Source organism: Hordeum vulgare, chromosome 6H, assembly GCF_904849725.1.
Source record: "Hordeum vulgare subsp. vulgare chromosome 6H, MorexV3_pseudomolecules_assembly, whole genome shotgun sequence".
Taxonomy (NCBI): domain Eukaryota; kingdom Viridiplantae; phylum Streptophyta; class Magnoliopsida; order Poales; family Poaceae; genus Hordeum; species Hordeum vulgare.
Window position 1 is genome coordinate 361,738,340 of NC_058523.1, and position 72,089 is coordinate 361,810,428.

The window sequence follows — 72,089 nt, forward strand, 5'->3', positions numbered from 1 at the left end:
TAAAAAAGACATCAACAGATAGAAACTAGCACTGGGTGCACTGAGTTAGTAGGTTAGTCGAAATATGTGTAAAATGATATAAAAGTGTAGCAAAACATATAACAATCTCACCCAAAAGATTATGGAACAAGCAGAAATTATAGATACGTTTGGGTCGTATCAACATCCCCAAGCTTAATTTTTGTTCATCCTCAAGTAGATAAATGATAACACAATAATTTCTGTGTTGACATGCTAACACACATATAAGAACTTCAAAGTAAAGCAAGTGAGATATGCAATTCAAGTCAAGACAATAACAAGCAATAGTTTGTATCTAGTATTGAATTTAGCAAAGTAAGAACATAAAGGTGCAAGAGCTCTTGCTGTCCGTGACTCGAATGTCTCCAAATGGTGTTTGCGTGCAAGAAGTGGGCGATGAGTTCAGAGATAATTTTTTTTGATTGAGAACTCAATCTACTAAACCTCACACTTAGTCTCCTTTGGAATCTTATTTTGACACATCCCCAGACCACTTGTCAGGCACAAGTCAAAATGATACTAGCCCTTTCAACTTTGAGCACTCATGCAATGGATGAGTGTAAGCAAGATATGTTGGCACTTAGGATGGAAAATAGAATAGTGATGGGGAAGGAAGACAAAAAGGTGTGAAAGTATCACATCAATGAGGACAACCATAGGCGAGAGAAAACCAAATGATAGATATGATGCGAGGGGTAGGGATTGCCATGTAACGGATGCACATATGAGCTAAGGTAAACTCTCCAATGGAACTAGTGGGGGTGCATCAAACTTGTTTTCTCATGAAGACGTAGAGCTCATTTGAGGAGGCTCATCATTGGAATATGCAAACCAAGTTCTATAGTGTAAGGATCCCCACATAGTTATGCATGAATTATAATCTCTATGTAGTACCAATATAGTATTGGAGTACAAGTGTGGATCTTTCAAAAGGAATAGTAGTGTTTCCCCCTTCTCTCATTTTTTTCTTTTTCTTTTTCTCTTTTTTTGTGTGGCCTCTTTGGATCTTTCTTTTTATCTCTCATTTGTCCTCTTTGGGATCTTTTATTTGTCCTCTTTGGGATCTTTTCCTCACTTAAGGGCAACACTCTATATTTTTCATGAATAAAAGAAAAATCATCACACTTTATAAGAAGTACTCAACATAAAGACAAGTGAAAACTATCCCGATGTATGCAAATGTATGCCTCTGCCAGTGTAGCAGGATATGCAATGATACTAGCGCGTCATGTAGTAGTAATGAGGGCATGGCCCAACTAGCATGCGACTCTATGATCAAGCAAAAACATGTATGACATGAAGATCAAGTCATGAGATGATGGATGCTACATGGCAATGTATCTCGGAAAGGCTATGGAAATGCCTTAATAGCAAGGTATGGTGGTTGTTTTGAGGAAAGATATAATGAGGCTTATGTATGACAGAGCGTATCATGTCATGGGTTTGGATGCACCGACGGAGTTTGCACCAACTCTCAATGTGAGAAAGGGCAATGCACGATACCGAAGAGGCTAGCAAAATATGGATGGTGGAAGTGCCAACAATCGAATACTCACATTAGTGTGAAGAAATCATACACTTATTATCGGTAAATCTCTATCTAGTTCGGAAATTCTCAAAGAGACAAGTACCCCAAGGAGGAATGTTTGGGGGTTTGGTTATCCTTGCGCATCCTCGACTCATGGTAACGTGAGGGTACTCTATATATTCCAACCCCTCCAGAGGTTAGCGATCAATTTAGTAGCTAGAGTTCTCAACTAATTTTTAGTTTTTGAAAAACACATGGATTTTCCAAAATAAGACACCTATCACTAATAGTCTTAAGCTCTTGGCACCAATAGTCCAAACATTACTCAAATCCCCTGTTCAAGAATTCGTCTAGTTAACCAGTTAACTTGCCGATTAATCCCTACTCGTAGGGTCATCGAGTAGCTGATTAACTGATAAATCGCCCGATTAATGGATTAAATGGCTGATTAACTTGCCGATTAACCCATTAATCCCCGACTCACAAGACAACCGAGCAGTTACCAGTTAATGATTTCCTCAACAATGCTCAAATCAATACCTCAAAACTATTGCAAGTTACTACTATATTTAAATAGCAACCTCAATTACCTACTTATGCAAGACACACAACTCAGTGCAACAAGCCAACTCTCTAAACAAGATAATCATGATAACTCAAGAGAGTTCCAAAATCAACCTAAGTAAAAGCTCTTAAGAAGATAAGCATGAAAGGTAAGAGCTAAGCATGACAGTAGCTACGAAAAGATGAAGAACACACAAAAAGAATAAGCATGAAAACCTATGTTGTGTTCTAGAGTGGAATGGAGCGTGTCTCTCTCCCAAAAAAGGTAGGCCAGGTTCCGACTTGTTATGAACAGCAAGCAAAACTAAAACAAACTAAAGAGAAAATAGCGGGACACTCCAAGCATAACACATATCATATGAAGTGATAAAAATATAGCATGGAGATGGATGACCTGATGATTGTTGATAGAGAAGGGGATGCATAGGGGAATCCCCAAGCTTAGACACTTGAGTCTCCTTGAATATTTCTTGGTATGCATGGGGGCATCCCCAAGCTTGAGCTCTTGACACTCCTTTATCTTCTTTCATCATCTCTCCCATCGCAATACTTGAAAACTGCCTTCATACAAAACTCATCATAAGCTGATTAGAGTAGTTAGTTCCCTTAATAAAATAATTCAATACCTGCTCGAAATAAAGACGCTGATGAAAAGCTACTGCTTCTTATGAATGCCAAAAAAAATTATAAATAAAAAGCAAGCTTAGGATTCTCAAAACAATGAAAACACAAAACATGGGAGAATCTGTGAAAAACAGAACAACAGGTAGTAAATAATTTATTCGGGGCACTTCTGCAACTCAAATCAAAAAACTCAGAACATATGCTAGAAAGAAAATTATATAGACCATGCTGTCAAAACAATTCAGATCAAAAAGATGATGTGGTGATTTTTGGCAATTTTTTCCGGCAAGCAGACATAATCTGTTTCCGGACAGCATGTCAAATTTTTTGAACTTTCTTGCAATCGGAGGCTATAACTTGGCACAAAGCTTAAAAATGAAGATACAATGATGTTGCTACAGTAGTAACACACATCAAGACCACTAAAACAGGAAGTAAAAAACATAGTGGGTTGCCTCCCAACAAGCGCTTTGTTTTATGCCTTTGAGCTAGGCATAATGCAAGAAGATCAAGTGTTATCAACTCCGAAAGAATAGCTTGCCCGTGTAACAAACTCACAAGGTAACTTAATCTTCTTTCTAGGGAAGTGTTCCATTCCCTTTTTAAGAGGAAATTCGAATTTATTAATTCCCTCTTTCATGTCAATGATAGTAACAACGGTGCGGAGAAAAGGACGTCCCAAAATAATTGGACATGAAGGATCACATTCAATGTCCATAATAAGAAAATCAACAGGCACATAATTATTATTGACAATAATAAGAACATTAGTTCTCCCAAAAGGTTTCTTTATGGAAGAATCAACAAGACGAACACCAAAAGAACATGGATCATAAGGTTTCCAATCAAGCATATCATACATTCTTTTGGGCATAACGGAGGCACTAGCTCCAACATCACACAAAGCAAAGAAAGAGATATTTTTCAATTTAATTTTGACCATAGGATCCCAACCATCTTCTAGTTTCCTAGGAATAGAAGTATCTAGCTTGAGCTTATCCTCCCTATCTTTGATAAGAGCATTAGTAATATGCTCGGTGAAGGCAATATTAAGTGTACTAGTGTGGGGGTCTTTAGCCATTCTTTGCAAAAAGGTGATGACTTCGGAGAGACTACAATTGTCAAAATCAAGGTTACTACCATTAATTGAAGTGGTAGTAATGCCATCTAGGCTCATTCTTTTGGTAGTCTCTAAATTCATAGGACCTTCTTGTCCTGTAGTTGAGGTAATAGCATCACCATTAATAGGTCCACTTGGACTAGGAGTGCGATGGGTGCTAAAAGTTTTGAGATCCTCAACAACTTGTATAGTAGCAATGGTAGTGTGTGTAGGAAGGCACTTAATTCTCTCTTCCTCTTCCTTTTCTCTAGCCCACCTCTCTTTAAGTTTGGCTAGCATTCTTATGTTCTCATTAATTTGGACTTGGATATCATTCATGGGTGTGGTGTTCCTTTCCTCAAGTGGGGAAGTTCTAATTTTAAGCATCTCTACATCATGAGCTATGTTGTCCACCTTCAAAGAGAGACTGACTAATTTTTCTAATTTCTCTTCTATACTCTTATTGAAGGCCTTTTGAGAAGTGATAAAATCTTTAAGCATGCTTTCTACTTCAGAAGTGGAGTTTTTGGTGCTAGGATAATTGTAGTTGTTCCCATAGTTGATGGATGGGAATGGTATAGGATTTCTACCAATATTACTCCTACAGGCATTATTATTGAAGTTGTTACTAGAAATAAAATTAACATCCACTTGCTCTCTTTCTTGAGCAACCAAAGAATTTAAAGGAACATCGTGAGGATCAATAGGAGCTTGCTTAGTAAGTAGAGTCATGATCATGTCAACCTTATCATTAAGGGAGGAGATCTCCTCAACAGAATTTACCTTCCTACCTATTGGAGCTCTCTCGGTGTGCCATTGAGAATAATTTTTCATCATCTCATCCAATAGCTTTATGGCTGCACAAAGTGCAGTTGATATAAAGATTCCTCCCGCGACCGAGTCTAACAGATTCCGCGGGGTAAGGTTCAATCCTGCATAGAATGTTTGCATAACCATCCAAGTAGTCAAACCATGAGTAGGGCAATTCTTAACAAGAGATTTCATTGGTTCCCAAGCTTGAGCAGCATGTTCATTATCCAATTGCCTAAAATTCATAATGTTACTCCTCAACTAGATAATCTTAGCAGGCGGGTAATACTTCCCAATAAAAGCATGTATGCACTTATCCCAAGAATCTATGCTCTTCCTAGGCAAAGATTGAAGCCACACCTTAGCTCCTCCTCTCAAGGAGAAAGGAAAAGGCTTAAGTTTAACAATATCACCATCTACTTATTTATATTTTTGCATATCACAGAGCTCAACAAAATTGTTCAAGTGCAAGGCAACATCATCTCGACCACCGCAGAATTGATCTTTCATAACTAGGTTTAGCTAAGCAGGTTTAATCTCATAGGACGTGGCTCTAGTGGCGGGAGGATCAATTGGAGTGCAGATAAAGTCATTGTTTTTGTGAATAGTGAAGTCACACAACTTGGTGTTCTCAGTCGAACCCATAGCAGCACCAATGAGCAAGAACAAAACAACTAATTTTTTTGTGGTTTTTGGTATTGGACTCTAAAGCAAAAACTTAAAGAAAACTATCAAAGCCTAAAAAGCAAAGGTAAAAGATAGTGTGCAACTCCCCTATCTTGAAGAGTGGAGTCCCCGGCAAGGGCGCCAGAAATTCGCTTGATGACGAGGTGATGTATATGCTTCTCGCCCCTCGTTGGACCCTAAGTGGAAGGTTGAGATGTAGTCAGCAGCAAATTTCCCTTACACAAAGACTGTAAGGTTTATCAAACCAGGAGGACTCCTAGACTCAACAAGTAGTTCTCTTCCACCCTGGAGCTAGCAGAAGACGTGGACCTTCACACACAACAAGTAACTTTGCTCCCAACGAGTACAGAGAGGTTGTCAATCTCCCCGGCCTTGTAGTTTGCAAAGGATCAAAACACAAGCGGGAAGGTAATAGTGATTGGAACAGAAAAGTAAATGAAGCGGTAAATAGCGGAGGTGTAAGCAATGATGGTGATATGGACCGGAGTCACATGACATTCACTAGTGATGCCTCTCTCCTAGAAGACGATAAACAACTATGCTAGGCTAAACAAATCACAGTTGGGCAATTGACAGAATTAAGGTCGCACCGCAATGCTAATTATGCTCCTTGATAGTTAGACGTTCAATAGTAATGGGCAATACACCAAGAGAAGTAGACCTTTTATTCATCAACATCTACTTACTAATCATCCAACTTGAGATATGTATCCATAACATCTCTCCGGTATTATGTTGCGAGCCCCACCCAAAGTGTAAACTCAAAGCAGCGAACAACTGCATTAACGAACTATGCGTAAGGTAAAAAATACTTGCAACCTTGGTCACAAGCACCGTTGTTTTCTCCCTGGTGGCAACAAGCACATCCCCTAGTTTTATGTTTCTGTCTCTCCAGCTAGACATCGAGGGGCCCGAACCCACAATCATGCATAACACTCCCTCATGGAGTTACGATCTACTAATTGGACAAAGCAATAAAAAGCAATGGAGAACATGCATGAATCACTAAGGAACATAATATAAAAGGATAATCAAATATATAACTCATAACAATATGAACATAATCTCATAATCCATAGGATCCCAACAAACCGAGCATAGCAATAACAAGAGAATTACATAGATGCCTTGATCATGTAGGGAAGCTCACAAGTACTAAACATTGAAGCACAAGATTGGAGAGAAGACATCACATAGCTGCTGGTCATGGACTCATGGTCCAAGTGAAACTACTCACGGCACATCCGTGAAGCATCCATGGCGGTGGAGAAGCTCCCGGGGGTCAATCCTCCCTCCGGCAGGGTGCCGGGAGGAGGTCTCTTGACGCTCCCAATCTCGGATGGCTGCGGCGGCGGAACGATGGAGAAATTTGCGATTCCAAAAAGTCTGCGAGGGTTTCCTGACGGAACAATAAATATAGGACAAAGGAGGGCATCGGAGGAGGTGGGGCCCACCCAGGCGACCTCGTGGCGCGACCTGGGGCCTGGCTGTGCCAGCAGGCCGCCTGGGAGGCCCTTGGCCCCCCTCTGGCCCTCCTTCGGTGATCCCGAAGCTTCTGTTTTGCTGATTTTTTTATATATTTTTCTGGATATTTTCCGGGCTTTGGAAAATTGGGTAAAAGCCCCTGCAAAAAGACATCATTTCGACCACCGGAGAATTGATCTTTCATAACTAGGTTCAGCTAAGCAGGTTTAATCTCATTGGACGTGGCTCCAGTGGCGGGAGGAGCAATAGGAATGCAGATAAAGTCATTGTTGTTGTGAATAGTGAAGTCACACAACTTGGTGTTCTCAGTCGAACCCAAAGTAGCAGCAACGAGCAAGAACAAAGCAACTATTTTTTGTGTGGTTTTTGGTATAGGACTCTAAAGCAAAAACTAAAAGCAAACTATCAATGCCTAAAAAGCAAAGGTAAAAGATAGTGTGCAACTCCCCTATCTTGAAGAGTGGAGTCCCCGGCAAGGGCGCCAGAAATTCGCTTGATGACGAGGTGATGTATATGCTTCTCGTCCCTCGTTGGACCCTAAGTGGAAGGTTGAGATGTAGTCAGCAGCAAATTTCCCTTACACAAAGACTATAAGGTTTATCGAACCAGGAGGACTCCTAGACTCAACAAGTAGTTGTCTTCCACCCTGGAGCTAGCAGAAGACGTGGACCTTCACACACAACAAATAACATTGCTCCCAACGAGTACAGAGAGGTTGTCAATCTCTCCGGCCTTGTAGTTTGCAAAGGATCAAAACACAAGCGGGAAGGTAATAGTGATTGGAACAGAAAAGTAAATAAAGCAGTAAATAGCGGAGGTGTAAGCAATGATGGTGATATGGACCGGAGTCACATGACATTCACTAGTGATGTCTCTCTCCTAGAAGACGATAAACAACTATGCTAGGCTAAACAAATCATAGTTGGGCAATTGACAGAATTAAGGTCGCACCGCAATGCTAATTATGCTCCTTGATAGTTAGAGGTTCAATAGTAATGGGCAATACACCAAGAGAAGTAGACCTTTTATTCATCAACATCTACTTACTAATCATCCAACTTGAGATATGTATCCATAAGATCTCTCCGGTATTATGTTGTGAGCCCCACCCAAAGTGTAAACTCAAAGCAGCGAACAACTGCATTAACGAACTATGCGTAAGGTAAAAAATACTTGCAACCTTGGTCACAAGCACCGTTGTTTTCTCCCTGGTGGCAACAAGCACATCCCCTAGTTTTATGTTTCTGTCTCTCAAGCTAGACATCGAGGGGCCCGAACCCACAATCATGCATAACACTCCCTCATGGAGTTACGATCTACTAATTGGACAAAGCAATAAAAAGCAATGGAGAACATGCATGAATCACTAAGGAACATAATATAAAAGGATAATCAAATATATAACTCATAACAATATGAACATAATCTCATAATCCATAGGATCCCAACAAATCGAGCATAGCAATAACAAGAGAATTACATAGATGCCTTGATCATGTAGGGAAGCTCACAAGTACTAAACATTGAAGCACAAGATTGGAGAGAAGACATCACATAGCTGCTGGTCATGGACTCATGGTCCAAGTGAAACTACTCACGGCACATCCGTGAAGCATTCATGGCGGTGGAGAAGCTCCCGGGGGTCAATCCTCCCTCCGGCAGGGTGCCGGGAGGAGGTCTCTTGACGCTCCCAATCTCGGATGGCTGCGGCGGCGGAACGATGGAGAAATTTGCGATTCCAAAAAGTCTGCGAGGGTTTCCTGACGGAACAATAAATATAGGACAAAGGAGGGCATCGGAGGAGGTGTGGCCCACCCAGGCGACCTCGTGGCGCGACCTGGGGCCTGGCCGTGCCAGCAGGCCGCCTGGGAGGCCCTTGGCCCCCCTCTGGCCCTCCTTCGGTGATCCCGAAGCTTCTGTTTTGCTGATTTTTTTATATATTTTTCTGGATATTTTCCGGGCTTCGGAAAATTGGGTAAAAGCCCCTGCAAAAAGACATCATTTCGACCACCGGAGAATTGATCTTTCATAACTAGGTTCAGCTAAGCAGGTTTAATCTCATTGGACGTGGCTCCAGTGGCGGGAGGAGCAATAGGAATGCAGATAAAGTCATTGTTGTTGTGAATAGTGAAGTCACACAACTTGGTGTTCTCAGTCGAACCCATAGTAGCAGCAACGAGCAAGAACAAAGCAACCATTTTTTGTGTGGTTTTTGGTATAGGACTCTAAAGCAAAAACTAAAAGCAAACTATCAAAGCCTAAAAAGCAAAGGTAAAAGATAGTGTGCAACTCCCCTATCTTGAAGAGTGGAGTCCCCGGCAAGGGCGCCAGAAATTCGCTTGATGACGAGGTGATGTATATGCTTCTCGTCCCTCGTTGGACCCTAAGTGGAAGGTTGAGATGTAGTCAGCAGCAAATTTCCCTTACACAAAGACTATAAGGTTTATCGAACCAGGAGGACTCCTAGACTCAACAAGTAGTTGTCTTCCACCCTGGAGCTAGCAGAAGACGTGGACCTTCACACACAACAAATAACTTTGCTCCCAACGAGTACAGAGAGGTTGTCAATCTCTCCGGCCTTGTAGTTTGCAAAGGATCAAAACACAAGCGGGAAGGTAATAGTGATTGGAACAGAAAAGTAAATAAAGCAGTAAATAGCGGAGGTGTAAGCAATGATGGTGATATGGACCGGAGTCACATGACATTCACTAGTGATGTCTCTCTCCTAGAAGACGATAAACAACTATGCTAGGCTAAACAAATCATAGTTGGGCAATTGACAGAATTAAGGTCGCACCGCAATGCTAATTATGCTCCTTGATAGTTAGAGGTTCAATAGTAATGGGCAATACACCAAGAGAAGTAGACCTTTTATTCATCAACATCTACTTACTAATCATCCAACTTGAGATATGTATCCATAAGATCTCTCCGGTATTATGTTGCGAGCCCCACCCAAAGTGTAAACTCAAAGCAGCGAACAACTGCATTAACGAACTATGCGTAAGGTAAACAATACTTGCAACCTTGGTCACAAGCACCGTTGTTTTCTCCCTGGTGGCAACAAGCACATCCCCTAGTTTTATGTTTCTGTCTCTCAAGCTAGACATCGAGGGGCCCGAACCCACAATCATGCATAACCCTCCCTCATGGAGTTACGATCTACTAATTGGACAAAGCAATAAAAAGCAATGGAGAACATGCATGAATCACTAAGGAACATAATATAAAAGGATAATCAAATATATAACTCATAACAATATGAACATAATCTCATAATCCATAGGATCCCAACAAACCGAGCATAGCAATAACAAGAGAATTACATAGATGCCTTGATCATGTAGGGAAGCTCACAAGTACTAAACATTGAAGCACAAGATTGGAGAGAAGACATCACATAGCTGCTGGTCATGGACTCATGGTCCAAGTGAAACTACTCACGGCACATCCGTGAAGCATCCATGGCGGTGGAGAAGCTCCCGGGGGTCAATCCTCCCTCCGGCAGGGTGCCGGGAGGAGGTCTCTTGACGCTCCCAATCTCGGATGGCTGCGGCGGCGGAACGATGGAGAAATTTGCGATTCCAAAAAGTCTGCGAGGGTTTCCTGACGGAACAATAAATATAGGACAAAGGAGGGCACCGGAGGAGGTGGGGCCCACCCAGGCGACCTCGTGGCGCGACCTGGGGCCTGGCTGCGCCAGCAGGCCGCCTGGGAGGCCACTGGCCCCTCTCTGTCCCTCCTTCGGTGATCCCGAAGCTTCAGTTTCGCTGATTTTTTTATATATTTTTCTGGATATTTTCCGGGCTTCGGAAAATTGGGTAAAAGCCCCTGCAAAAAAGACATCATTTCGACCACCGGAGAATTGATCTTTCATAACTAGGTTCAGCTAAGCAGGTTTAATCTCATAGGACGTGGCTCCAGTGGCGGGAGGAGCAATAGGAGTGCAGATAAAGTCATTGTTGTTGTGAATAGTTAAGTCACACAACTTGGTGTTCTCAGTCGAACCCATAGTAGCAGCAACGAGCAAGAACAAAGCAACTATTTTTTTTGTGGTTTTTGGTATAGGACTCTAAAGCAAAAACTAAAAGCAAACTATCAAAGCCTAAAAAGCAAAGGTAAAAGATAGTGTGCAACTCCCCTATCTTGAAGAGTGGAGTCCACAGCAAGGGCGCCAGAAATTCGCTTGATGACGAGGTGATGTATATGCTTCTCGCCCCTCGTTGGACCATAAGTGGAAGGTTGAGATGTAGTCAGCAGCAAATTTCCCTTACACAAAGACTATAAGGTTTATCGAACCAGGAGGACTCCTAGACTCAACAAGTAGTTGTCTTCCACCCTGGAGCTAGCAGAAGACGTGGACCTTCACACACAACAAATAACTTTGCTCCCAACGAGTACAGAGAGGTTGTCAATCTCTCCGGCGTTGTGGTTTGCAAAGGATCAAAACACAAGCGGGAAGGTAATAGTGATTGGAACAGAAAAGTAAATAAAGCGGTAAATAGCGGAGGTGTAAGCAATGATGGTGATATGGACCGGAGTCACATGACATTCACTAGTGATGTCTCTCTCCTAGAAGACGATAAACAACTATGCTAGGCTAAACAAATCACAGTTGGACAATTGACAGAATTAAGGTCGCACCGCAATGCTAATTATGCTCCTTGATAGTTAGACGTTCAATAGTAATGGGCAATACACCAAGAGAAGTAGACCTTTTATTCATCAACATCTACTTACTAATCATCCAACTTGAGATATCTATCCATAACATCTCTCCGGTATTATGTTGCGAGCCCCACCCAAAGTGTAAACTCAAAGCAGCGAACAACTGCATTAACGAACTATGCGTAAGGTAAACAATACTTGCAACCTTGGTCACAAGCACCGTTGTTTTCTCCCTGGTGGCAACAAGCACATCCCCTAGTTTTATGTTTCTGTCTCTCAAGCTAGACATCGAGGGGCCCGAACCCACAATCATGCATAACCCTCCCTCATGGAGTTACGATCTACTAATTGGACAAAGCAATAAAAAGCAATGGAGAACATGCATGAATCACTAAGGAACATAATATAAAAGGATAATCAAATATATAACTCATAACAATATGAACATAATCTCATAATCCATAGGATCCCAACAAACCGAGCATAGCAATAACAAGAGAATTACATAGATGCCTTGATCATGTAGGGAAGCTCACAAGTACTAAACATTGAAGCACAAGATTGGAGACAAGACATCACATAGCTGCTAGTCATGGACTCATGGTCCAAGTGAAACTACTCACGGCACATCCGTGAAGCATCCATGGCGGTGGAGAAGCTCCCGGGGGTCAATCCTCCCTCCGGCAGGGTGCCGGGAGGAGGTCTCTTGACGCTCCCAATCTCGGATGGCTGCGGCGGCGGAACGATGGAGAAATTTGCGATTCCAAAAAGTCTGCGAGGGTTTCCTGACGGAACAATAAATATAGGACAAAGGAGGGCATCGGAGGAGGTGGGGCCCACCCAGGCGACCTCGTGGCGCGACCTAGGGCCTGGCTGCGCCAGCAGGCCGCCTGGGAGGCCACTGGCCCCTCTCTGTCCCTCCTTCGGTGACCCCGAAGCTTCTGTTTCGCTGATTTATATATATATATATATTTCTGGATATTTCCGGGCTTTGGAAAATTGGGTAAAAGCCCCTGCAAAAAGACATCATCTCATCCACCGGAGAATTGATCTTTCATAACTAGGTTCAGCTAAGCAGGTTTAATCTCATAGGACGTGGCTCTAGTGGCGGGAGGAGCAATAGGAGTGCAGATAAAGTCATTGTTATTGTGAATAGTGAAGTCACACAACTTGGTGTTCTTAGTGGAACCCATAGCAGCAGTAATGAGCAAGAACAAAGAAATTAATTTTTTTGTGGTTTTTGGTATAGGACTCTAAAGCAAAAACTACAAAGCAAACTATCAAAGCCTAAAAAGCAAAGGTAAAAGATACTGTGCAACTCCCCTATCTTGAAGAGTGGAGTCCCCGGCAAGGGCGCCATAAATTCGCTTGATGACGAGGTGATGTATATGCTTCTCGCCCCTTGTTGGCCCACAAGTGGGAAGTTGAAATGTAGTCAGCAGCAAATTTCCCTTACATAAAGTTTGTAAGGTTTATCAAACCAGGAGGACTCCTACACTCAACAAGTAGTTGTCTTCCACCCTGGCGCTAGCAGAAGACGTGGACCTTCACACACAACAAATAACTTTGCTCCCAACGAGTACAGAGAGGTTGTCAATCTCTCCGGCCTTGTAGTTTGCAAAGGATCAAAACACAAGCGAGAAGGTAATAGTGATTGGAACGGAAAAGTAAATAAAGCGGTAAATAGCGGAGGTGTAAGGAATGATGGTGATATGGACCGGAGTCACATGACATTCACTAGTGATGTCTCTCTCCCAGAAGTCGATAAACAACTATGCTAGGTTAAACAAATCACAGTTGGGCAATTGGCAGAATTATGGTCACACCGCAATGCTAATTATGCTCCTTGATAGTTAGAGGTTCAATAGTAATGGGCAATACAGCAAGAGATGTAGACCGTTTATTCATCAACATCTACATACTAATCATCCACCTTGAGATATCTATCCATAACATCTCTCCGGTATGAAGTTGCGAGCCCCACCCAAAGTGTAAACTCAAAGCAACGAACAACTGCATTAACGAACTATGCGCAAGGTAAACAATCCTTGCAACCTCGGTCACAAGCACCGTTGTTTTCTCCCTGGTGGCAACAAGCACATCCCCTAGTCTTATGTTTCTGTCTCTCAAGCTAGACATCGAGGGGCCCGAACCCACAATCATGCATAACGCTCCCTCATGGAGTTACGATCTACTAATTGGACAAAGCAATAAAAAGCAATGGAGAACATGCATGAATCACTAAGGAACATAATATAAAAGGTCAATCAAATATATAACTCATAACAATATGAACATAATATCATAATCCATAGGATCCCAAGAAACCGAGCATAGCAATAGCAAGAGAAGTACATAGATGCCTTGATCATGTAGGGAAGCTCACAAGTACTAAACATTGAAGCACAAGATTGGAGAGAAGACATCGCATAGCTGCTGGTCATGGACTCATGGTCCAAGGGAAACTACTCACGGCACATCCGGGAAGTGTCCATGGCGGTGGGGAAGCTCTCGGGGGTCAATCCTCCCTCCGGCAGGGTGCCGGGAGGAGGTCCCCTTACGCTACCGATCTCGGATGCGCTGCGGCGGCGGAACGATGGAGAAATTTGCGATTCCAGAAAGTTTGCGAGGGTTTCCTCACGGAACAATAAATATAGGCCAAAGGAGGGCACCGGAGGAGGTGGGGCCCACCCAGGGAACCTCGTGGCGCGACCTGGGGCCTGGCTACGCCAGCAGGCCGCCTGGGACGCCCCTGCCCCCCCCCTTTGGCCCTCCTTTGGTGATCCAGAAGCTTGTGTTTCGCTGATTTTTTTATATATTTTTCTGGATATTTCCGGGTTTCGGAAAATTGGGTAAAATCCCCTGCAAAAAAGACATCAGCAGACAGAAACTGGCACTGGGTGCACTGAGTTAGTAGGTTAGTCCAAATATGTGTAAAATGATATAGAAGTGTAGCAAAACATATAACAAGGTCACCCAAAAGATCATGGAACAAGCAGAAGTTATAGATACTGTTTGGACGTATCAGATGGCGACTTCAGGCCCAGAAGGAAAGAGGACGCGAGGAGTTTCCTTGCTTTAGAGGCAAGGTGAGTTAGAGACATAAGGGGTCACGAATCATAACATGATCCAGATCATTGTAAGCCTAGGGTCTCGACCTATATATAAAGGCGAGTCCCTAAGGCCACATAAGTTACAATCCATCGAAAGCTAGGTTAAGCGAACCCGCTCCCTTGTAATCGATTCTACCATCAATATACACAAAGCATGATGTAGGCTTTTACCTGCATTAGAGGGGCCAAACATGGCTAAGCTCGTCTCTCGTTCTTGATTAACCCCTTTGTGTCTCCACATAGCGGCGATGGCCTCACGCTTCAGTTCTCTCACGAGGACATCCGCCGTGACAAAACCACGACAGTTGGCGCCCACCGTGGGGCCTTCGCATGTTGGAGTTGAGTTCTCTAAGGGAGCGCTTCCAGGGTTCGGGTGCTACACTGTTGGACTAAGGACCAAGAGCCGCCATGGAAAGCGCTACATTGACAATTCAAGATGGGGCCCGGAGGCCGATTCAATCGAGTCTGGATACCGGGTTCCCTTTGGCAAGATACACATCTTCATTGGCGAAATCAGCACATCTATTCCCGAGAAGAACATCTGCACCAACATCGTCGAGCCGACTCGGCTCGCCCAACCCGCCCAACGTCAAGACGGGCGGCATCACGTCTTCGTCGGCTTCACGCAAGGAATTAGCCTCCCGGATGAGCCGATGACTGATACGTCCATTTTACATCATGCTTTCATGTTGATATTTATTACTTAGTGGGCTGTTATATTACTTTGTGGTACCATATTTATGCCTTTTCTCTCTTATTTTGCAAGGTTTATTTGAAGAGGGAGAATTCAGGCAGCTGGAATTCTGGACTGGAAAAGGAGGAAATCTTAGTCCACTATTCTGCACATCTCCAAATGCCCTGAAAATTTACATGGATTTTTTTGGGATTATATAAAAAATACTGGGCAAAAGAAGTACCGGAGGGGGGCTGCCAGGGCGCCACAAGCCATGCCACCGAGACCCCCCTAGTGGCGGAGTGGGGGCTTGTGGGCTCCCTGACGACCCACTAGCCCCCCTCTTTTGCTATATGAAGTGTCTTGGTCCAGAAAAAATCATTCGGGAGCTTTTCCGTGGTTTCACCGCCGCTACGAGGCGAAACTTGAGCAGATCCAATCTAGAGCTCCGGCAGGACGATCCTGCCGGGGAAACTTCCCTCCCGGAGGGGGAAATCGTCGCCATCGTCATCACCAACACTCCTCTCATCGGAGGGGAGGCATCTTCATCAGCACCATCTCCTCTCCAATCCCTCGTTCATCTCTTGTAACCAATCTCCGTCTCCGGACTCCGATCGGTACTTGTAAGGTTACTAGTAGTGTTGATTACTCTTTGTAGTTGATGCTAGTTGGATTACTTGGTGGAAGAGTTTATGTTCAGATCCTTGATGGTATTCATTACACCTCTGATCATGATTATGATTATGCTTTGTGAGTAGTTACTTTTGTTCCTCAGGACACGGGGTAAGTCATGCTGATAATAGTCATGTGAATTTGATATTCGTTCGATATTTTGATATGTTGTATGTTGTTTTTCCTCTAGTGGTGTTGTGTGAACGTCGACTACATAACACTGTACCATATTTGGGCCTAGAGGAAGGCATTGGGAAGTAGTAAGTAGATAATGGGTTGCTGGAGTGACAAAAGCTTAAACCCCAGTCTATGCGTTGCTTCGTAAGGGGCTGATTTGGATCTACTAGTTTAATGCTATGGTTAGACGTTGTCTTAATTCTTCTTTTGTAGTTGCGGATGCTTGCGAGAGAGGTTAATCATAAGTGGGATGCTTGTCCAAGTAAGGGCAATACCCAAGCGCCGGTCCACCCACATACCAAATTATCAAAGTAACGAACGCGAATCATATGAACATGATGAAACTAGCATGACAGAAATTCCCGTGTGTCTTCGGGAGCGTTTTCCTCCTATAAGACTTTGTTCAGGCTTGTTCCTTGCTACAAAAGGGATTGAGCCACTTGCTGCACCGTTTCTACTACTTGTTACTTGTTACTTTTTTCTTGCTATGTTTCACCTCGCTACACAATCACTTGTTACCGCTACTTTCAGTGCTTGCAGTTATTACCTTGCTGAAATCCGTTTATCAGAGCCTTCTGCTCCTCGTTGGGTTCGACACTCTGACTTATCGAAAGGACTACGATTGATCCCCTATACTTGTGGGTCATCAATGACCAGCGGATATACCCCTGTTAACTCTGACGGTGAGTCATCCATAGGGGACACGGGGTCGTTCTGTGCCCTCTTTGATGGAGACTTGGGGGCATTCTTGAGGCAGAAATCTCCAAGGAGTCCCGAGAGCTACCCCGCCAGATCACCAGCTCCGGCTCAGGATCTGCAAGGAACAACCGCCGCCAACAGAGCCAATGGATCTCACAAGACGCCGAATCAAGCCATGATGGATTTCATGGGGGAGATGACAAAACTCGTGGCAACCCAGTTACTACTCAGAATCTGGAGGATATCAAAGCGGAGTTGATACGTCTCCAACGTATCTATAATTTTTGATTGTTCCATGCTATTATATTATCAATTTGGGATGTCTTATATGCATTTATATGCCATTTTATATTATTTTTGGGACTAACCTATTAACTCAGTGCCTAGTGCCAGTTTCTGTTTTTTTCCGTGTTTTTGACCTTTTTCAGAAAATAATATTAAACGGAGTCCAAACGGAATAAAACCTGCGGGATGATTTTTTCCATAACAGAAGATACAGAGAGGACTTGAGAACCAAGGCAGGAGGTCTCGTGGGAGGCCACTGATATGTCCATTTTGCATCATGTTTTCATGTTGATATTTATCTCTTCTTGGCCTGTTATTTCACTTTACAGTACAATACTTATGCCTTTTCTCTCTTATTTTGCAAGGTTTACATGAAGAGGGAGAATGCCGGCAGCTGGAATTCTGGCCTGAGAAAGGAGCAAACTGGAGATACCTATTCTGCGCAACTCCAAACGCCGAAAAAATGAAAGAGGATTTTTTTTGGATTTATAAAAAATACTAGGCCGAAGAAGCGCCAGAGGGGCAGCAACAGGTGGCCACAAGCCTACATGGCGCGACCACCCCCTGGTCGCGCCAAGGGGGCTTGTGGGCAGCAAGCTGGCCCACTGGCCCCCCTCTTCTACTATATGAAGGGTTTCGTCCAGAAAAAAAATGAGGGAGGAGTTTTTCGTGGATTCGCCGCCGCCACGAGGCGGAACTTGAGCAGAACCAATCTAGAGCTCCGGCAGGACGATCCTGCGAGGGAAACTTCCCTCCCGGAGGGGGAAATCATCGCCATCGTCATCACCAACACTGCTCTCATCGGAGGGGACTTGTCACCATCAACATCTTCATCAGCACCGTCTCATCTCCAAACCCTAGTTGATCACTTGTAACCAATCTCCGTCTCGCGACTCTGGTTGGTACTTGTAAGGTTGCTAGTAGTGTTGATTACTCCTTGTAGTTGATGCTAGTTGGATTACTTGGTGGAAGAGTTTTTGTTCATATCCTTGATGCTACTCATTACCTCTCTGGTCATGAATATGATTATGCTTTGTGAGTAGTTACTTTTGTTCCTGAGGACATGGGATAAGTCATGCTAATAGTAGTCATGTGAATTTGGTATTCGTTTGGTAATTTGATATGTTGTATGTTGTTTTTCCTCTAGTGGTGTTATGTGAACGTCGACTACATAACACTTCACCATTATTTGGGCCTAGAGGAAGGCATTGTCAATAGTAAGTAGATGATGGGTTGCTAGAGTGACAGAAGCTTAAACCCTAGTTTATGCGTTACTTCGTAAGGGGCTGATTTGGATCCACTAGTTTAATGCTATGGTTAGACTTTGTCTTAATTCTTCTTTCGTAGTTGCGGATGCTTGCAAGAGGGGTTAATCATAAGTGGGATGCTTTTCCAAGTAAGGGCAATACCCAAGCGTTAGTCCACCCATATATCAAACTATCAAAGTAACAAACGCGAATCATATGAAGATGATGAAAACTAGCATGACAGAAATTCCCGTGTGTCCTCGGAAGCATTTTTCCTTCTATAAGACTTTGTCCAGGCTTGTCCATTGCTAAAAAAAAGGGATTGGGACACTTTTCTGCACCATTGCTACTTTTGTTACTTATTGCTTTCTACGAATCATCTCACCACACAATCACTTGTTACCGATAATTTCAGTGCTTGCAGAATTTACCTTGCTAAAAACCAGTTGTCAGATCCTTCTCCTCCTCGTTGGGTTCGACACTCTTACTTATCGAAAGGACTATGATTGATCCCCTATACTTGTGGGTCATCAGGACTCTTTTCTGGCGCTGTTGCCGGGGAGTGAAGCGCCATTGGTAAGTGGAACTTGGTAAGGAAACATTCATATAGTGTGCTGAAATTTATTTTCACTTGTCACTATGGATACTAATCCTTTGAGGGGCTTGTTCGGGGTATCTTCACCTCGAACGGAAGCACAAAGAGTTGCTCCTCAACCTGCTGCACCTATTGAAAATATTTGCTTTGAATTTCCATCGGGTGTGCTTGAGAAACTGCTGGCTAATCCTTTTACAGGAGATGGAATATCACATCCAGACTTGCATCTAATCTATGTAGATGAAGTTTGTGGTTTATTTAAGCTTGGAGGTTTGCCAGAGGATGAGGTCAAGAACAAGGTCTTTCCTTTATCTTTGAAGGATAAGGCGTTGACATGGTATAGGCTATGTGATGATACTGGATCATGGAACTACAATCGGTTGAAATTGGAATTTCATCAAAAGTTTTATCCTATGCATTTAGTACATCGTGATCGGAATTATATTTATCATTTTTGGCCTCATCACAGAGAAAGCATCGCTCAAGCTTGGGGGAGGCTTAAATAAATGCTATATTCATGCCCCAATCATGAGCTCTCGAGAGAAATTATCATTCAGAACCTCTATGCTCGGCTTTCTCATGATGATCGTACCATGGTTGATACTTCTTGTACCGGTTCTTTTATGAAGAGAGATATTGACTTCAAATGGAATTTATTGGAGAGAATTAAACACAACTCTGAAGATTGGGAGCTTGAAGAAGGTAAGGAGTCAGGTATGAATTTCACGTTTGATTGCGTTAAATCCTTTGTTGAGACAAATACTTTTTGTGACTTTAGCGCTAAGTATGGACTTGACTCTCAGATAGTAGCTTCATTGTGTGAATCCTTTGCTGCTCATATTGATCTCCCCAAAGAGAAGTGATTTAAATATCATCAACCTTTACAAGTCAATGTAGTTAAACCCACTCCAGTTGAAGAGGAAGTCATTGCCTATAATGATCCTGTGGTTCCCAGTGCTTACATTGAGAAACCACCTTTCCCTGTTAGGATAAAGGATCATTCTAAAGCTTCAACTGTGATACGTAGAGGCTATATTAGAACACCTACACCCCGTGAGCAAATTAGAGTTGAACCTAGCATTGCTATTATCAAAGATCTTCTGTCCGACGATGTTGAGGGACATAATATTCACTTCTGTGAAGATGCTGCTAGAATTGCTAAACCTCACGCTAGAGACAATCGTAGGCCTGTTGTTGGCACGCTTGTGGTTTCTGTTAAGATAGAAGATCATTGTTATCATGCTTTCTGTGACGTGGGTGCTAGTGTTAGTGCAATACCTAAATCCTTATACGATGAAATTAAAGATGAGATTGCACTCTTGAGATAGAACCTATAGATGTCACTATTCAGCTTGCCAATAGAGATACTATCTATCCTGTGGGAATTGTTAGGGATGTTGAAGTCTTGTGTGGTAAAATGAAGTATCCTGCTGATTTCCTAGTTCTTGCTACCGCACAAGATAGCTTTTGTGCCATCATATTTGGTAGACCTTTTCTCAATACCGTCAATGCTCATATTGGTTGTGAGAAAGCAAACTGTCACTGTTGGCTTTGAAGGTGTGTCACATGAGTTCAATTTCTCCAAGTTTGGTATGCAACCTCATGAAAAAGAGTTGCCTAGTAGGGATGAAACTATTGCCTTAGCTTCTATTGACATGCCTCCTACTGATCCCTTTGAGCAATACTTGCTTGAGCATGAAATTGATATTCATATGGATGAAAGGGATGAGATAGATAGAGTTGTCTTAGAACAATATCCTATCCTGAAGAATAACTTGCCTGTTGAACTGCTTGGGGATCCACCCCCACCAAAGAGTGATCCTGTGTTCGAGCTTAAATAGTTGCCTAATACTCTTAAGTATGCTTATCTTGATGAAAAGGAGATATATCCTGTTATTATTAGTGCTAGCCTCTCAGAGCATGAAGAAAAGAAGTTACTAAAAACTCCGAGGAAGCACCGTGCTGCTATTGGATATACTCTTGATGATCTTAAGGGCATTAGTCCTACTCTATGCCAACACAAGATTAAAACTGATCCTGATTTCAAACCAGTTGCTGATCATCAAAGGAGATTGAATCCTAAGATGAAAGAAGTAGTAAGAAAAGAAATACTAAAGCTCCTGGAAGCGGGTAATATCTATCATGTTGCTCATAACGATTGGGTGAGTCCGTTGTCCCTAATGATAAGAATGAATTGATCCCACCGAGGATTATTACTGGCTACAGGATGGTGATCGATTTTAGGAAATTGAATAAAGCCACTAGGAAAGATAATTACCCTTTGCTATTTATCGACCAAATGCTGGAAATGTTGTCTAAACACACACACTTCTGCTTTCTAGACGATTATTCTGGTTTCTCCCAAATACCAGTTGCACAATCTGATCAGGAGAAACCCACTTTCACCTGCCCTTTCGGTACCTTTGCTTATAGACGTACGCCTTTTGGCTTATGTAATGCACCTGCCACCTAGAAAAGATGTATGATGGCTATATTCTTTGACTTTTGTGAAAAGATTGTTGAGGTTTTCATGGATGACTTCTCCATTTACGGGTCTTCCTTTGATGATTGCCTCAGCAACCTTGATCGAGTCTTACAGAGATGTAAATACACCAATCTTGTCTTGAATTGGGAGAAGTGCCACTTCATGGTTAATGGAGGCATCGTCTTAGGACATCAAATTTCCGAAAGAGGTATTGAAGTCGATAAGGCTAAGGTTGATGCAATCGAGAAAATGCCATACCCGACAGATATCAAAGGTACAAGAAGTTTCCTTGGTCATGCTGGTTTCAATAGAAGGTTCATTAAAGACTTCTCTAAGATTTCTAGGCCTCTTACCAATCTCTTGCAAAAGGATATTTCTTTTGTCTTCGACGATGATTGTGAGGAAGCCTTCGAAATACTTAAGAGGGCTTTGATAACTGCACCTATTGTTCAACCACCTGATTGGAACCTACCTTTTGAGATCATGTGTGATGCTAGCGATTATGTTTTCGGTGCTATTCTAGGGAAAAGAGTCGATAAGAAGTTGAATGTTATTCCGTATGCTAGTAAAACCCTAGACAGTGCCCACAGAAACTATGCTACTACGAAAAAGGAATTTTTAGCAGTTGTGTTTGCATGTGAAAAGTTCAGGTCTTACATAGTTGATTCCAAAGTCACTATTCACACTATTCATGCTGCTATTAAGTACCTAATGGAGAAGGAAGACACTAAACCTAGACTTATCAGATGGGTTCTCTTGCTACAAGAATTTGATTTGCACGTTGTTGACAGAAAGGGTGTTGATAACCCAGTAGCAGATAACTTGTCTAGGTTGGAGAATGTTCTTGATGACCCACAACCTATTGATGATTGCTTTCCCGGTGAGCAACTGAATGTCATCAATGCTTCACGTAGTGCATCGTGGTATGCTGATTATGCAAACTATATCGTTGCCAAATATATACCACCTAGTTTCACATAGCAGCAAAAGAATAAATTCTTCTTTGACTTGAGACATTACTTTTGGGAAGATCCTACCTTTATAAGGAAGGAGTAGACAGTGTCATTAGACGTTGTGTACCTGAACATGAACAGGGACAGATCCTACAGAAGTGTCACTCGGAGGCCTATGGAGGACACCATGCCGGAGATAGAACTGCACACAAGGTATTGCAATCAGGTTTCTATTGGCCCACTCTCTTCAAGGATGCCCGTAAGTTTGTCTTGTCTTGTGATGAATGTCAAAGAATAGGTAATATCAGTAAACGTCAGGAAATGCCTATGAACTATTCAGTTGTCACTGAACCATTTGATGTGTGGGGTTTGATTATATGGGACCTTTTCCAAAATCCAACGGGTATACTCATATCCTAGTTGTTGTTGATTACATCACTAAGGGGGTAGAAGCTACCCCACTAGTAGTGCTGATCACAACGCCTCTATCACGATGCTGAAAGAAGTTATCTTCCCTTGATTTGGAGTCCCTAGATATCTAATGACCGACGGTGGTTCACACTTCTTTCATGGTGCTTTCCGTAAAACGCTTGCTAAGTACGATGTCAACCATAGAATTGCGTATCCCTATCACCCTCATCCTAGTGGTCAAGTAGAGCTAAGAAATAGAGATATTAAACTAATTCTGCAAAAGACTGTCAACAGGTCTAGAAAGAATTGGTCTAAGAAGCTCGATGATGCACTATGGGCTTATAGAACTGCCTATAAGAATCCCATGGGCATGTCTCCGTACAAAATGGTGTACGGTAAAGCATGTCATTTACCTTTCGATCTAGAGCATAAAGCTTATTGGCAATCAAAGAGCTCAACTTTGATTTCAAACTTGCCAGTGAGAAGAGGTTATTTGATATTAGCTCGCTTGATGAATGGAGAACTCACGCATATGAGAATACCAAGCTGTTCAAAAAAATGGTTAAGAGGTGGCATGATAAGAGGACACAAAAGCGTGAGTTCAATGCAGGTGATTATGTCTTGCTATATAACTCTCGTTTAAGATTCTTTGCAGGCAAGATTCTCTCTAAATGGGAAGGTCCCTTTGTTGTTGAGGAAGTATATCGTTCCGGTGCTATCAAGATCAACAACACGGAAGGTAATTGTCAGAGAGTTGTTAATGGGCAGAGAATCAAGCATTATATCTCAGGTACTCCCATAAATGTTGAAAGCAATATCATCAATACCATAACTCCGGAAGAATACCTAAGGGATACTTATCAGCCTGTTTCAGACTCCGAAAACGAAGAGGTATGTGATTCGGTAAGAAAACAGAGTCCAAAACTTTTCGAGTAGGAAATTTTCTCCGTTTTGGAATATTTGAAAAATACAAAAAATGGAAGTAGCCCGGAAAGTGCGCTAGGAGGCGACAAGCCTGCCCGGCATGAGACCACCCCCAGGCCGCGCCGGGAGGGCTTGTGGCGACCTCGTGCGCCTCCCGGACTCCGTTTTCGTCCGGGGTACTCCTTTTGGTCTGAAAATATTATTATATATAATCCCTTCTGGTCTGACCCCTGCATCACGCAGATTTCATGTGTTTTTTGTTTCGAGCCTGTTTCTGTTGCAGATCTAGATCGCTATGACTTCCCCAAAATCTCCGAAGGACAAGATCTTCGAGAAGGTCATCAATATATCGAGATGCATTAGGGGATGTTGCACATCCGTGACGTTGAGGGGCCCAAGAATAACGGAAGCGTGGAGACGAGGCTCGAAGCAATGGAGCAACAAGTCTTCAAATGTCAAGGGATGGTGGAGCGTGGACTCAACGCCAACCACATGATGATCACGGAGTTCACCAGCAAGCACATGATTGATGCCAATGACATTGGGAAGCACCTCTCCAGGCTCTATGACAGGATTGATCAACTCCAAGACCAGATCTATGACCTGCAGAACCAAAACTGTGAGTATGAGTATAGATTTAAATCAATACGGTTGGCTGCAGATTTGAGGATTCTGGAGACTCGTTCATCTTTCCATGATGGAGCACCTATGCCTTGGAAGACGGAGGATCAAGCCCATGTTGCAACAACTTCTCCACCATCACCCCAAAGGAAGACAACTAAACATGGGTATGGGCAATCCCCTTGGCTTGTGCCAAGCTTGATGGAGTTTCCCCGGTATCGTATCACCATCCCATCTTTTACCTTTACCTTTGTTTTAGTTTTCCTTTTCAGTTTTCTCTTTCTCTTCTAGAATAAAAGTCTTAGTGTTTTAGTCTCGAGTTTTGCTTTTTGTCACCCCCGATGTATTCGAGCTCGTGAGCCATCTAATAAAGAGTGTCTTAGTTGAAGGGCTTTGGCTCTTGCCATGATCAAAAGAGTGAGAAAAGAACAAAAGCATGAAAGATGATGTAATGATCTTATGGGAAGTGATGGCTTCACATATAAAAAGAATGATGACTGAAACTTGTTGAGGGTAGACAAACGTAGACCTTGGTCATTGTTGCAATTAATAGGAAGTGATAAAGAAGGAGAGGTTCACATATAAATATATCATCTCTGACACCATCTATGATTGTGAACACTCACTAAACTATTGCATGCCTAGAAGTAGATGTTGGAGAACGAAGACAACATAATGAATTGTGTTTTCTTGGTTCCAAACAATGTTATATGATTAGAGATCACATAGCATGTGACGATTGCTTCCACCTCATATTAGCCAAAACTTCCCGCACTAAGTAGAGATACTACTTGTGCATCCATAAAACTTCAAACCTGTTTTGCCATGAGTGTCCACCATACCTACCTATGGATTGAATAAGATCCCTGAAGTAAGTTGTCATCGGTGCAAGCAATAAAAATTGTTGTCTAATATGTATGATCTATTAGTGTGTGGAAAATAAGCTTTGTACGAACCTGTGATGAGGAATACATAAAAGCGACATACTGCATAATAAAGTTCTTTATCACAGGAGGCAATATAAAGTGACGTTCCTCCACACTAAGAGGACACGCATCCAAACCTCAAAAGCGCATGACAACCTCTGCTTCCCTCGGCGAAGGGCCTATCTTGTACCTTTACTTTTTCCCCTTGAAAGAGTCATGGTGATCTTCACCAATTCCCTATATCGCATTCATCTTGGCTAACGTCATATGCTTGGGAAAGATCTATATTCATATGCCAACTTGGAGGTAAGTATTCATGAATTATTATTGTTGACATTACCCTTGAGGTAAGTAGTTGGGAGGCAAAACTATAAGCCCCTATCTTTCCCTGTGTCTAGCTGAAACTTTGATATCATGAGTACCACGTGAGTTGTAGCAATTGTAGAGAACGAAATAATGATTGAGTATGTGCATTTGCTTTACAATCTCTTATTTGACTCTTTCTGATGTTGTGATAAATTGCAATTGCTTCAGTGACTAAAGGCTATCGGTTGTTACTTCTCGGTAAGGTTCTTGATCCATGCTTTACTTTGTAAAGGAATTATCACTTTGGCATGAGAGATTATATGTTGGTATGGCTGTTCTGATCGTGATCATGCATGTTAGTATCTTGTTTTGTCGACACCTCTCTCCCTAAACTAGTGAACATATTTATTGAGCTAGGCTTTCGCTTGAGGACAAGCGAGGTCTAAGCTTGGGGGATGTCACGCCCAAGATGCGACCCTATCCTCAATTTGGCACGAAGGCCTCGTCAGGGATAGAAGCGCATCTCGTCGTGTCGCAAGAATGGATATCGTTACAAGTACATGTACAAAAAAGAAGAGATATATATATATAGAATTGGCTTACACTCGCCACAAGCTACATCAGAGTCACATCAGTACATTACATAATCATCAAGAGTAAGAGCAGGGTCCGACTACGGACGAAAATAAACGAAGAAAAATAAGAACGACGTCCATCCTTGCTATCCCAGGCTGCCGGCCTGGAACCCATCCTAGATCGATGAAGAAGAAGAAGAAGAAGCAACTCCAAATGAACAATCAACACGCTCGCGTCATATAACCTTTACCTATACCTGCAACTGGTGTTGTAGTAATCTGTGAGCCACAGGGGACTCAGCAATCTCATTTCCAAAGGTATCAAGACTAGCAAAGCTTAATGGGTGAGGCATGGTTAAGTGGTGAGGTTGCAGCAGCGGCTAAGCATATATTTGGTGGCTAAACTTACGAGTATAAGAAACAAGAGGGGGAAGATCTACTTATAACGGACGTGAACTACTGATGATCTAATGAATGATCCTGAACACCTACCTACGTCAGACATAACCCCACCGTGTCCTCGATCGGAGAAGGAACTCACGAAAGAGACAGTCACGGTTACGCACACAGTTGGCATATTTTAATTAATTAACTTGAAGTTATCTAGAACCAGTATTAAACAAAGCTTCCACGTTGCCACATAACCGCGGGCACGGCTTTCCGAAAAGATGTAACCCTGTAGGGGTGCTCCAACTAGTCCATCACAAAATACCACAAGCCGCATAGAAATCCTCAATCACGAAGCTCACGATCTCGTCGGATTCCCTAGTGGAAAACCTCAACTCTGAGATTACCCAAAGCATCACCGGAATCCCGATGCACAAGATATTTCGTCAAAGGTAAAACTAATCTAGCAAGGCCGCCCGACGTGTCGACGATCCCGATAGGAGCCGCGTATCTCGTTCTCAGGACACGACGGATGAGCTAGACGTCGGGATCGCTAAACCTCTGGGTGACCGAGGGGCGCCGAACATCGCTCAGGTGGGACCAACACTCATGAGGAGCACTGGCCCGGGGGTTGATTAAATTATCCTCGGGGTCCGGAAAGTCCCTATGCAATTTATTAGGTTAGTAGGCAAATGTAGTACCAAAGTTGGGCCTTGCCAGACCAGCTTTAATCTAAAACGAATTATCAAGGGGGTCCCCATAACAACCCCGATCGTGTTAGGAGCGCCCAATTATGGAACATAACACCGATAGCCAAAACTAAGGGGGGCAAAGGTGGAACAAAACACCAAGCTAAAAAGGCCGAGCCTTCCACCTTTTACCAAGTATATAGGTGCATTAAATTAAATAGCATTTAATATGGTGATATAACAAGGAACCCATGTTATCACATGGAAGCAACTACACCTGCAACTAGCAACGCAAACAACAGGGTTAAGCAAGCGATAACATAGCCAATCAGTGGTTTGCTAGGTTGAACAGGTGAAGGTTTTCATGGCATTGTGGAGAGGCTGATATTTAACATGTGGTAGGCAACGAGACATAAGCGGTAGAAGTGATAAAACTAGCATGGCAATGATAGTAATGGTATCTAGGGAAATGGTCATCTTGCCTGAGATCCCGCTTGGAAGAAGAATGACTCCGTGAAGCAGACGAACCGACGTAGTCGAACGGGTCCTCACATCCGACACGCTTGCGGAACTCTATCGAGACGGAGGAAACCGGAAACAAGCATCAACACAGATATTCACCACACGATGCACAACACAAATGATGCATGAGTAGCTGAACGCATGCAAGACACGGCATGACAATTCACGACAAACAAACACTACACATTAAGTGAAGTTCAATATGCAACGAGTTGCATATTGACGAAACTCCACCTTTATATTTTAGTTCTATCCTGATTAGATACACGACAATATTAAATGTCGTTAAATATGGCAAGAGGTGAAGCGTAATTAAACTACCTATCTAGGCATTTTAAATAAGGTCAAAAATGACATATAGCACCTCCGAAACGACCTCACATGTTAATTTACAATTCTTTCCAGATCTGAACTAATGCATTTAATTAGTTGTTAAACAGCAAAACAAATAGGTTCATGTGATTCTACACGTCATTTCAAGCAATCTACACATAAAGAACATCTCCAACGGAGCTACGGTTCAAAAGATACAAGCATGGAAGATATGATGGCATGAATGCAATATGTGTGCAACGACGGTCACAAGCACTTCTAACCATACAACCAACAAGATAAAAATGAAACTTCATGAGATTCTAAGCAAGTTTCATATAGGACACGATCAAATCAGAGCTACGGTTCAAAAGATACGAGCAAAACAAGAAATCACCACAATGTGCCAAAATCAGCCACATAGCATTTTCTACGCCCCACAACTACGGGCTACACAACTCTGATAAACTCAAGCAAGGCATGACACGAAAGAGAGCAAGAATCACTACTACAAGCAACTAACAACAACTAGCATGGCATCATGGATCACTAGAGAAAGAAGACACAAAATGGCTTCCCACACACTATTTCAGACTTAGTGAAAATAGCAGTTTTGAAGCTGTAGTTTTCGATCTGAAGCCATATTGACAGCAGCAAAACCATAAGCTACAGGTTGCCAAATGGCATGCAAATTCATAACATGCTAGAGAAACACAAGGGCTACAACTAACTCCATTGGACCAACCTCAAAAGAGCTACAAAACAAAAACTATAAGCAAAACAAAACACCAACAAAATATAACATATTCCAGACTTAGAAATATTTCAGCACCTCCAAATCAGCACTATTTCTAGCAAGTTGAGAGCAAGCAAATCACACCTAAACATGCATTTCTAATGCAACTAAAAATACCAGGGGCTAGACTAAACATCCAAGAACAACTCCCTAGTTGACAACTTAATCAAACGACGCACGGAATAAATCCTACGAAATAGACTAGAGGGCAACATGGAAAAATATCGCGCGAACTAACTTGCTCTAAAGCTAAAACTAATTGTATCGAAAAATCCAATGGATTTTTCTACCCCGAAAGCATATAAAATATGTGGGGTTGCACAACATTAAGAACGCCACACGTAAATGCGAGAAAATTACCTATACACGGAAAAATAAACTAGCGGCAATCCCTACACGCAAAAATACCAACGTCTACTCTAAAATACGTGGAAAAGTGGTTCCAAAACATGGACATTTAACCTACGCCATACGAGCAATCCGGACTTGCACGAAAATTAAATACAGGCACTATCCTATCTTGACAACACGCTAAACTAGGCGTTATGCACACTAAACGACGTCAAACAAATATGCAAGTTGTGGAATCGCATTCTACGTGAGAAACTACACGAAAACCATATGCTACACGCCTCAAACTAACTAACGGTATAAAAGTTACGGGCGTTTGAATATCGCCTATATTTTCTGGAATATATACTAATTCTGAAAAAACAACTTAAAACGCTAATGGGCCGAACAGGTTCGGCGCAAGATAATACCTAGCGCTGGGTGAGGAGTAGCTCAAGCTGCTCACCTCGGGGCTCCTGGGCCGAAGGTACTGGAGGAGGCGAGCTGGGCCGGGACGAAGGAGGCCGACTTGGCCTTGGCGGTGAGGCAGGCCCACGCGGGCTAGGAGGCCCAGGCGGGGTGGTTGCTGGGTCGGCCGGCGCTCTCCCGATCCCGCCTGGATCGAGGAGCAGGGACCGGCGGCGACGCACCTTGTCACGACGGCGAGGCCGGCGATCTCTGGCTAGGGCGCAGCAGGGGAGGACCTGGACGAGGCCGGTGGCTGGCTGTGCGGGCTAGGACCGGCGAGGGGAGGTCGGGCCTCGGATCGTGGAGATGCACACCGGCGGACATGGCCCGACAAGGAAAATGGCAAGGCCGGCCTGCGGTTGCGGAGGCCGTGCTCCGACGAGGGGCCGGTGGGGTTCCGGCGACGATGCAGCATGAGAGGAGGGACTGCTGCGGGGGCTGGTCACCCGGGCAGGCGGCGACCGGCGGGAAGGCGCGGGAGCTTGGGGCTGTGCGGGCAGGTAGAACGTGGGCGGCGCGGCTCTCCGGCTCGCGTGGGCCAGCAGTGGCGCTAGATGGGCTTGGCGGGCCGCGCGCGGGCTGTGGCGGTCCTGGCGGCTCGGAGGGAGACAAGGTAGTGAGGAGCTGCGGCTAAGGTTGGTGGGGCGCGGAAAACGAGGTAGATGGCTAGGGTTTGTTGTCTAAAATGCAAGGGGAGGTCCATTTATAGACAAAGGGGGGCTAGGTTTAGCGGAATTTCGCCCCGGTTTCAACCGTGCGGTCGGATTCGAATGATACCGAACGAGGGAGCGGATACGAGGCCGTGTAGAGGGGATATTCGAAGACGAGAGGGAGAACGGGCGGTGCAGCAACGATTTTTAAAACACCGACACACGTCCGACGGTAGACCGAATACGGTGCCGCTACGGTCGGCCGTTCGGGTACCAGATGGTCTCCGATCGCGACGAAATTCGACTAGCGGCCTAGCTAAAACAAATTACGACCGCATGCCAAGTTTCACCCCGACCAGAGAAAGTTTTCAACACACTTTTTTTAGAAACAAGATTCGAACGATGCCGCGGGCGCGTGCTTGTGGGGTCGGGCTCAGAACGGACAACGACGAGAACCGGAAACTAACAACAGAGGCAAGTTTTGAAAATTGGCGGCAACAGGGTGCCGATGCAATGATGATGATGCGCATGATGCGACAAAAAAAATAGACACATGACGAAAACGGAATAGAAGGGGAATCTTCTGGAATGCCGGCATCGGGCTGTCACAGGGGAGTTGATACATCCATTTTGCATCATGTTTTCATGTTGATATTTATCGCTTCTTGGGCTGTTATTTCAGTTCACGGTACAATACTTATGCCTTTTCTCTCTTATTTTGCATGGTTAACATGAAGAGGGAGAATGCCGACAGCTGGAATTCTGGCCTGAAAAAGGAGCAAACTTGAGATACCTATTCTGCGCAACTCCAAACGCCGTAAAAATCAACGAGGATATTTTTCCGGATTTATAAAAAATACTGGGCCGTAGAAGCGCCAGAGGGGCGCCAGGAGGTGGCCACAAGCCTGCATGGTGCGGCCACCCCCCTAGCCGCGCCAAGGGGGCTTGTGGGCAGCCTGCTGGCCTACTGGCCCCCTCTTCTGCTATATGATGGGTTTCGTCAAGAAAAAAAATGAGGGAGGAGCTTTTTCGTGGATTCACCGCCGCCACGAGGCGGAACTTGAGCAGAACCAATCTACAGCTCCGGCAGGACGATCCTGCCAGTGAAACTTCCCTCCCGAAGGGGGAAATCGTCGCCATCGTCAGCACCAACACTCCTCTCATCGGAGGGGACTCATCACCATCAACATCTTCATCAGCACCATCTCATCTCCAAACCCTAATTCATCTCTTGTAACCAATCTCCGTCTCGCGACTCCGATTGGTAATTGTAAGGTTGCTAGTAGTGTTAATTACTCTTTGTAGTTGATGCTAGTTGGATTACTTGTTGGAATATTATATGTTTAGATCCTTGATGCTACTCATTACCTCTGTGGTCATGAATATGATTATGCTTTGTGAGTAGTCACTTTTGTTCTTGAGGACATGGGATAAGTCATGCTATAAGTAGTCATGTGAATTTGGTATACGTTTGGTAATTTGATATGTTGTATGTTGTTTTTCCTCTAGTGGTGTTATGTGAACGTCGACTACATAACACTTCACCATTATTTGGGCCTAGAGGAAGGCGTTGGGAAGTAGTAAGTAGATGATGGGTTGCTAGAGTGACAGAAGCTTAAACCCTAGTTTATGCGTTACTTCGTAAGGGGCTGATTTGGATCCACTAGTTTAATGCAATGGTTAGACTTTGTCTTAATTCTTCTTTCGTAGTTGTGGATGCTTGCGGGAGGGGTTAATCATAAGTGGGATGCTTGTCCAAGTAAGGGCAGTACCCAAGCGCCGGTCCACCCACATATCAAACTATCAAAGTAACGAACGCGAATCATATGAACATGATGAAAACTAGCATGACAGAAATTCCCGTGTGTCATCGGGAGCGTTTTGCCTCCTATAAGACTTTGTCCAGGCTTGTCCCTTGCTACAAAAGCGATTGGGCCACTTTTCTGCACCGTTGCTACTTTTGTTACTTATTGCTTGCTACGAATCATCTCACCACGCAATCACTTGTTACTGATAATTTCAGTGCTTGCAGAATTTACCTTGCTGAAAACCACTTGTCAGATCCTTCTGCTCCTCCTTGGGTTCGACATTCTTACTTATCGAAAGGACTATGATTGATCCCCTATACTTGTGGGTCATCAATCACGAGCCCCCTAGGCGCGCCCTAGGGGGGGGGGCGCCTACCAGGCTCGTGGGCCCCCCGTGGCTCCTCTGTCCTACCTCTTTCGCCTATAAATTCCCAAAAATCCCGAAACCAAAGAAGAGAGCCACAAAAATACTTTTTCGCTGCCGCAAGCTTCTGTCTCCACAATATCCCATCTGGGGACCGTTCTGGTGCCCTGTCGAAGGGGGATTCGGACATGGAGGGCTTCTTCATCAACACCATTGCCTCTCCGATGATGCGTGAGTAGTTCAACACAGACCTTTGGGTCCATAGCTAGTAGCTAGATGGCTTCTTCTCTCTCTTGGATCTTCAATACAAAGTTCTCCATGATCTTCATGGAGATCTATCCCATGTTACTTTCTTTTGCGGTGTGTTTGTCGAGATCCGATGAATTGTGGATTTATGATCAGATTATCTATGAATATTATTTGAGTCTCCTTGGATTTCTTATATGCATGATTTCGTATCCTTGTAATTCTCTTCGAGTTATGGGTTTCGTTTGGCCAACTTGATCTATAATTCTTGCAATGGGAGAAGTGCTTGGTTTTGGGTTCATACCGTCGGTGTCCTCACCTAGTGACAGTGGGGGTAGCGAGGCACGCATCGTGTTGTTGCCATCAAGGGTAAAAAGATGGGGTTTATATCATATTGCATGAATTTAGCCCTCTACATCATGTCATCTTGCTTAAGGCGTTACTCCGTTTGTTATGAACTTAATACACTAGATGCATGCTGGATAGCGGTCGATGTGTGGAGTAATAGTAGTAGACTAGTTAGCATGCACGTGCAACGCACGACTAACCGAATAATTTATAAATTGTTTTTTATATTATAATTTTAGTACATATATATAAATTGCTTTTTAGCATAAACATTTTTGAGCTGCAAGCCACTAATGATGTTGAGAAAAAGGTTGAGAAACTGGAGAAAACGGTTGAGAAATTATATTTGGGTCATTCTAGCTTCCTGCGTACCAAATCCTTTGTAACATTGTCAGTTGTCTCAACGCCAACAGCAATTCAGTGTCATCTTGGTTTCCAAATTGAAATCTACAGAATCAGATCATGTATAGATCATACCATCATTGTATTGGATTTGTTTCATTTTAGATATCACCTTTACACACCTTGGGATTTTCCTTTTGACTTCATGACACCATCACTTTGGACAACCCTTTGTGGGGCAAAAATTGTTGGGACGTAGAAATTTGGCACCTCAAAGGGCATTATGATGAAGTTTTAAATGCTCCACCATTCAAGACATGCAACTGAATGACTGCTAGTACAAAACAAAACTAAGGGGTCATGAACCAGACTCTAGTTTTGCTGTCACCAAAAATCTCCACAGCTGCAGTGTCCATTCTTGAAATGGTGAAACCTGTTGGCATCTCTGACGATTATATCCCTTCTCCTTACTAAGCTCACGTACTTGATAACAGTATGGCAATCTCCACACACACGGAGATTCTTTGTAACAAAAATGTCCTTATCTTCGCTAAGAGTGAGGATACCGAAAGCTATTGCCAGCTTTTCGCTGTGATAAAGAAGTGCCTTCTCCTTTTCCTATTCCTCAAGATCTTGCAGAACAAAACTGGTATCAGCCTGGTAACCCAGTTTATTAATATCTACCAGGATGCTATGCAGCTCTTGGTATATCTCAGGTGACCGTGGATGAGATCTGTTCCCGCCAATAAATGCATGTAGGGAGCCATTTATCTCGATCCAACTATAGACAGGGCTCTTCTTGAACCCCTTCTCCTTCTGTATTATTCAAACTTCTGCTGCTGCATCGAACCTCCCAGCAGCGCTGAATATGTTGGACAGCAGAACAAAGTTGCCAGTCCCCTCAGGTCCTAGTTTCTGGATCACCCTAACCACTTGCTTTCCAAAATCGATGTTTTTATGAACCCGGCAAGCTACAAGCAGAGCTCCCCATACACGAATGTGTGCTTTCATTGGCATAATCTGGATAAACTGATAGGCTTCATCGAGGAAACCCCCCTGGCCAAAAGATCAACCATTGTGATATAGTGCTCCATCCTTGGAGTTATACCATACTTCTGCGCCATCCTGTGAAACCAGCGTTTCCCTTCAGTCACGAGCCCAGAATGGCTGCACGCCGAAATTAGGCAGATGAATGTTACGCCATCGGGCTCACAAGCATGATTCTTGATGTCTAAGAACATCGCAGTGGCTTCTTTTCCGAGCCAACGGATTCCATATCCTGCTATCATAGTATTCCATGACACGATATCCCTAGACGACATCGCATCAAAAATCTGCCTAGAGAAAGCAATCCTTCCACACTTTGCATACATGTCAATCAAGGCATTACAGATAGAGGTTTCTGGTGCCATTCCACGAACTATGACATAACCATGGCTGCACTTGCCATGCTGCAAAGACGCCAGGTGTGCACAAGCTGGGATGAGTGACACCATTGTGGCAACATCCGGCTCTACATTACAGACCTGCATCTTCCTGAAGACAAGAAAAGATGCATCCGCCATGCCATTCTGCACATACCCTGACACAAGCGCACTGTAAGAGACCGTGTCCTTGGCGGCCATATCATTAAAAAGTGCGGTAGCTTCGTCGACCAACCTAGCCTTAGCATACATCAAGAGGAGTGAGTTCCCTGCGGTCAGGTCAGATTGCAGCCCAAATTTCGCAAGCAAGACATGCAGCTGTTTACCAATGTGGACATTAGCCAGGCTGGCGCAGGCTCTAAGAGAGCTGGCGACAGAGGTCGGAGAAAGGAAGCCTAGTCCTTGCGCCAGCATGTCCTTGAACAGAATAAAGGCCTCCAGCATTCTGCCGCACACCACAAAGCCTCCGATGATGGCGCTCCAAGTAACATCGTTCCTAATGGCCATGGCCTCGAAGACCCTCTGAGCACACAACAAGTTCCCGCACTTTGCGTACATGTCCAGCAGTGCGGTGCCGACGAGCACCCCATCCTTGTCGTGGAGAGAGGCGTGGACTCTGTAGGCATGCACAGACTTCCCTTGGCGGAGCGCGCTCTGCTCGGCGAGCAGAGGAAGGAGCACGACGAGGGTGGAGGAGTTAGGCCTGCGGCAGGCGCGACCCTCCTGCATGTGGAGGAGGCACACCAGCGCATGTTCGTACATGCCGTGGAGCGCGCAACCGGCGACCATGGCATTCCAGGCGACGGCGCCCTGGCGGGCATGGCGTGGAAGAGGGCGTTGGTAGGGCGGAAGCGCGCGCACTTCATGTAGAGGTCGATGAGGGCGGTGGATACGAAGAGGTCATCGTGGAGGCTAGCGTAGGCGGTGTGGCGGTGGATGGCGCGGCCTGCGCGCAGGTCGAGCAACGCGGAGCAGGCCTTGAGGACTAAGGGGAAGGTGTACTTGTTGGGCGGGATGCGGCCGTCGCGCAGCATGGCGGCGTAGAGCGTGACCGCGCCGGCGGCGTGGGCGGGGCCCCGCCAGAGTATTCCTGGATGAGCGCGTTGTAGGCACACATAGATGTATTTTGGAGTGTGATTACATGCTGCAGGATGGGTGGTGGAGGTGAAGCACCGTCAGTCATGAGAATTTGCTATGTGCACAAATAGATGTATTAGGTAAATGCTGGCCGTTGGATTATGATTTGTGGAACTAATTGTGTGGTGTTGATTGCTTCGTGTATTTTGTTGTACCAATTGCTGGGTGCACATAAGAAAGTTCTCGTTTGCTTGTTTCATAGTAGTATAGATGCAGAAAGTATCGGTCTACTTGTCTCGGACGTAATGCCTATATGTATGATCATTGCCTTAGATATCGTCATGACTTTGCGCGATTCTATCAATTGCTCGACAGTAATTCCTTCACACACCGTAATACTTGCTATCATGAGAGAAGCCTTTAGTGAACACTATAGCCCCGGGGTCTATTTTACACATCATATATTCAGATCTACATACAAAAATACCAAAAATACTTTGCTGCACTTTTATTTCTTTTTACCTTTTATCACCTTCAGATCTCACCTTGCAAGTAATCGTGAAGGGATTGACGACCCCTTTATCGCATTGGGTTCATTGGTGCCTCATCTTGATACTCCTACTGGATTGATACCTTGGTTCTCAAACTGAGGGAAATACTTATCTCTACTTTGCTGCATCACCCTTTCCTCTTCAAGGGAAAAACCAACACAAGCCTAAGAAGTAGCAGGAGTTAACAAAGCTTTGTGAGGAGATGGCTAAGGTGCAGCCGGAGATTGACGTCGAGAACACCCGGATGGCAGAGCTGCAGGCTCGTATCAATAATGAGTTGGAGCGTTTGAAAGCTGAGGCTTGGCAATTGGAACGTCGTCAAAACGCTTCCGACACAGTGCACTAGAGGAGACATCACACTCGGTTTCCGATTGATCTTGACCCGACTCGTTTGTTCGACAACCCACACACACCGGGGGGTGGAGCGGGACCCCCCTCGACAAACAGATTGTCAGGTCGAGCCGTCTCAGGCTCTGATACATCTCCAACATATCTATATTTTTGATTGTTCCATGCTATTATAGTATCTGTTTTGGATGTTTTATATGCATTAATTTGTTATTTTATATTATTTTTGGGACCAACCTATTAATCTCGAGCCTAGTGTCAGTTTATGTTTTTTCCATGTTTTTGATATTGCACATAAGGAATATTAAACGAAGTCCAAACGAAATAAAATCTCCGGAATGATTTTTCTTGGACCATAAGAAACCTACCAGGCTTGGAGAAGGGGGCAGGAGACCTGCCGGGAGACGACAAGCCAGTAGGGCGCGCCCTAGGGGGAGCGCCCCGTGGCTTGTGGGGCCACTGCAGGTCTCCTAACTGTAATGTTCGTCCTATAAATACCCAAATATTCCCCCAATACCAGAACGAGACCAAAAAATAGTTTTCTGCCACTGGGAGCCTCTGTTCCCGTGAGATCCAATCTTGGAACCTTTTCCGGTAATCTTTCGGAGGGGGAATCGATCATGGAGGGAATCTATATCAACTCCATTGCCCCTCTGATGATGCATGAATAGTTCACCACAGACCTATGGGTCCATAGCTAGTAGCTAGATGGCTTCTTCTCTCTCTCTTTGTTCTTCAATACCATGTTCTTCATGATCTTCCTAGAGATCTATCCTATGTACTACTCTTTTGCAGTGTGTTTTTTGTGATCCAATGAATTGTGGTTTATGTTCAGATTATCTATGAATATTATTTGAATCTTCTCTGAATTCTTATATGCATGATTTCATATCTTAGAAAGTCTCTTCGAGTCATTGGTTTTGTTTGGCCAACTAGATTGGTAATTCTTGCAATGGTAGAAGTGCTTAGTGTTGGGTTCAATCTTGCGGTGTCCTCACCCAGTGACAAAGTAGGGGTAGTGAGGCACGTATTGCATTGTTTCCATCAAGGATAAAAATATTGGATTTTCATCGTATTGCTTGAGTTTATCCCTCCACATCATGTCATCTTACCTAATGCGTTAGTCTGCTCTTCATGAACTTAGTACTCTAGATGCAGGCAGGAATCGGTCGATGTATGGAGTAATAGTAGTAGATGCAGAATTGTTTTCGTATACTTGACACGGACGTGATGCCTATATGCATAATCATTGCCTTGGATATCTTCATAATTATTCCCTTTTCTATCAATTTCTCAATAGTAATTTGCTCACCCACCGTATTATTTTCCTTTAAGAGAGAAGCCTCTAGTGAAACCTTTGGCCCCCGGGTCTATTTTCCGTATTATACTTTCAGATCTATAAACCAAAAATACCAAAAATATATTGCTATTATTTATGTACTTTTGTTTTACTTTTAGTTCTAGCAATCTTTTCTATCTATCTCTGTCAGATCTCATCCTTACAAATAACTGTGAAGGGATTGACAACACCTTTTTATTGTTGGGTGCAAGTGTTTGATTGTTTGTGTGGGTGCTAAGATTTGGGCCTTGCTTCTTCCTCCTACTGGATTAATACCTTGGTTCTCAACAAACTGAGGGAAATACTTATCTACTTTGCTGCATCACCGTTTCCTCTTTAAGGGAAACCAACAGAAGCTCAAGAAGTAGCAAGAAGGATTTCTCATGCCGTTGCCGGGGAGGATACATAGCAAGATCAAGCCTACCAAGTACCCGTCACAAACTCATCTCTTGCATTTACTTTATTTGCCATTTTCCTCTCGTTTTCCTCTCTCCCACTTCTAAAACTATTTTCAGAAAATACCAAAAAGGTTTGCCTTTTTATTCGCCTTTTTCATTTGCCTCTCTCCTTCTGGATCTCTTACTTGTTTCTGTGACTAGCATTACCACTTCCCCTTTGTCATCATATTTTGAAGTTTTATACTTCAAACAAAAACAAAGGGAAATTTGGAAATATGCCTCGTATAGGCTAATGGAATCTTATCGTATCTGCAACCTAAAAGTAGATGCAAAGATTTTGCTTAGAAATTTATACATTGGATTGGCTTTACATCATAGAGAACTCTTAGATTTCGCCTCAAAAGGGAATTTTATTGAATTAAATGCAAATGTTGCTTATGAAGTTTTCGAGGAGATTTTGGGAGTTCCTCCACAAAAAACGGGGTTTAATCTCTCAGAAGAAGGAGTTCAAATTCTCGACAAATTGAGTGACTTACATAAGCAATTAGTGGAGTTATAACTATATCACGAACCCCTTAAACATATTAGTGGAAGCCTCATCCGCTTGAATACTTTGATTACCCTTTGCAATAAGTGTTTGGATATTTTGGACAATAAGATGGTCTCTTCCCCTACAAACCTAGGGAAGAGGAAAGAGCCCCCTGGATTTGAGAAGTCCCTCGCAAAAATTGTCAGTACCAAAGATGACAATACCTAGATCTATTGCATTATGCCTAGCTAGGGCTTTAAACAATAGTGCTTGTTGGGCGACAACCCAATTTTATTTTTATCCTTTTGTTTTTGCTTTTGTTTTTAGTGCTTTTACACATTATTACCTCTGTAATAATTGTGTTTTCTTGTTTCAATTAGTGTTTGAGCCAAGTAAGACCTTTGGGATTGTCTAAGGTGTTTGGTACTTGATTTTGCTAAAAACAGAAACTTTCGCTCTTAGTCCAGGAATTTTATAAAAAACAAATTGAGTGTAAATCAGTAGGAAAGGCTCCTACTACATGTATATATAAAAACCAACTTCTTACATGTACACAAGTGGGTAGGGTGGTGTGAGTGGAGAGGATGGGGGTGGAGGAGGTTACAACTTAGGGAGGGTCAACTAGAGGTGCAACAATGTTATCTATGAGTTGTACCTTGCTAGCAAGCACCCTAAACCTAAGGTTGGGAAAGTCTTTTACGAATTAATGTCTCTAAGATTTTGTAAATTCACTAGAACATGATTTTCATCTGAAATTTTACACAAGATTGATATACAAATTTCCCTGATTGTCCTAATTTTTCAGAATTTTTGGAGTTACAGAAGTATTCGAAGTATACCAATTGCTACAGACTGTTCCGTTTTTAACAGACTCTGTTTACTTTGTGTTGTTTGCTTATTTTGATGAATATATGGGTTGTATCTGGGGGTATGAACCATGGAGAAGTTAGAATATAGTAAATATTACACAAATATAAATAAAGAATGAGTTCACAATAGTACCTAAAGTGGTGATTTATTTTTCTTATACTAACGGATCTCATGAGTTTTCTGTTGAGTTTTGTGTTGTGAAGTTCTCAAGTTTTGGGTAAATATTTGATGGACTATGCAATAAGGAGTGGCAAGAGCCTAAGCTTGGGGGTTCCCAAGGCACCCCAAGCCACATTCAAGGATACCAAAGAGCCTAAGCTTGGGGATGCCCCGAAAGGCATCCCCTCTTTCGTCTTCAATCCATTGGTAAATTTACTTGAGGCTATATTTTATTCACCACATGATATGTATTTTGCTTGGAGCGTCTTGTATGATATGATTCTTTACTTTTCAGTTTTCCACAATAGTCCTTGATGCACAGATCTCTTTAGAGAGACAAGCTGAAACGTGAATTTATTAGAATACTCTATGTGCTTCACTTATATCTTTTGATCTAGGCAATGTTTCTCTAGTGCGTCACTTATATCTTTTAGACGACGACGGTGTTTTATTTTATAGAAATCACTAAACTCTCATACCTCACTTATATTATTTTGAGAGTCTTTTAAACAACATGGTAATTGGTTTAGGTTATGAATTTAGTCCTCATATAATGGGCATCCAAGAGGGATATAGTAAAAACTTTCATATTAAGTGCATTGAATATGATGAGAAGTTTGATTCCTTGCATATAGTTTTGAGATATGAAGATGGTAATATTATATTCATGCTTGTAAGTAATTGTGAATTGGAAGAAATACTTGTGTTAATGCTTGTGATTCCCGTATCGTGCACCTATGGTGAACCGTTATGTGATGAAGTCGGAGCATGATTTGTTTAATGATTGTCAACCTTTGTGTGGAGGTCGGGATCGTGTGATGGTTAACTCCTACCAACCCTTCCCCTAGTAGAGTGCATGTAATACTTTTCTTTGATAACTAATAGGCTTTTGAAATAAATATGTGAGTTCTTTATGACTAATGTTGGGTTCATGGATTATACGCACTCTCACCCTTCCACCTTTGCTAGCCTCACTAGTACTGCGGACCTTTCGCCGGTACATTAAACCCACCTTCCTGAAAATAGCACCATATACTTTCCTCAAAACAACCACCATATCTACCTATTATGGCATTTTCATAACCATTCCGAGATATATTGCCATGCAACATCACCGTCCTGTTTTTTTATGACACGCACCATCACTTCCATATTGCTTATAGAGTCATATTTTGTTCTAGATATCGAGTTGTAATCTTTGAGTTTTAAGTAAATAAAAGTGTGATGATTTGCATTATTAGAGCATTGTCCCATGTTATAAAAGGATGATAGAAGCTATGATTCCCTCACAAGTTGGGATGAGTCTCCGGAGTTAAAAAAATAAAAGAGGCAAGCGAAGCCCGCAAAAAAAGAGGCAAGAGATGCCCACCAAAATAAAGGGGAAAAATATACAAAAACATGAGAGAAAGGGAGAAGGGACAATGCTACTATCTATTTTCCAGACTTGTGCTTCAAAGTAACACCATGTTCTTCATAGAGAGTCTCCTATTTTGTCACTTTCATATAACTAGTGGAATTTCATCTTTTGCACAACCACTTAGTTTTCTTTTTGAGCTTTCATACACTTATAGCTCTAGTGCATTTGTTGCATGGCAATCCCTACCCACTCACAATGATATCTATTTATGGGCTTCTCCATAGCCCGTTGATACGCCTAGTTGATGTGAGACTATCTTCCCCTCTTGTTTTTTTGCAACCTCCACCATATTCTATTTCACCTAAGTGATATATCCATGGCTCACTCTCATGTATTGCGTGAGAGTTGAAAAGGTTTGAGAACATAAAAAGTGTGAAACAATTGCTTGACTTTCATCGGGGTTGTGCATGATTTAGAAATTTTGTGTGGGGAAGATGGAGCATAGAGAGACCATGTGATTTTGTAGGGATAACTTTCTAAGACCATGTTATTTCGAAAGCACACAATTGTCTTGTTAGTATGCTTGATGTATTATTGTTTTATGTGAATGCTAGACTTTTGTTTTGAATATTATGGATCTAAATATTCATGCCACAATAAAGAATACTACATGGATAAATATGTTTGGTAGCATTCCACATCACAAATTCTGTTTTTATCATTTACCTACTCAAACACGAGCAGAAATTAAGCTTGGGGATGCTTGATACGTCTCCCATGTATCTATAATTTTTTATTGTTCCATGCTATTATATTATCTGTTTTGGATGTTTTATATGCATTAATTTTGCTATTTTATATTATTTTTGGGACTAACCTATTAATCTAGTGCCTAGTGCTAGTTTCTGTTTTTTCCATATTTTTGAGTATTGCAGATAAGGAATATTAAACGAAGTCCAAACGGAATAAAATATCCGGAATGATTTTTCTTGGACAAGAAGAAACCTGCGAGACTTGGAGAACTCGGTAGGAGACCTGACGAGAGACGACAAGCATGCATGGCGTGCCCTAGGGGGGCACCCCTGGCTTGTTCCCCCTGCAGGTCTCCTAACACTAATCTTCATCCTATAAATTCCCAAATATTGCCCAATACTAGAACGAGACCAAAAAATACTTTTCCACCGTCGGGAGGCTTTGTTCCCGTGAGATCCAATCTGGGAGCCTTTTCTGGTAATCTGTCGGAGGGGGAATCGATCACGGAGGGCATCTACATCAACTCCATTGCCCCTATGATGATGCGTGAGTAGTTCACCATAGACCTACGGGTCCATAGCTAGTAGCTAGATGGCTTCTTCTCTCTCTTTGTTCTTCAATACCATGTTCTTCATGATCTTCATGGAGATCTATCCGATGTAATACTTTTTTGCGGTGTGTTTATCGAGATCACATGAATTGTGGGTTTATGTTCAGATTATCTATGAATATTATTTGAATCTTCTCTGAATTCTTATATGCATGATTTCATATATTAGCAAGTCTCTTCTAGTTATTGGTTTGGTTTGGCCAACTAGATTGGTAATTCTTGAAATGGGAGAAGTGCTTAGTTTTGGGTTCCATCTTGCGGTGTCCTCACCCAGTGAAAAAGTAGGGGTAGGGAGGCACGTATTGAAATTGTTGCCATCGAGGATAAAAAGATGGGGTTTCATCATGTTGATTGAGTTTATCCCTGTACATCATGTCATCTTACCTAGTACGTTACTCTCTTCTTCATGAACTTAATACTATAGATGGAGGAAGGAGTCGGTCGATCTGTGGAGTTCTAGTAATAGATGTAGAATCGTTTCGGTCTACTTGACACGGACGTGATGCCTATATGCATAATCATTGCCGTGGATATCTTCATAATTATTCGCTTTTCTATCAATTGGTCGACAGTAATTTGTTCACCCACCGTATTACTTTCCTTCATGAGGAAGCCTCTAGTGAAATCTATAGCCCCCACGTCTATTTTCCGTATTATACTTTCAAGCCTATAAACCAAAAATACCAAAAATATATTGCTGTTATTTATTAATTTTGTTTTACTTTTAGTTCTAGCAATCTTTTATATCTATCTCTATCGGATCTCATCCTTGCAAATAACTGTGAAGGGATTGACAACCCCTTTTTAGCGTTGGGTGCAAGTGTTTGATTGATAGTGTAGGTGCTATGATTCGAGCCTTGCTTGTTCCTCCTACTGGATTGATACCTTGGTTCTCAACAAACTAAGGGAAATACTTATCTACTTTGCTGCATCACCCTTTCCTCTTCAAGGGAAAACCAATGCAAGCTCAAGGAGTAGCAACCTCCACCGACGCGGTCACCAAATCAGCGGTTCCAGATGCTGCAGGGTCATTTCTCCAACCCTATTGATAATGTGTTGGCTTCCACACGTAACCTGGAATCGGTCCCCATCCATGGAAACAACCGGGTCGAGGTGGAAGCTAGGAACGCGATCGAGATGCTCAAGACTGCGGTGGTTCAACACTTGCAGTTTTCTTAAAGCCGTGATCGGTTACACTCCATGCCGCATGCGACATGCAAGTCGCACCAAGATTTGCCATGAGGAGTCTCCAGGAATTTCCAGCAGCGTCCTTCGGCAGCAACCTCAAGTTAACCTGTCCGTGCCTCGTATATAGAATGACCATGCGTTCGTAAATGCAGCCCGAGCCGTCCGTCAGGCAGAAGCAGAAGCGACGGTAGCATTGGCGGCTCAAGTGGTTCCGACTTAAGCTCAGCCAACGCCCACACACGGTGAGTCAAGTGGTAGGACCGTTGGGGTCCCCTGTTTATCTTTGGATTTTTGAAGTGAGCACATTCCAAAAGACTTCAAAGCCCCTCGCAAGGTCCCTAACTATACAACAGATCTCGAGCCGAACGCGTGGATTGGGAGTTACGAGCTCGCTATCAACATGCTTGATGCTAGTGATGCAGTGTGTGTGAAATACCTTACGATGATGTTCGAAGGGGCGGCTCAAACATGGTTGAAAACCTACCGCCCAATTCTATCAACACTTGGGAAGAGTTGAATGAGCGGTTTATCCAAATTTTCCAAAGAACCTGCAAACTCCCAATGACAATTGTGGATCTGCAACACTGCATTGAACACAGCGACGAGTAGGTTCACCACTGGAAATGCAAGGTTGCGGAAATTATTCATTCATCAGATGGCATCACGTCGGCTCAAGACGTGCTGATTTTGAAGAAGAATTGCCATTGTAACCGCTGGTCTTAAAGCTTGGTCGCTTGAAATAAAAGGTGCCAGACATGGGCGAGTTAATGGAAACCCTCACCAGGTACGCCAATTCATATGGCTCGAAGGATGCCGACTCAGATGAGGACAAAGCCAGCGAGAGTAACAAAGGAGACAATGCCAAGGGTCATTATCAAAACTAGGGGCGTGATGGGAACTCGAGAGGTCAAAGAAAGAGAACGGAGTAAGATGGCGGGTCAGATTTGGTTGCTAACACAAATACTGGGTTCAAAAACTAGCGTCATAACACTCGCCCTAGACGAAGCTTTATTGGGAGAAAACCGTGCAATTACGAGGAGATTCTTAAGGAACCTTGCCCTAAGCATAGCACCCCAGATACCTCGTCTACTCATTCTTGGGAATATTGCTATGTGATGCAGGAATTTCGTCTCCAGGCTTCTAGGGATAACCAAGGAGGTAATGGTGGTGGACACGCGGGTCACATGGGGGCTCATCTGGCGGTTTCCCTGGATCCAGTTCTCATGGACAGGGCGGCTCAAGCAATGTCAATGGACATTAGTCTGGCCAAAATAACCAGCAGCATAATAACCAGCGACGATTCCAGAGCAACCCCTAGCAGCTGAACAATGGCTAGTACCACATTTTCACCACCAACACTTGCAAGCGAGATAAAAAGGTCAAGCAGAGAGCCTTTAATATGGCCAATCCGGTGGTTCCCAGATATCTCAATTGGTCAGAGCAGCCCATCACTTGGAGTAGGGATGATCACCCGCCTCGGATTGATAACCTAGACGATTTAGCTCTCGTGGTGGCGCCTCAGGTTGGGGGATGCACCCTCACAAATATTCCCATGGATGGAGGAAGCAGTATTAATATCTTATATTACGATACTTTCCGGTGAATGAATTTTTTGGGGATGACCTGATGCCATTTCTTTCACAACTAGCCTAGCTTTTAACTCGTGCGATGATAGTTTTTCATGGCATAGTCCGACGCAAGTTGGCATACCCAGTTGGGAGGTTTAAATTAAACGTCGCTTTTGGGGAAACATCCAATTAGAGGAGCGAGGCTGTGATGTTTGAGGTGGTCAAAATCAAGAGCCCTTATCATGCCTTATTTGGGCGGCCGGCTTACGCTCGAATCATGGCCCGTCCATGCTATGTATATCTCAAGCTTAAAATGTCGGGTCTCAAGGGCACCATTTCTGTAAACCGGAATCGGAAGATAGCCCGGGAGTGTGAAGAAAGAGATGCTGCTTATGCTAAATCGGCATGTGCGACTAAGAAGTTGGAATTCCACAAGGCCAATGTTGACCCGACCGACATGAGCCCTCTCAAGAATCCCACTATCGATCTTGAGCCACCTCTCAAATTCAAGCCTGTGGACGATACCATGCAAGTCGACTTCACCCGGGCTACTCTCCTAAGCAATTCATTATTGGGATCGACTTAGATCACAAATAGGAAAGAGCACTCGTTGAATTCATCTGTGAGAATTCGGACACCTTTGCATGGAAGCCATCTGATATGCGTGGAGTACCGAGATAGTTCACTGAGCACCATCTTAAGTTGGATCCGAAGATGAAACCCATACGACAATACCTCCTTCATTTTAACTTGGAGAGACGCAAGCTCATTGGGGAAGTCACCCGACTCCTAGCTCCCAGGTTCATCGTTGAAGTTTTTCATGCGGAGTGGCTGGCTAACGCGATGCTCGTTTTAAATAAGAATGGCACCTTCCACATGTGTATGGACTACGCCGACCTCAACAAAGCTTGTCCAAAGGAACCTTTTGCTCTTCTCGTATCGATGAAATTATTGATTCAACTGCGGGTTGTGAGCGCTTGTGTTTCCTGGATGCATATTCAGGTTACCACTAGATCAATATGCCTAAGGAGGATTAGGAGAAGACGGCTTTCATAACCCCTTTTGGTGCTTTCTGCTACGTTTCTATGCCTTTTGGGCCTAAGAGCGTGGGGCAACTTACCAACGCTGCATCCAGAATTGTCTGCATAACTAGATTCGGCGCAACGCTCACGCTTATGTTGATGATATCGTGGTGAAATCCCAGAAGAAGGAAACACTCTTGGAGGACCTCAGGGAGACGTTTGATAATCTTCGAGTCTAGTAGATGAAACTTAACCCGACTAAGTGTGTTTTCGGTGTTCCTACAGGCAAGTTATTACGCTTCCTCGTGTCTGAGCAAAGCATCGAGGCTAACCCAGACAAGATCAAGGCGATAACTTTGCTTGGTAAGCCGGCCAACATCAACAAGGTACATCGCATGGCGGGTCACATCGCGGCGTTAAGACACTTCATAAGCCGCCTTGGTGAAAAGGCTATTCCTCTTTACGAGTTGCTCAAAAAGACGGATAATTTCATTTGGACATATGCAGCTAATGAAGCCTTTGAAGCTCTCAAAAAGCAGCTTGATGAGCCGCCCGTTTTAGCTGCCCCGATGGACAAGGAGCCTATGCTCCTCTACATCGATGCTAATTCTAAATCAGTGAGTGTGGTCGTAGTTGTCGAGCGCAAGGAAGCGGGGAAGGAGTGTCCGGTTCAGTGGCCAGTGTATTTTGTCAACGAGGTGCTAACCTTGTCCAAACAATGATACCCACATTGGCAGAAGCTGGTCTTTGGAATTTTCATGGCGAGCTAGAAGTTGAAGCACTACTTTCAGGAACATCCAATCACAATGGTCAGCTCAACACCAATTGGAGACATCATACAGAATCGAGAGGCTACTTCTTGCATTGCTAAGTGGGCGATTGAACTTGGTCCTCATCATGTGAAGTACATGTCTCGTACGGCCGTAAAGTCGCAAGAACTGGTGGATTTCGTCAACGACTGGACTGAGCGTCTGGTTCCGTAAGATAGGCCAGACAACATGTACTGGACTATACACTTCGACGGATCCAGGCAATTGGAAGGCTTGCGGGCTAGTGTAGTTTTCTCTTCTCCACGAGGTGAAAAGTTCTGTTATGTTCTGCAATTCATGTTCCCCTATACTAACAATGCAGCTAAGTATGAGGCTCTCTGACATGGTCTCAGAATAGCTAAGGAGATAAACTTTAGCCAGGTCAGATGCATAGGCAACTTAGATTTGGTGGCTCAACAAGTCTCCGGGACTTTAGATTCAAGAAACCCCCTAATGGCGGCTTATAGACGTGCAATATCTGAAGTGGCGGGTCACTTCCATGGTTATCAGGTTTATCACATTGATCGCGGGCATAATGATGCTGCTAATGCATTGTCAAGACTCGGATCTCAATGCAAGACGGTTTCTCCCAATGTATTCCTGGATGTTCTCCACAATAATTCTGTCAAAATACAATCTGAGGACGATATAGCCATCCCTAACCCGGAACCACAGTTGGTGGCGGCTCTCTGAGCGACTCGTGATTGGATGGTGCCATATTTGGCTTATCTGGTTCGAGGGTGGCTCCCGGCGGAGGAAGTCTTCGCCCGGGTTATTTATAAAGGTGAGTTGCACAAAAGAAGTGTTAGGGGAGTTTTTCAACGTTCTGTTTCCCCTGTGGAAGGGCGGGAGATTCTAAATGAGATCCATGCTGGCGATTGTGGACACCATGCAGGCTCAAGGCATTTAGTCATGGATTTTATTTGTTGATGGCTCATGCTGATGCGGGGGACATAGTATGCACGGATGTCAAAAGTTTGCTCGAAAAGCCCACGTGTCGGCTCAGGAATTATGCATGATCCCGATCACTTGGCCATTTGCGGTCTGGGGGCTTGATATGGTTAGCCCGTTCAAGATGTCTTCTGATAAAAAGACCCATCTACTGGTAGTGGTTGACAAATTTATCAAGTGGGTAGAGGCAGAACCTATCAGCAATTGTGAAGCAGAGACATCAGTCAAGTTTGTGAAAAAGCTGATTTTTCGGTTTGGTTATCCTCATAGCATCATCACTGATAATGGTACCAATTTATCCAAAGGGTCTATGGAACAGTTTTGCTAGTGACGTATAAGCGGTAGCTCATGGACAGTCCAACGGACAGGCCGAACGAGCTAATCAGGAAGTCTTATAGGGGATCAAGCCCCGGCTCATGGTTCCCTTACAACGTATTCCGGGTTCTTGGGTTGAGGAGCTCCCTGGAGTGCTTTGGAGCATCAGGAAGACACCAAACAGATCCACTGGTTACACCCCTTTTTCAGGTCTATGGAGCCGAGGCGGTATTACCCAGTGATATACGACATGATTCCCCTCGAGTCGCCGCTTATGTTGAAGCAAACAACGAGCAGGCGCGTCAGGATTCCTTCGACACCTTGTAAGAAAAGTGGGATTTGGCAGCAGCGAGATCAACTATATATCAGCAAGACCTACGTCACTATCATAGCCGTAGGTTTTAGAGCGTGACTTTTTAGGAGGGCGACTTAGTGCTTTGATTGATTCAGGATCATACACGCATGCACAAGCTTTCACCACCCCAGGAGTGTCCTTTTTTCATCAATAAGAATCTCAACAAAGGTTCATATTACCTGGTGGACCTTCGGCCCAATTCATACACCTCCCAGGAAGAGACGATCTGGCCTTGGAACATTGTTCACCTTCGGCCTTATTATGCCTAGCGCGAGTGGCTCATCGATAATGTACCTCTTGCAATGTTTGTACATACCCTTTATGTTTAATATAATAAAGCCAGCACCCACGAAATTCGGAGTTTCTGTCATTTCAGCCTATACGATGAGCATGAGTCTTTATTACTTCACCTACGCCGCCCAAGAGGATGAGTTGCCATTAGGCGGTCATTCAAACATGGACAATATTAGTATAAAAGAGTATGAGCCGCCATGTTGTGATCGTTCAAACATAGGTGCTAATAAGCCAAAGAGGACCAGTTGCCACGATGCACGGTTCAAACATAGGAGCTAATTGTGGTCAGGAGAATTAATTCGACTTATCTGGTGTCAATTAGTCCCCAGATTGTTTGGCAGTAATAGCATTGTCTTATGCACTCCTATGCTAGGCTTTTCCCTCATCATGGGTCACTTGGGGGCTTCCAACTCACCGAGTTTAGCTTTCTCACCCTCTTGGTTTGCGAAAAATTACTGTTTTACAATGGTTAGACCTGAATGTATATTTGTATGACTCCCCTTATTGGCCCCGTGTACTCTTGGCGAGTCAATCCATTGCGGACCCTAAACTTTTCAAGGTTAAAACATTGAGTGTGTCGTGAGAGAGCCGACATATGGAAAATGGAGAAAACATGGGTTCATGTAACCCGCGTCACTGAAGAATGGCTTGAGCCTGATGAGCCAGTCTAAATCGCCGAGTCTCATTGAGTCGGCTTATCAAAATTGATCTAGGTTATTACACCCGCCCAATTAAGGGTAAGACTAAAACCTTGCAAGCGAGTCTCCCTACTGAGTCTCATTGAGCCGTCTTATTGATATTGTTAAGTTTTTTCCTTAACTTATTTCAGGGATTATCTAATATTTATTACCAGCTCATACATATCAATCATCTTGACTTCACATTAAACATAGGCATAACAACATCTAAGTTATTTCTTTTCGATGACAAGATCAATCATTCTACCACTTTCGAACATTTCAGAATGGCAGCTCATATGAACTCAATCATCTTGACTTCAAATCAAACATAGGCATAACAACATATCAGCAGTCACTAACAAATTCACATGCAATTCAAAAGCTCAAACATGCATGAAGGCATGGCACAAGTACTCAGCTATTACACCTCCAAGTATTACAAGGATACACAGAGCCCAAAGTTCTTGCATCAAAAGTTTTTCCATAATCAATAAACTAAGACGGCCAAAAATTTAATACGGGTAGATGCATCCGGGTTAGCTTGAGACACACTCATGTTCAAGCCGCCTCTGAGTCATCCTGCGCGAGCCTTCTGGATCCTGAATTTCAAGGTTGTCCATATCCCAGTTGCAATGTGATAAGGCATAGAATTCAGCTTCTTCGTTCAAGATGGAGGACAGGTCAACATCAGGGGCAAGGAGATGCTTATGACATTGAGGAGTCAGCTCTACCGGCTTGAAAGTAAATGGCAACACTCATGAGTTGTTCTCATCATACGCCACCTAATATGTCTTTGGATCCACGTCTTCAGCCAAGCGACTAGCCAATACTCGAGACGCCTTCATGCATTGGCATAGTCTTCATGTGTAAAAGTTGATCTGTCATCTTTGAATTGAGGGAACCCACTGATACGTCTCCGTCGTATCTACTTTTTCGAACTCTTTTGCCATTGTTTTGGACTCTAATTTGTAGGATTTGAATGGAACTAACCCGGACTGACGCTGTTTTCAGCAGAATTGCCATGGTGTTGTTTTTGTGCAGAAATGGAAGTTCTCGGGACGTCTTGAAAATTTACGGAGATTTTTTATGGAATAAAAGAAAAATACCTGTGCAAAGATCCACGTGAGGGGGCGTGCGAGTGGGCCACAAGCCCCTGCGCCGCGGCCACCCCCTATGGCTGCGCCACGAGGGCTTGTGGGGCCCACGTGGCACCACCGCCCCCAATCTCAGTCCTATATCTTCCGTTTCGCCTCGCAAAAATCAGAGAGAAGGTTTCATCGTGTTTTGTGATATGGAGGCACCGCCACATCCTGTTCTTCATCTGGAGGGCAGATCTGGAGTCCGTTTTGGGCTCAGGAGAGGGGAAATCGTCGCCATTGTCATCATCAACCTTTCTCCATCGACAATTCCATGATGCTCTTCATCATTCGTGAGTAATCTCATCGTAGGCTTGCTGGACGGTGATGAGTTGGATGAGATCTATCATGTAATCAAGTTAGTTCTTGACGGGGATTGATCCCAAGTATCCACTATGTTCTAGATTGATGTTGCTACTACATGGCTATGCTTAATGCTTGTCACTAGGGCCCGAGTGCCATGATTTCAGATCTGAACCTATTATGTTGTTGCCAATATATATGTGTTTTAGATCCTATCTTGCAAGTCCTAGTCACCTACTATGTTTTATGACCCGGCAACCCCGGAGTGACAATAGTCCGAACCACTCCCGGAGATGACCATAGTATGAGGAGTTCATGTATTCACCGCGTGTTAATGCGTTGGTTCGGTTCTTTATTAAAAGGAGAACCTTAATATCCCGTAGTTTCCATTAGGACCCCGCTGCAACGGGAGGGATGGACAATAGATGTCATGCAAGTTCTTTTCCCTAAGCACGTATGACTACATACGGAATACATTCCTACATTAGATTGATGAACGGGAGCTAGCCAGATATCTCTCTGTGTTATAGCTGTTACATGATGAATCACATCCGTCACACTCAGCCTTCACCGATCCACTGCCTACGAGTATTTTACTACCGGTCCTCGCTACATTACTTTGCCTAGGCTTGTCCCTTGCTACAAGAGGGATTGGGCCACTTTGCTGCTGTCACTTTGCTGCTACTATTTCTACTACTGTTACTTGTTACTTTGCTGTTGCTGCTACTACTGTTCCTTGCTACCGTGCTGTTACTTGTTGCAAGACTTTGCTGGCGCCGCTGCCGAAGCTAGGTAAGCGGTACTTACAATCCCGTCAACCAAGGCTTTTCTAGCACCGTTGCTATCATACTACCTTGCTACTGATACTTTGCTTGTAGACACTAATCTTTCAGGTGTGGTTGAATTGACAACTCAACTGCTAATACTTGAGAATATCCTTTAGCTTCCCCTTGTGAGCGAATCAATAAATTTGGGTTGAATACTCTACCCTCGAAAACTGCTGCGATCCCATACACTTGTGGGACATCAAGGCTTTTTCTGGCGCCGTTGCGTGGGAGGCACAACTATATTCTCTGAGTCACTTGGGAGTGACGTCTTCTGATCACTATGAGGAATCCAAAAGATCCAAGAACTAAAATCTTGCCTTCCGCTACAAGGAGAGGTAAGGAACTGCCATCTAGCTCTGCACTTGATTCACCTTCAGTTTTGAGTAAGTTTGCGACTTCGCCTCGTGCTAGAAATTTTGATATGTCGCCTGTGCTTGATGATGCTACTTCTGCTACTTATGACGCTATGCTTGATACTATGCCTGATGATGCTATGCTTGATACTATGCCTGATGATGCTATGCTTGATACTATGCCTGATGATGCTATGCTTGATACTATGCCTGATGATGCTACGCTAGATACTATGCCTAATGATGCTATGCCTGATACTTCTTTGCCACTAGGTGCATTCCTTGATGCACAGATTGCTAGAGTTGCTGTTAGACGTGATGATACTTCTGAAAATGCTGATACTATTGAAGTAGAACCTGCTACTATGCCTGAATTGCCTGTTATGCCTGATACGCGCTATGTTATGAAGGGAGAGATAGCTGAGGATTTTCTTGCGTGTAAGGATAGCTCTGATGTTGAGAAACTTCTATGCAAGTGGAAAGATAAATCTCTGAACGCTAGGATGAAATACGACCCGAAGTTTTCCACTTCGCCTATCTTTGTGACCGATGTGGATTATGAATTCTCTGTCGACCCTGAGTTAATCACTCTGGTAGAATCTGATCCTTTTCACGGTTATGAGTCTGAAACGGTTGTAGCCTATCTTACCAAACTGCACGATATAGCCACCCTATTCACTAGTGAGGAAAAGATCCGCCACTACTATATGCTCAAGCTATTTCCTTTCTCGCTAAAGGATGATGCTAAGACTTGGTTCACTTCTCTTGCTCCTGGTTGTGTGCGTAGCCACGAGGATATGGTCTACTACTTCTCTGAAAAATATTTCCCTGCCCATGAGAAGCAAGCTGCCTTGCAGCAAATATACAACTTTGCTCAAGCTGAAGAAGAGAGTCTCCCACAAGCTTGGGGGAGGCTTATCCAGCTACTGAATGCTTTGCCTGATCACCCTCTTGAGAAGAATGAAATACTTGATATCTTCTATAATGGACTTACCGATGCTTCTAAAGACCACCTAGATAGTTGTGCCGGTAGTGTTTTTAGGGAACGAACTATAGAACAAACTGAGATTCGACTGAATAACATCTTGTGCAATGAGAATGCTTGGACTATTCCCGGACCACCTCCTAAGCCAACTCCTAAGGAAAGAGGTATTCTATTCCTCAGTCCTGAAGATATGCAAGAAGCCAAGAAATATATGCGAGAGAAAGGCATTATGTTTGAAGATGTCAAAAATCTACCACCTATCGAAGAGATCCATGGCCTCGATAACCCGATACAGGTAGTAGAAGTAAATTCTCTTCGTAGGTTTGATGAGAGTGATATTCCTTTTGATAAACCTCCTAGCCTATGCATGGATGAATTTGATAACTTTGTTGCCAAACAACAGAGTTTCAATGATTATGTTAGCAGACAACTGGAACAGAATGCTCGTGTGAACAGAAATGTCAATGATCATAAGCTTCTGAGTAAACATGCCTCTATGGTTACTACTCAAGTAGAACAAGTACTTAAAGCTCGAAATGACTTGCTCAATGAGTTGAATGACAATGCAGTCAGAGTCGTTACTAGAGGTGGTAGAATGACCCAGGAACCTCTATATCCTGAGGGTCATCCGAAGAGAGTTGAACAAGAGTCTCAAGGAGTTAGCACTGATGCACCTAGTCATCCTAGAAAGAAGAAGAAAGATGATAGGAACCTGCACGCTAGCAACCCTGTTAATGCTACCCTTGAGAGTCCAAACGATGCCTCTGTCTGTGATGCTGAAACACAATCTGGTGATGAACATGAGCCTAATGGCAATATCAATACTGATGTTCATGAAGATGCTCAACCTAGCAATGATAAGGATGTGGAGATTGAACCTAGTGTTGATCTTCATAACCCATAGCCTAAGAATAGAAGATACGATAAGAATGACTTTGCTGCTAGGAAGCATGGTAAAGTAAGGTAACCATGGGTTCAGAAACCCATGCCCTTTCCTCCCAAACCATCCAAGAGAAAGGATGATGAGGATTTTGAGCGCTTCGTTGAAATGATCAGTCCCGTCTTTCTGCAGATGCGTATGACGGATATGCTCAAGATGTCTCTGTATGCTAAGTACATGAAAGATATTGTGACTAATAAGAAGAGGATACCTGAGGTTGAGATTTCCGCCATGCTTGCCAACTATACCTTCAAGGGTGGAACTCCGAAGAAACTAGGTGATCCCGGTGTGCCCACTATACCTTGCTCCATTAAAGGTAACTACGTTAGAACTCCGTTATGCGACCTTGGAGCCGGTTTTAGAGTTATGCCTCTGTCTCTTTATCATAGACTTGAACTGGATAAGTTGACACCCACTGAAATCTCTCTGCAAAATGGCCGACAAATCAACTGCTTTCCCTATCGGCATTTGCGAGGATGTGCCTATTGTGGTTGCTAACACCACTATCTTAACAGACTTTGTTATCTTGGATATTCCCAAGGACGATGCCATGGCTGTCATCCTCGGAAGACCCTTTTTAAACACTGCAGGGGCTGTTACAGATTGCAACAAAGGCAATGTCACTTTCCATGTCAACGGTAATGAGCATACGGTGCACTTTCCGAAGAAACAATATCGAGTACATTGTGAAAGTGCGTTATATCGACTAGAGGGGAGTGAATAGGAGATTTTTAGAATTTCATCGCTGAGGAAATTCCTTTTGAGGAAATTCCTCACTGATGACTAACTTACAGCGGAAACAGTTACGGATCAGACGTGCAAACTTTCACAATAGCAGTATTACAGAGTGAAGAATGTGAAAAACAGATTGCACAGTAAGCAGGCACGCAGAATACAGATGATGATTAACTCAAGTGAAGAATTTGGACTTGAGGAAATTCAGAGAAAGTCTTCAGCAAATTCTTCAAACAGTCAAAGTGAAAGTCATCAACACATAATACAGAGAAGGTAAAGAGTTGAGGAATTAGAACCCGATTCTTGGTGAAGACTGTTGTTGATGACCCAGTTCCAACTGCTGTGACAGTTGTACATCTGGTTTGGAGCGGCTTGGTATTGAAACCAAAGGACACCCAGTCCCAGGACACACAGTCCCTACTGTATTCTCCTTGAGCTAAGGACACACAGTCCTCGCCCAACACTCGTGGTAAGTCTTCAGGGCAGACTTCCAAACCCTCACAAACTCGGTCACCCGGCGATCCACAATTGACTGCTGGATTGCTCTAGACCATGACGCCTAACCGTCTGGAGGATGCACAATCCTCAAAGGTAAAAGGCTTCAGTCCCACACATGAACAACTTCTTCAGTGATGCTCAATCACTAGGTTTGGTTTGTGGTTTCGGTGGGTGGTGTATTTCCTCACTGATGATTTACTCTCGAAGGCTCTGAGGAATTTGGGTTGCTCTTATGACAAGTGTTAGTTTCTAACGGAGCAGCCAACCAGCTAGTGGTTGTGGGGGCGGCTATTTATAGCCTGGGAGCATCCCGACATGATTTGACACTAATGCCCTTAAATAATATGACCGTTGGAGTGGATAAGACCAGTGACTTGGCGTGGTTATCGAAACGGCCGGGACCCTCAACTGTGAGAGTCCTCATGTCACTCATATTCCTCACTTGAGGCTTTTGGTAGGATTTGGCTTGGGTTGAACATCACGAGGAAATTCATTCCATAGTGTTACTTTGACCCCCTTTAACATTACGGTGTTCCTATTCATCAAATGCGAAGAAAGTAAAACAGAAAACGTAAATCTTCACGCTTCAATTTCTTCAGAATGATTTTGTTCAGGAACCACCGATTTTCTTAATATCAATATCTTCATGAGGAATATCAATTTCATCGCAGATTCCTCGCGATTCATTTCTTCAGCTTCAGACCAATTTCTTCAACTGAACACATATATTTTTAGGGGTCGATATTCTTCAAATATCTCAAACTCCTGAATGACTTATAGATCCTGTGTACACTTATAAACACATTAGATACTTAACCTATAAGTCTTCAAACCACCAAAATCACTAAGGGGCACTAGATGCACTTACAATCTCCCCCTTTTTGGTGGTTGATGACAATTAGGTTAAGTCTTCAACATGGAATAAAAATGTGGAGTGTAAATACTCAATTGAGGAATTTGAAGACAAGATTCACAGAGACTCCCCCTGAAGATGTGCATACCTTGAGGATTCTGCTTTTATAGCAGATGCACATTGATGATTTATATCATGGAGATCTCCCCCTGAATCTTGTAAATCATGCATACATATAGCATATCATATGAAGAAAATGAAGATGCATGATGGCATATGGTATCTGACGAATTCCAGCATGCGTGCATTAAAAGTTGAGGAATAAGCATGCGAAGAAAAATGTTCAAAAGCGTCAGAGTACCATCGGGCTTAAGTTACAACTCATTACATAAAAACTTCAGAAGAGCCAAGAGTTTGTAACTTAAATATAGTTCATAGGCCCCAAAAATAAATCCCGTTTGAAGACTAGCTCTCAAGTTTCTCCCACTTTGTCATCAAGTGACAAAAAGGGACAAACTGAGGACTAACGCCTGTGAAGACTTCATTTGTTCGCGGTTGCTGAAGATCTTTGACACTTCTTGGGTGTAGTCTTCTTCCTTGGACCTGTTGCGGTGTCGAGTTGTTCCTCATCAGACGGAGCGGTGCGGAATGAAGAGAAGGAGCTGTCTTCAAGGTCTGGCACTGGAATGGGCCTGAACTTCTTCTTGGGAGGCCACGACCAGTCAAAGTCCTGCTCAAAGTTCATTTCTTCAAGCTCAGTCTGGGTCTTCAGATGTGCAAGCGTAGCCCAGTTGCGATCGAAAACCTCATGCAGATAGTGATGATTAATCTTCACAGAGTTCAAGGTTTCAGTGAGGGTTTTCAAAATGGCACCAAACTGGCGTTTCACCCATTTGTGATTGTGATCCACCTTCTGATGAAGACTAAGGAGAAGCTCTCTGGTGGTTAGCACTCGAGGAGGAACAGGGCTTGGTGGACGAGTCTCAGTATCGTCCCATGAAGAATATGCGTCTGGCTCCTTGAACTGACCATCAAGGGGCCTGCTGCCTTCGTCAATCACAGACTTTCCTTTTCCCTCAATGGGCTCGAAAGTCTTCTTGTTGACCCGGATAGGAGGCATATAACCAACATGGTTTTGGAAATCAGCGTGGAAGTTGATGCTTGTCCTGGTCCTGATGAATCTCATGATCCATGGGGCATAAATTTTGTGATCAAAGGGGCACATGGCATTGTCGGCCAAAGTCCTCAAGAAGAAATCATGGATATTCATAGGAATACCGTGAATGATGTTGAAGAGGATATTCTTCATGGGGCCGACAACATCTTCTTCATCGTCATGGCCTTTGATTGGCGCGAGCACACTGCAGCGAATGCGGTAGACAGACCGGGGTGTGTACTTGAGCTCATGGACGAGGAATGTGGTTCTTGAGGGTTTTCCTGCAGCCAAAGGCTTCATGAGGACTTCCATCATTCCATTTGGCAGCTCACGCTCACCATAAAGCTTCACTGCCCCATCTGAAGGAATTGGTACGGGCAGTTCTCAGAGGAGTTCAGAAGCAGGAGCCTTGTAGTGAGTGTTTTGGGTCATCCAATCAAACACCCAAGTGTTGATGTCATCAGCGTTGCCAGAGATGTGCAGAGTTGCATAGAACTGAAGAATGAGCTCACTGTTCCAATATGATATGTCTGAGCACATAGGGAGCAAACCTGCATCGTGGAGTACACTCAGGACTGGTTCCAAGCAGGGTATTGCTTCAAGCTCCACATGAGGAATGTGCCTGTGCTGGAATATCTTGTTGCGTCCACAGAGCACAGAAGCATAGTAGTTCATCTGAGTCCTTGTCCTCAGATGCCTCATTTGAGGCTTGTCATAAGGATTCTCTCTGATGAAATACATGCGTTCCTCAAAGAAATTTTCTTTCTGAAACTTTGGCCACTTCGAGAATGACTGGCGTTGAACTGGCTTGATATTGTGCTGAGGAATGGGAGGGGAAACAACCATGGCAGTCTCTGGGTTGAGCACAATGTAGTCATTGTCAGGGGCGGGAACATTTTCTTCAGCATTTTCCTCAGGTTGAGGAATTTCATCAGCTGGAACTTCTTGCTCTGGCTGAGCTTCAGGCTGAGGAATTTCTGCTTCCTTCTCAGCTTGAGGAGTTTGGTCAGCCTGTTCAGAGTGAGGAGCCTGCTCAGGATGGACATTTTCGTCAGCTTGTTTTTCTTCAGCTGGCTTTGTGGCTGAGGCATTTTCATCAGCTGCTGCAGCTGAAGCTTGAGTAGTTTCTGTCTGAGGAACATGAGGTTGAGGACTGTCATCAATCTGGATTTCCTCATCAGTATGTTCCTCAGAGCCGACATCCTTCATTTCCTCATCTGCCCTTGTAGTTTGGTCACCAATGACGACCATTTCATATGAAGGTGCAACATTTAGAGGCACCGGGTCCAGAGGGGCAGATTCTTCAGTTTCCTTGAGGCGCTTTGCCTCTATCTTTTCTTCTGCTGAAGAAGCTTTTCTCTTCTTTGCTTCCTTCTCAGCAGCTCTTGTCTTCTTCGCGTCTGATGCATACGGGATTATCTTCTTCACCTTTGAAGCTTTTGGTGAAGGTGTTCTTTCTGCAGATTTTTCAACTGGTAGTGAGGAACCAGCTGGAACAGAGTCATCAGCCTGCTTTGATGAAGCAGCTGGATCAGGAGCAGTTGCATCAGGGGTTGCAATTTCATCAGTAGCGGTCTCGGTGATGATTTCTTCCATGGTCGGCTCATCAGCACGGCGCTCTTGGTGTTGTTCCTCAGCTTGAGGAGTTTCCTCCTCATCAGGAGATGTATTTGCTGGCTGCTCAACCAGGGGCTGAGGAGTTGGTGCTGGTGGTGGGTGTCGTTTGTTGTAGTCATCAACAGCACTAGTGGCTAGCTTGATGAAATTGCCCTTGATGCTTTTGCGGTCTGACAGTTTGTCAAATTTGTCAGTCAAGACTTGCAGCTCTAACTGGGTTGACACCAGTGCATCAGGAGTCAGCTTGAGGAGATTTTTCCTGAGGAATTTCTCCTTTTTGGCCTTTGCAATCTTTGCCTGCTTGGCCTTCTGTTCCTTCCACTTGGCTTCATTTATGAAGGTGGCCACCATGTGGCTGATGCCAGGAGGAAGTTTCAAATCATCAATGGGTGTGTTTGGGTCTTCATACCATACATTGATGAAGTCGAGGAGGACCTTGGGGTCCATTGCCAGAGGAATAGCACTGCCTGATGCTTGTGCTACCCGTTCTTGCTTGTTTCTGATGATGGCTTGCAGGGTTTCATCATCATACTCATCACTTCCCTCTGATGCAGGCGGGACTGTGATGATTTTGCTAGGGCTGGGCAGAGGTGCACGTTCAGTAGTTGCCAAAGTCTTCACAAGTGGTGTTGAAGACTTTGTCTCGGAGCTTGTTGCAGCTGGGAGTGAGGAGCTGGAGCTGGCGGTCGTAGGCTTCACGACATTTTTCTGTACTGGTTTTTCTTGAGACTTTGGAGGTGGAGCTGAGGATTTTGGTGTAGAGGAGATGGGTGCTGAGGGTTTTGGCGCTGATGGTTTTGGTGTTGACGGTTTTGGAACCGTGGGTTTCGGAACTGAGGGTTTTGGAGATGAGGGTTTTGTGACAGAGGCCTGAACACACTTCTCTTGAGGCTTTGGAGTCCGTTGCTTTGTCGGCACAGACTGCGTGTGAGGAATCTCTGAGCCTGAAGTTTCTGCTGCTGAGGAATGAGCAGCACCGGAGGCAGCAGCTGAGGATTCATTAAATTTCTTCACTGCAGCTTCAACTTGCTTCTTGAGCTTGGCCAGATGCCTTTCTTTTTCATCTGGGTAGTCATCAAGTGTCATAAGACTTGAGGGATGTGCTACTTGATGATCCTCAAGTGGGGCCCTTCTACCAGGAGGCTTCAAAGCGAATTTCTTCGCATATTTTGGAGTCACAAACCTATACTCCTTCCATTACTTCGCCCATCTGCGTTCAATCTTCTGCAGCCTAACCTTTCTCTTGGCCATTATCTCAGGTTCTTCATCAGGCGTACAATAGTCCAAGTATATGTCCCCAGGAATATCAGCAGTTGTGTTCTGCTCCAGTTTCTTTCCTCCCTTCTGTTTCCTTTCTTCCTCCATTTTCTTCAGACGAGGAATTTGCTGATGATTTTGCACTCTTGAGGACTCTGATGAGCCTTGAAGAGTTTCTTCCAGAAACGCTGCAAATGAGTTAATGTGATGAGAACCGAGAGATTCATCAGCTGACATGTGTGTACCTGTGAACAGAGTATAGTTGCGAGGAATTTGGAGAGGTCATATGCGTTCTCAGATTTGAAGAAAATGAAAAAGTTTGACAGTTTGAGGAAGATAACCAGTGGTTGAGGAATTTGCCTAAGCATAGTGTTCTTGGGTTCCAGAGTTGTACAAATCTGAAAATTTGCACAATTGAGGAATCTCGTGAAAATCTTAGATGCTTAGCTAGTTCATGAATGATTGTGGTGATAGATAGTGTTTGAGGAATCATGTGCACATCGTATCTTGAGGAAAAATAGATTTCTCATAGAAGGGGTAAAATTTCAGATCTAATCTGCTGTAAAAATGGGATATATTTACCCTGGACGGTGCGAACGAAGAACACAGAAAGTAGTGTAGGAGAGGCTCTTTGTTCGAGTGCCCAATGCACCCTAACTTGGTGGCAGAGGACATCTACGGTGGCGGCGGACGTAGATGTTCCGACTCCGGCGTGATCCTGGCGATGAAAAGGTCGAGGCAGTGAAGCTCTTCCTTACCGGTGACAAGACAACCAGCGGTGGCGCTAGGGTTCGATGGAGAGTGCGATGCTAGGAGAGCGATGAGGCGAAGAAGAGGATACCGAGGGGGACAAGGACCTATTTATAGCCCGAAAGTTACTGTTTGGCGCGAAAGTTTCGGACCAAATAGCCCCTGCCTCTACGTCTCCGCAGGACATGTGTAGCTCTCGTACGATGCGGTGGAGATAGTGGAGATCGTGGTTATCCGATCATGGGAAGTGGGGGTTCAGTTACTGTTCCTTTGAAGAAAACAATTTTTGAGGATTTGAGGATTTTCATTACAAAATCATCAGCTGACAAGGATGCTGTGAGGATTTTGAACAAAGTTTCAAGTAGAACGCATATAAAGAATTGAATAGACTGGATAAGTATAGCATAGAGGGAAAGTCGGGTCCGATCACATTCACTTAGGAGAAACCTCAACTTGAAGAATTAGCAATAAGTAATGCTGTTGAGGACTAGAAATCACAGTCTACCTAGGAAAATAAAAGTCATCAAGTGTTTTTGAAGTTTTTGTAATAGATCATCACAATGAAGAATAACTGTTTTGAAGAAAAATGCATTGTGAGGAAATTGATCATTTGAAGAAAATCAACTTGAGGAATTTCACATTGGGCGGTGGCGTTGACCACCATATGAGAATGTTGATTACAGACGCCGTGTACAATTGTCGTAGGGCCCTGAGAATCAATTTCTTCGTTAATTTCTTCACATTCAGAGTTACTTTCTTCATCAGTTGAAGAAAATCGTTTCATCATGTGTTGCACATCTAAGTCATCAACTTTGCATAAGTGTTAGGATGTGTGCATATTTTTACAAAACATTTGAAGATTCTAAGATATTTAGCTCACACCGCAACTTGCAAAACATTTTCTCATCCAAGGGCTTAGTGAAGATATCTGCCAGTTGATCATCAGTCTTCACATGGTCGATGAGGATATTGCCCTTGAGGACATGGTCCCGAAGAAAATGATGACGAATCTGGATGTGCTTGGTTTTCGAGTGCTGCACTGGGTTGTAGGCAATCTTGATAGCACTCTCATTGTCACAGTAGAGAGGCACATTCTTCATGTTGATGTCGTAGTCCTTGAGGGTTTGCTTCATCCATAGCAATTGAGCACAGCAAGAACCAGCAGCAATGTACTCAGCTTCGGCAGTGGAGAGTGATACGCAGTTCTGCTTCTTTGAGGACCAGCAAACTAGTGATCTTCCGAGGAAATGGCATGTGCCAGAAGTTGACTTGCGATCCACACGGTCACCAACATAGTCTGAATTAGAATACCCTACCGATGAAGATTGGAGCCCTTGGGATACCATAATCCTAGTGTTGGTGTGTGAGCTAAGTATCGAAGAATATGTTTCACAGCCTTATGGTGTGATTCCTTCGGTTTTGCTTGAAAACGTGCACACATGCAAATACTAAGCATTATATCTGGCCTAGATGCACATAGATACAATAAAGAGCCAATCATAGAACGGTATACCTGCTAATCGAAGTCTTTACCATTTTCATCAGTGCCGAGGTGGCCGTTGGTAGGCATCGGAGTCTTGGCACCTTCTCATTCGTGCATGTTGAATTTCCTCAGTACATCCTTTAGGTATTTCTCCTGTGAAATGAAGATTCCATTGCTTTGTTAACGAATTTGAAGACCTAAGAAGAATTTCAGCTCCCCCATCACGGACATCTGATATTCTTCACTCATCATGTAGGCAAATTCATCACTTTATCTTTTGTCAGTATAGCCAAATATGATATCATCAACATATATTTGACATACAAACAACTCATTTTCATAAGATTTTGTGAAAAGAGTTGGATCGAGAGAACCAGGTTTGAAGCCTTTCTTCATGAGGAATTCCTTCAATGTGTCATACCATGCCCGAGGGGCTTGCTTGAGGCCATACAGAGCCTTTTTGAGTCTGAAGACTTTGTCTCGATTCTTTGGATCCTCAAAACCTGGGGGCTCAGCAACATATACTTATTCCTCAAGCTTACCATTGAGGAATGCACTTTTCACATCCATTTGATATAAGGTGATGTTATGATGATTAGCATAAGCAAGTAGTATTTGAATAGTTTCAAGTCTAGCAACAGGTGCAAAAGTTTCATCGAAATCTATTCCTTCAACCTGGGTGTAGCCTTGGGCTACTAGTCGTGCCTTGTTCCTCACCACTTGACCGTCCTCATCTTGCTTGTTTCGGAAAATCCACTTGGTGCCGATAATGTTATGCTTGCGAGGATCTGGTCGTTTGACGAGCTCCCATACGTCATTCAGCTTGAATTGAAGAACTTCGTCTTGCATGGCTTGGATCCACTCCGGTTCCAGAAAAGCTTCAGCTACTTTTGAGGGTTCTGTGATGGACACAAAGGAAAAATGCCCACAAAAGTTAACTAAGTGTGAAGCTTTTGAGCGAGTGAGAGGACCTGGCGCGTTGATGTCGTTGAGGATTTTGTCAAGTTCAACTTCGTTTGCAATCCTCGGATGATCTGGTTGAGGATTTTGTCTGGGCTGAGGAAGTGGTGCTGTTGCAATTTCCTCAGGAGCATCTTCTTGGTTTTATCAGCGGTGGGGATCGTTTCTTCACCAATTTCCTCAGTGGGGACAATGTCTTCAGTAGGCTTAAGCTTTATTGCTTCTTCAGGAGACAGCTTATCTGGATCAGAAGGCAATTGCTCTCTTTGCGAGCCATTAGTTTGATCAAACCGCACATCTACAGTTTCAACAACTTTGTTGTGATAGTTGTTGAAGACTCTGTAGGTGTGCGAGTCCTTTCCATAACCGAGCATAAAACCTTCATGTGCCTTAGGTGCAAATTTTGAGCTATGATGAGGATCTCTAATCCAACATTTTGCACCGAAGACTTTGAAATAACTTACATTGGGTCTCTTGTCAGTGAGGATTTCATATGAGGTTTTCTTGAGGAATTTGTGAAGATATACCCTGTTGATGATATGGCATGCAATGTTGATTGCTTCAGGCCAGAAGCGACGAGGAGTCTGATATTCTTCAAGCATAGTTCTTGCCATTTCAACCAGAGTCCTGTTCTTTCTTTCGACGACACCATTCTGCTGAGGAGTATAAGGAGGAGACAATTCGTGAGTAATACCAAGTTCATCAAGATAATCATCAAGAGCAGTGTTTTTGAACTCGGTTCCATTATCACTCCTGATATGTTTGATGTTGTTGCCGAAGTTCGTCGAGGCCCTTGAAGAAAATCGTTTGAAGATTTCCCGCACTTCAGTTTTATACAGCATAATATGCACCCAAGTGTATCTGGAATAATCATCAACTATGACAAAGCCATATAAGGATGCTGCATTGGTTAGTGTGGCATAGTGAGTAGGTCCAAATAAATCCATATGAAGCAATTCAAATGGACGTGTAGTGGTCATTATGGTTTTGGAGGGATGCTTGGATCTGGTCATTTTCCCAGATTCACAAGCACCGCAGAGATGATCCTTGAGGAATTTGACTGATTCGATGCCAATGACATGCTTCTTCTTTGCAAGCGTGTGCAAATTCCTCATGCCTGTATGACCTAGTCTTCGGTGCCACAGCCATCCTTCTGAGGTTTTTGCTAGTAAGCAAGTGGCTGGTTGAGGACCTGTAGAGAAATCAACAATGTACAAATCCCCTCTTCTTACACCTTCGAAGACTTTGGATCTGTCAGATTCCATGATGACTACACATCTATATCTACCAAAGATAACAATCATATCAAGATCACAAAGCATCGAGACTGACATGAGGTTAGAACCAAGGGATTCAACAAGCATCACTTTGTCCATATGCCTATCCTTGGAAATAGCTACTTTGCCAAGTCCCAATACCTTGCTTTTACCTTTGTCAGCATATGTGATTTGCTTCAGAGGTGACGGAGTTAGTGGCATATTCATCAGTAGGCTTTTATCACCAGTCATGTGATGTGTGCAGCCACTGTCGAGAACCCACTCAGTATTTTTGGGTTGGTCATCCTGCAGATGAATTAGTACATCTTACCATCTCATATGCTTCAGATTTCAAGAATATGATACTAATTTCATCAGTTCAGTGATTTCATCATAACAGAAATGGAAGGACGTGTGAAATATTTCTATTTCATCAATCATTAGCTTGCGTCCTATCAAGCGTTTCTCAGGTCTCCAGCAAATTCTTCGGATGATGATTTTCATCTGGAGACCTGGCCTGCAGAGATGATTAGTTTGATTTCTTCACCACCCACATCTGAAGGGGTGGTAAAGCGTTCATCATCCTGCGAGCACCATATGAGAAAGGTGGCATTGAAGCTAATGCACTTCTCTTAACAGTAGGGGGATTAAAGTACTCATATGAATATGCAGAGAACTGGTTTGAGGATTTATGAACATAATGATTTGAGGAGTAACGCTCATATTCATATTCCTTTTGGTTTCCCTGCATGTTAGACACATAAGCACGGGTACGAGCATAGTTTTGACCAGTTGAGGATTTTGATCCTCTTGAAGACTTTGGTCCTCCTGAGGAATTTTATCTGGGGTTCAGATTCTTCAGTGGTGGTGTCATGAGGACATTCATGTGAAGATTTTCAAGACAACTTTTGGGAACCCAGATTTTCCTCAGAGGAGGGCCATTCCTGCAGTTAGTTCCAACATATCGAGCAAATACTTCACCAGATTGATTTTTGAACAGTTTATAGTTGGAATCAAATGACTCATCCGAGGAATAGGATAATTCACATGAGAAGCCAGTTAGATTAGATGAATCGAAAGGAGGCCCAGTAGCAGCAACCCATGATGTTTTGGGATACTACTCGGGTTTCCAATAAGATCCATCAGCATTTAATTTCCTCTCAAAGGCAATTCCTTCTTTCCTCGGGTTCATGTTCAAAATCTTCTTTTTGAGCACATCACAAAGGGTTAGATGTCCTTTGAGGCTTTTGTACATGCCAGTTACGTACAATTCCTTCAACCCTGCATTTTCATCAGTAACATTTGTGTTTTCCTCAAGTGAGGAAATACAAATAACAGGTGCAGTTGAAGAATTTCTAGCAATTGATCATTCTGGTGAGGAATTAGCAGTTTCACGTTCAATGCATTTAAGACATGGAGGAATAAATTCAACTTGACTAGCGCTAATCTGTTGAGCTAGTAATGAATTATTTTCCATACGAAGATCATCATGAGACATCCTCAGCTTCTCAAGATCAAGCTTCCTTTGAAGAAATTGGCAGGAAAGCTTCTCATGATCAGTGAGGAGTGTATCATGACGATCGTGAAGATTAAGAAATCTAGACTGAAGATTTTTCATGTCATCAGCAAGTATTTGATTAAGATTCATTTCATCATTCAACAGATCATCACTTTTGTCTAGCAGTTTTTGAAGCTTTTCCAGAGCAGTTTGTTGTTTAGTGGCAATTATAGCAAGTTTACTGTAACTGGTTTTCTTATAATCATTATGTTCACAGTCACTTGAATCAGAGGTGGAGGCATTATTTGATACCTTTGAACCTTTTGCCATGAAGCAATAGGTTGGAGCGATGTCATCCGCATAGTCATCAGTATGGATGGTGCACTCATTTTCTTCAAGATCGAAGATTGACTTGCTGATGAAAGTGGTAGCTAGTGCAAGACTAGCCTCTCCGGATTCTGAGTCTTCTCCAGAGCCTTCTTCATCACATTCCTCTGATTCTGCCTCGGAATCCATTTCCTTGCCAATAAGTGCGCGAGCCTTTCTGAAGCTAGTCTTCTTGTGTGAAGAGGACTTTGAAGATGAGGATTTTGAAGATTTCTTCTTCTTCTTCGAGTCATCAGAACTATCATCCTGGTATTTCTTCTTCTTTGATTCCTTTCCCCAGCGGGGACAATCAGCAATGTAATGACCTGATTTCTTGCACTTGTGACAGGTCCATTTCTTGTAGTCCTCAGATGCAGATTCTGATTTCCTCATGTCTCTTCTTGATGATTTACCGAACTGGCCTCGTCGTGTAAATCTCTGGAATTTCCTAACAAGCATTGCAAGCTCCTGACCAAATTCTTCAGGGTCACAACTGCTGTCATCTGTGTCTTCTTCTTCAGATGAGGAAATTGCTCTATCCTTCAGTGCACGTGGTCTGGAATAGCTTTGTCCATATAGATCTCTCTTTTCTTCTAGCTGGAAATCATGAGTATTTAGCCTTTCAAGGATATCAGCTGGATCTAGCATCTTGTAGTCTGGTCTTTCTTGAATCATCAGAACTAGAGTGTCAAATGAAGAATCTAAGGATCTCAGCAGTTTCTTCACAACTTTGTGATCAGTGATGTCTCGAGCTCCCAGTGCTTGCAGTTCATTTGATATATCACTGAGGCGATCAAAGGTGTCTTGGCAGCTTTCATTGTCATGTCTCTTGAAGCGATTGAAGAGATTGCGAAGAATATCAACACGAGAGTCATGTTGGGTTGATACTCTTTCATTTACCTTGCACAGTCTCTCCCAGATCAGTGTTGCAGAGCCCAAGGCACTTACTCTTCCAAACTGGCCAGGGCTCAGATGACCACAGATGATGTTCTTCGCTTGAGAATCAAGTTGCTTGAATTTCTTCACATCAGCTGCAGTGACACTGGCAGAGATGATGGGGACTCCATTTTCCACAATACACCAGAGATCATTATCAATAGCTTGCAAATGCATTTGCATTTTGTTCTTCCAGAAGGGAAAGTTCTTTCCTTCGTAGGTAGGACATGCTGCAGTCAGTTTAAACATGCCTGCAGTCGACATAACTAAAACTCCAGGTGGTTAAACCAAAATCACACAGAACAAGGGAGTACCTTGCTCTGATACCAATTGAAAGTGCGTTATATCGACTAGAGGGGGGGGTGAATAGGAGATTTTTAGAATTTCATCGCTGAGGAAATTCCTTTTGAGGAAATTCCTCACTGATGACTAACTTACAGCGGAAACAGTTACGGATCAGACGTGCAAACTTTCACAATAGCAGTATTACAGAGTGAAGAATGTGAAAAATAGATTGCACAGTAAGCAGGCACGCAGAATACAGATGATGATTAACTCAAGTGAAGAATTTGGAGTTGAGGAAATTCAGAGAAAGTCTTCAGCAAATTCTTCAAACAGTCACAGTGAAAGTCATCAACACATAATACAGAGAAGGTAATGAGTTGTGGAATTAGAACCCGATTCTTGGTGAAGACTGTTGTTCATGACCCAGTTCCAACTGCTGTGACAGTTGTACATCTGGTTTGGAGCGGCTTGGTATTGAAACCAAAGGACACCCAGTCCCAGGACACACAGTCCCTACTGTATTCTCCTTGAGCTAAGGACACACAGTCCTCGCCCAACACTCGTGCTAAGTCTTCAGGGCAGACTTTCAAACCCTTAGAAACTCGGTCACCCGGCGATCCACAATTGACTGCTGGATTGCTCTAGACCATGACACCTAACCGTCTGGAGGATGCACAGTCCTCAAAGGTAAAAGGCTTCAGTCCCACACAGGAACAACTTCTTGAGTGATGCTCAATCACTAGGTTTGGTTTGTGGTTTCGGTGGGTGGTGTATTTCCTCACTGATGATTTACTCTCGAAGGCTCTGAGGAATTTGGGTTGCTCTTATGACAAGTGTCAGTTTCTAACGGAGCAGCCAACCATCTAGTGGTTGTGGGGGGCGGCTATTTATACCCTGGGAGCATCCCGACATGATTTCACACTAATGCCCTTAAATAATATGACCGTTGGAGTGGATAAGACCAGTGACTTGGCGTGGTTATCGAAACGGTCGGGACCCTCAACGGTGAGAGTCCTCATGTCACTCATATTCCTCACTTGAGGCTTTTGGTAGGATTTGGCTTGAGTTGAGCATCATGAGGAAATTCATTCCATAGTGTTACTTTGACCCCCTTTAACAGTACGGTGTTCCTATTCATCAAATGCGAAGAAAGTAAAACAGAAAACGTAAATCTTCACGCTTCAATTTCTTCAGAACGATTTTCTTCAGGAACCACCGATTTTTTTAATATCAATATCTTCATGAGGAATATCAATTTCATCGCAGATTCCTCGCGATTCATTTCTTCAGCTTCAGACCAATTTCTTCAACTGAAGACATATATTTTTAGGGGTCGATATTCCTCAAATATCTCAAACTCCTCAATGACTTATAAATCCTGTGTACACTTATAAACACATTAGATACTTAACCTATAAGTCTTCAAACCACCAAAATCACTAAGGGGCACTAGATGCACTTACACATTGCATCAATGCTATCGAAAAAACTTCATCGATACTTATCGAGAGCTTTGAATGCCCTATTCCTCGTGTCAAGATGAAGTATGATTTGCTTGTCGGGGATATACACATCCCCATTGAGGTGACCTAGTGACTATTCGAATATTCTCCGTTCTCTTTTGCGATTCGAGAAAGTTTTGTCGAGGGGATTTGATCAACCCCATTGACGGATTTCTTTCGATGACTATGAGATGGATGAATCAAGGAGTCACAAACCTCTGTTCGAAGCTTTCACTTTAGGTTGCTTAGAAGAAATATGATAGGTTTAGTTTAGTTTTCCCTGTTTTCTGTCTTAGCGTCCGGTGGAAAAGTACCCCGAAAATAAAAGTTCTCCGAATGCTGGGAAAAACTAGTATGATTTTTCTGGAATATTAGAAAAATACTGGGACAAAGAGTTTGTCTGGGGGCCACACCAGTGGGCCACAAGCCCTAGGGGCGCGGGCACCCCCCTAGCCGCGCCACCCAGGCTTGTGGGGCCCACATGCACCCCCTCCACTCATTCTTGCTCCCATCCAGTTCTCCTACCTCGAGAAAAAATCGTTTAGCAGCTCAAACCCGTGTTCTTGCTCCTCTTGCTGGGATTTTCGATCTCTTTGCTCAAATCACCGTTCTCTGAACTGTTTTGGGGAAATTACTCCTTGGTAAGTGACTCCTCCATTGGTCCAATTAGTTTTTGCTCTAGTGCCTTATGCTCCGCGTATTTTTGCTGCCATGGTGACCATGTTCTTGAGCTTTGCATGCTAATTCTAGCTGGTCCCAAGTAGTTTTGATGAGTAATACGGTCTCTAGGCACTTATTGGAGTAGTTGCTACGAGTTTCGTTGAGCCTTATACACTTTTCCTTAGAGTCACTAAAAATTTCAGTAATTTTCAGAGATAGAAAAGGGAAAAGATGAGGAGGTTCTTGAGAGGCTCTTCAAGCCATGAACCCAAGGATGATGGGAGTGAGAAGAAGGCCAAGTATCCGGTCCCTCGAGTCGTAGAAGTTCGCACGTGTGAATGGCCAAGCGACGCATTCTTACGCGCGACTGGAATTTATGAGGACTTTATCACTTGGTGGAGAACGCAGGCCTTACTGCCTTCGTTGAAGATAAGTGTTTGCAATACCTCCTCCTCACTGATATCTTCGTACAAACCTTTAACTTCTATCCGAGGAAGAATCCTCCTATGGTTGAGTTTAAACTTTATGATGTCCCCCAGCGCATGTCACTCCAGGATTTTTGTAATGTTTGCAAATTACCTTATGTTGGGGATATTCATGAACCTCGTCCACGGGACTTGGAAGCTTTTATCGGTACAATTGCTGTAGGAGAGGAGACAGGAGTGTCTTGTGCTAGAGCAGCTAGCATTCATTTTTCCGTGCTTCGGTACTTCTCACTATTTGTGGGAAAATGTTTAATTGGTCATGGGAAAGCTGGGTCACTTAGTTCCCCAGATCTGGCGGTCTTGCACGAAGCCCTTTATAACGATAAAACTTATAGCTTGGGTGCTATAGTAGCTCAACGGTTGAACCTTAACCGTTCTAAAGGTGTTGTCTATGGAGGTATCTACGCTACCCATCTTGCCAGACACTTTGAGATACCCATTAGACTAGAGGAAGAAGAAGAGATGCTTCTTCCTGAGAGATATCTAGATTACGATAGCATGGTTCTCCATGACTTTCTTGATAGAGATATAGGTGGTAGGATGATTTATAACCTGGTATTTAGTTAGGGTACTTGTGAGACTATTACTTTGCCTGCTCCTTCTTTGTTCAATCTTCATCCAGGCAGGTAGACTATTATGCCCTCGGACATCTACGCATATTGGGGCTTGGCCCAACCACAGGTGCCCATGCCAGAGCCGCCAGTCGAGTACCAGACGCCAGTTTATCAGTGGAAGCCAGAGGAGCTCACACAGCAGTAGCATCCACAGTCCACTCCGGAGTACCCAGGAGCTGGTTATTTCCCTCCATGGGAGCAGACCAAGTTAGGCCAAAAGCCGAAGCTTGGGGGAGTACGTGTTCTCACCGACTTTACATTCTTTCTTATGCTTTCACTTTGTTAGCCGGTGTTCACACTTTGCCAATGTATCATCCATGCTAGTTTATTTTCTTTTTCTCGTTTCCTTTTCGTGTGTCTGTCTAGTTTGAGAAAAAACCAAAAATATTTTCCTTTTCTTCTTTTGCTTGTTGGGAGCTTTCCCGTGTAGATAGTTTTCTTTTTCTTTGGGTCAAGGTAGAAGATATTGGTTACAATGTTCAGTAGCTCTTGCATGCATACCTGTTTAGCTTTCAAAGAGCCATATTACTTTGAGTTCTACTTTGTGTTTGCCTACAGATTCGAGCGTAGTCCAATGCACGAGCACTCTTATTATTGTTCACATCCTTCGGTCGTGCAAGTGAAAGG

At 43.5% G+C, this 72,089-nt stretch overlaps 1 pseudogene; it reads right to left on the minus strand.

Moving 5' to 3' along the window:
* Nucleotides 1-33,794: 33,794 nt before the first annotated feature.
* Nucleotides 33,795-35,951, minus strand: LOC123405490 (annotated as a pseudogene).
* Between the last annotated feature and the right edge of the window lie 36,138 nt (nucleotides 35,952-72,089).